This window comes from Brassica rapa, chromosome A03 (genome assembly GCF_000309985.2).
Source record: "Brassica rapa cultivar Chiifu-401-42 chromosome A03, CAAS_Brap_v3.01, whole genome shotgun sequence".
Classification (NCBI taxonomy): domain Eukaryota; kingdom Viridiplantae; phylum Streptophyta; class Magnoliopsida; order Brassicales; family Brassicaceae; genus Brassica; species Brassica rapa.
In genome coordinates, this window is record NC_024797.2 from 34,502,738 (window position 1) to 34,574,826 (window position 72,089).

At 36.1% G+C, this 72,089-nt stretch overlaps 3 protein-coding genes, 1 long non-coding RNA gene and 2 pseudogenes across 5 annotated transcripts in view; 2 read left to right on the forward strand and 4 right to left on the reverse strand.

Annotated features, from left to right (window-relative positions):
* Window positions 1–1,030: 1,030 nt before the first annotated feature.
* On the reverse strand, window positions 1,031–1,750 carry LOC117132692. Its single transcript, XM_033287508.1, has one exon. The coding sequence runs from the start codon at window positions 1,748–1,750 to the stop codon at window positions 1,031–1,033; it is 720 nt and encodes a 239-aa protein (XP_033143399.1).
* A 4,474-nt stretch (window positions 1,751–6,224) lies between these two features.
* Window positions 6,225–6,641, reverse strand: LOC103849307. The gene has a single exon (XM_009126095.1). It carries the CDS (start codon window positions 6,639–6,641, stop codon window positions 6,225–6,227), a length of 417 nt encoding a protein of 138 aa, XP_009124343.1.
* Window positions 6,642–9,544: 2,903 nt separating this feature from the next.
* Window positions 9,545–45,381, reverse strand: LOC117132852. 2 transcript variants are annotated; one of them, XM_033288230.1, is made up of 3 exons: window positions 34,341–45,381; window positions 15,164–29,014; window positions 9,545–15,110 (listed from the first exon to the last, which is right to left on the reverse strand). In XM_033288230.1, the coding sequence occupies exon 1, from the start codon at window positions 43,931–43,933 to the stop codon at window positions 42,842–42,844; it is 1,092 nt and encodes a 363-aa protein (XP_033144121.1). In that variant the 5' UTR covers window positions 43,934–45,381; the 3' UTR covers window positions 9,545–15,110; window positions 15,164–29,014; window positions 34,341–42,841. The 2 variants fall into 2 exon arrangements, with proteins under 2 accessions (XP_033144121.1, XP_033144120.1); XM_033288229.1 differs by having other exon boundaries at window positions 9,545–29,014.
* LOC117125762 lies at window positions 29,782–40,170 on the forward strand (annotated as a pseudogene).
* A 9,318-nt stretch (window positions 45,382–54,699) lies between the features above and the next one.
* Window positions 54,700–56,231, forward strand: LOC117132857 (annotated as a pseudogene).
* An 8,404-nt stretch (window positions 56,232–64,635) lies between these two features.
* LOC117132863 overlaps window positions 64,636–72,089 on the reverse strand; it is a 17,929-nt gene continuing 10,475 nt past the window's right edge. Inside the window, exon 2 of the long non-coding RNA XR_004456546.1 lies at window positions 64,636–69,734. This is a non-coding gene — a long non-coding RNA (uncharacterized LOC117132863). The remainder of the gene's footprint in view (window positions 69,735–72,089) is intronic.

The following is a 72,089-nucleotide window of genomic DNA, read 5'->3' on the forward strand; positions in this document are numbered from 1 at the left end:
CTTCCCCTTCAGCTAAACAGACTTGCTTCCTAAGAAGCTCGTGCACCACATCTAACTTAACTCTTACTTCGTCCATCTGTTTCTTTCCGATAGAGGCTACAGACTTCTTCCGTTCAGAGTCAGTGTTTTTGGTGCTGCTGCTGTTAGCAAGGTTTTCGATAAGTCTCACAGCTTCTAACGGATTCCGAGTAGTGAAGTTTCCTTCACTCGCCGTATCAAGAGTCATTTGATACTGTAAGGCGAGACCTTGGAAGAAAGTGCTTAGCAGCTGCATTTCGTTAAATCCGTGGGCGAGTGGTTAAAAAATAAATAATTTATAATTTATTTTATATGTAGTTATATTAACAGTTTCTCTAAGCATTAATTACTTAAAAAGCATTTTATTCAGAATTGAAGAAAATAGTTAAAACATTGTTTTTTTGAAATTATATTATAATTGTTAATAAGTACTCCCTCCTTTTCTAAATGTAGGATGTTTTAAAGAATTTTGATGTTCCAATATATAAGATATTTTCATTTTTCTAGGTAACATTTTACTTTATTAAAAACCATGTAACCAATCATATTTGATAATCTATTTTGTAATTGATTGAATAACATTAATTTATAGTTCAAATGATGTTTTCTAGACAAAAAGATGATTTTTTAATATGTGTGTGCTTACCTAAACATCTTATATTTAGGAACGGAAGAAGCATATAAAATGTTCAGTTTGATCTTAGTTAAAAAATAATAACAGTGTTTACTCCTGTCTACTAATTTTTTTTGAAGATTACAAAAACATTCAAATATCAAAACTTAAAAAAGAACATAATTGTTTACACATTTTCTTATTTTCATTTTAAGTCCGAGGAATGAAAAACAAATATAAACAGAAAATTATGTATGAATAATGTAGATTTATGAACAAAATGAAGTGGCGGTTCACTTTGACATAATTACAATAAATTGATATAATGTAAAATTAATTATTATTCTATTTATTTTGCGAAATTTCTTTTTTTTTTTTTTTTTTTTTTTTTTGACAACATCAAACAAAGAAATAACTAGAAACTCCTGCCGGTCTGACAAGCCAAACCGGTGGGGTTGAATCGACATAAAGCAAAGCAGAAGGAGAACTCCTCGCACCGCGTGCAAGCTTGTCCGCCAAGGTATTTTGCGCTCTAAGATTATGTCTGATCCGGAAGTGTGGGAAGAAAATCTTACTGCAGTTGAATTCTTCCATGTGTGTAGAGAAAGCAGGCCATTCATCGGGTGTCGACACCATCTTCACCAACTGAGAACAATCCGTCGCAAACACTACGTCAGAAAATTGGAGGGTCTTCATGCATTCCATTGCCCAAATTAGTGCTTCAAATTCAGCATGCAAGGGTGACAAACTTCTACGAAGATTCATTGCCCCCATCATGACATCGGTCGAGTCACTTTTTTTACAAAACCATCCTTGTCCCGTAAACATGTCTTCCTCTTTCCAAGCACCATCAATATAACAAACTCTAGCGCCTTCCAGGGCGAGAGTCGCAGATTGTTGTAAGCTTCCACTATAAGAATTCTCAATAGGACTATTCACGGTTAACTGTGCCTCCATCCATATCTTACATCCCACATCAGCCCTCCGCAATATCTCCTGTGGATTGCCATCCTTATTTGAATAAACCTTGTCATTTCTAGCCTTCCAGATATACCATAAAATCCATGGATAATAATTGAAATCCTCCTCCTTTGACATTCTCCAAAATAGATAATCCATATTGGTGAAAATAGACGACGAAGGAAAGATTTCTGGAGAGGAGGGAATCCTAGAAAGTGCCCATGTTTGTAAAGCTGGGGGACACTCGAAAAGTACATGATTAGTTGATTCCTCTTCTGCCCCACACATACTACACCGTGTATCACAAACAATTCCTCGAGCTGTAAGATTCTTTAAAACTGGTAGAGTACCAGAAAGAAATTGCCACACAAAATGTCTCAATTTTGGAGGACACTTCAATTTCCAAGAAAAAGCTAATAATGGTTTAACATTTGGTCCATAGAAAATACACCTCTGAACTCTATCTGGATATAAGGATTCAGTTCTGAAGCCTGACTTAACCGAATACTTACCCGACTCCGTAAAATTCCATCCCACAGTGTCTGGCTTATGGGATCTACTTACTGCTAAACCTCTAATGATTTTTACATCATCAGCATGTATATAGGCATTAAGCAAACATCCCCAAGGTGTTTAACCTCGTATGTCAAGAGGAGAGGCAATGGTCGATGAAGAGTACAAGTGTTGTTGCTTTCAATGTCTCTCAGACTACTCCTCATGAGGCTCTTGTGGCGGCTTATACTGCTGGATATAAAAAGAAAATGCCTCGTCCTATATGTTCTCAATGTGACTTGGCAGGACACACTAGCAACAAGTGTTATAAGATTCATGGTTATCCACATGGAAATAAGTCTAGACAGCATAATCAATTTCAGGCTCCAGTCACTGAAAAATCTAATCAGCAGTGGCCACCTCGAAAAGAGAATGTCGCTAATATGGTTCTTCAGGATAAGGGTGGTATATCAATGCACAATCAACATGGATTTCACTTGGGGACAGTCACAAAGGAACACGTTTACCAGCTTCTAAATGTCTTGAGTACTCAACATACTCCTCTATCTGATGGCACAGATTCAACTTCTAAACCGCAACCTCATATTATTGCACACACAATTTCTGATCACCCACCTTCAAGTAACTCAACTAACTCTCATTTTGTCTGCAGGAGAAGAACAATCTTACGGTTTTAGCTCATGCCTGGATTATAGGTACTGGTGCAAGTTATCATGTGTGCTCTGATTTGACCATGTTCTTGAATACTAACTCAATTAGTAACACTTATGTGACACTTCCTGATGGCACTCGCATTTCTGTAATAACTTCAGGTACTATTTAAATTAGTCCACGATTAACTCTGTCTGATGTGCTATACATTCCTGATTTCAAATTTAATCTGCTTAGTTTCAGTGCTCTTACTCGTAATAGTACCATCTCGGTTTCTCTTTTCTTCCACTGATCGCTTTATATTTCCTGATAATCCTTGTCTTTTGCTTCACAAGCGTATTCCGGGTTACATGATTGGGAAGGGTAACCTCCAAAACAATCTACATGTACTGGATGCTCCTGCTTTGTCTTCGCTTGTTTTGTCTGCATCACATTCTGCTTTTTTGGACTTATTTCAAATTATTTCACAACATCATACTCAAGATCATGTCATTTCACAAGTTTCTTCAGAAGTTTGGCATTAAAGACTTGGTCATCCATCTCATGCCAAGATTCATGTTCTTTCAAAACTCTTAAAACTTTCTGGTATTAAGACTGATCATTCGGATTTGTATAAATTTTGCCCTTTGGCTAAACAAAAACGCATTTCATTTCCATCTAATCCACAACTTTCTAAAGACCCATTTGATTTGATCCATATTCATGTGTGGGGTCCTTTTCAGACTCCAACTCATGATGGATACAAATATTTCTTTACTTTAGTTGATGACTATACTAGGGTTACTTGGATATATCTTTTAAAAGATAAATTTTTTGTTGCTTATGTGTTTCCTGAGTTCATTCAATTTGTTAAAACTTAATATCATTCAAATATTAAGGCAATTAGATCTGATAAACAGTTGTAGAAAGAAAACACCAAAATATTCTGAATGTGATCTGATCAACAGTTTTAAAAGACGTAAATATAATAGCATTCGTAAGTTTAAAACGCTATGTTTACTCTTAGAAGAAAAATTTTTATTTTTCCCGGCTAAGCACTTAAGCAAAAAAAGAAGCGATTAGATTTTGTTTTCTATTTTTTTTTTAATTTTCTAATGGCTGAGAAAGAACCACATGAATAACCCTTATGATGTTGACAAAAGAAAAAACCCCTTATGATTTACTCTTCGCTCTTTACGAAAAAAGATCAAGAAACAGATCATCTCCGTCTCTTCGTCTCTGTCGTCGCAGAGTAAACAGCTCAAATACTCTTAATTAGCCAAAAACAAATCTCGCATACTCTTACTTATTCTGACGTACTCTTACTTTTAATGAAATAAGACGATTCCGTTTTACCCTTTCCTTTTCCCTCTCAAATTGAATTTCAATTTCAAAAATATATATTCAATAATTGATGTCAAGTTTTACCAAGTTCTGCAGTTTTACCAAATTAATGTTTTACCAAGTTTTACATCTTTACAGTTTTACAGTTTACAAGTTCTGCAGTTTTACCAAGTTTTACTTAAACGATTGCACGAGCTGGTAAAACTAGTACAAAGTTTTACTAAGTTGTACCATTGTCTAAGTGAAACTTTGTAATAATTTGAACCTAGTTTAACCAAGTTCTACAGTCTTACAAAGTTGTACGTGAACGATTGTATAACTTGGTAAAACTTTGTTTCTGGGTTGAAGTTTACTTTCACATTTCTCATATATTCTTGCAGCAAGCCAGAGAGAGAGAGAGAGAGAGAGAGAGAGAGAGAGAGAGAGAGAGAGAGAGAGAGAGAGAGAGAGAGAGAGAGAGAGAGAGAGAGAGAGAGAGAGAGAGAGAGAGAGAGAGAGAGAGAGAGAGAGAGAGAGAGAGAGAGAGAGAGAGAGGAGGAAAGAGGAAAGAGGAAAGAGGAAAACATATGAGATTCGAAGAAGAACCCTAAAATTGCGAACAAAGACAAACATATCAGAAAAGAGGAGAAACATATAAGATTCGAAGAAGAATGGATTCCAAGAATAAGAGATTCGAAGAAGAACAAAAAGAAAAGCAGAACAACCAAAGAAGAAGAAATTCAAAGACAAAAAAAGATTTGGATCAAAGAATGAAAGAGAAGAGAGAAAAAGAGAAGAGAGAAAGAAAGAAGACGAAAAATGAAAATGAAATCTAAATCTGTAGAGATAAGAGAGAAAATTAGGTTTAGTGGCATGTTGCGTAAATAAGTGGATTCATAACGGGTATATTGGTTTTTTTTAATGAGATTTCGAATTAAAAATAAATGAAATGAAATGAATTATAGATGAGGAGTATCTGAGAATTTTTTTTTATTTAAGAGTATTGGAGAAATTGATTTGTCGTCGCATCTCCTTGTCACCGTTGTCACATCTCCTCTTCTCCTTCACATGTCGACCTATCTCTCTCGTCTCAAGTGGCAAGTGGCAACGCGTAGCAGCGTCGAAGACGACGACATTAAATCCTGAGCTTTTATCCCATTTGCGGAAAAGAAGAAGATGGAGAAAGAGGACGACGGCTCAGATCCCGAGCTTTTCTCCCATATGGCGTCCATTGCTTCTAAGCTATATACATGTCTTCACTTCATAACCCTAGCTTATATGAATCGCTTTAGCTGCATTCCTGATTGTTCGTGATTGTTTGGGTGGCAGATGATGTCAGTCTTCTAGTGGCAGGTTGCAGCTCTTGATTTTTGAGAATCGAATCGTTAGGTCAGGTTGTGTTATGGTTAATTATTTTGCAGGTGTGTCATTGTACGCCATTGTGTTCCCTACGCGTTATTCGGATATTTTCACAAGCTTCGTGTCATCGAATCGTTAGGTCAGGTTGTGTTATGGTTAATTATTTTGCAGGTGTGTCATTGTACGCCATTGTGTTCCCTACGCGTTATTCGGATATTTTCACAAGCTTCGTGTCAACGCCTGGCTACACTAATTTGGACACATTCGCTGCAATCAACCTCCGAACAGAGCCTCTGCGTTTTCGAACAGGGGTCTGTCTTCAACACCTTCATGAAGTTGGTCATCTTAGGTATCACCCTTTTTCTTGTAGTGTTGGCTTGAAGAACTCAGAGCACATGCTGATAAGAATATTGTCTTCATCCTTATTGGTAGCAAGTCTGATCTTGAAGATCAAAGAGCTTTTCTTTTCTCCCCTTTTAAATTTGTGTTATTTTCTTACATGATTAGTGGAGCAACGTAGTTGTGGCGTCAAGCGGTTAGTCTGATTCATGGATTCTTCTTCCTCACCCAATTGTATCTAATCTTCTTTACCGTGTGTAAGAAATGTCTTTTGGTGAAATTTTCAGGTCTATGAGAAGTAAAGAGGATAAAGCTGCTTTGTTGTCGGTGGGTTCTAAAATGTCTAAGTATGTATTAACTTGTGCATTGAATCCTTAATATATGTCATATGATCATAAGATTGTTAGTTGCTGTGTTAGAAAGTCCAGTTATGTATCTTGCTGGAAGCAACTGGGAGGAAAGCTGGGCACTAGCTTGCAAACCAAACTTGAAGACTTTCTTCTTTGCCTTTCACCTTCTTTGATCTTAACAAACTTAGCTTATTCCTAATCCCTTTATCAATGAACTTCTTCAAAATTGGCATACGAATAGGATTTTCTCCATGACTTATCTTGTTTCTCTCACTCCACACTGCATGAACACTTGCCTGAAATGCATATCTGAGACAGAAAAGAGCTTTCTTCTCTCTGTTTCCGTCAGTCAACAAACTCACTATCCCTGGCCAGACTTTCGTGTACTGATCGCGCAAGATCCCCTTAGTGAGATGCTCCCAATCTTGAGCAGAGTATGAGCATTCACAGAAGAGATGATCCCCCGTTTCAGCTGCTTGCTTGCATAACACACATGTTGTCTCTACACTCTGGTTCCATCGATGAACTCTATCCATAGTATATAGTCTTTCAAGCACTGCAAGCCAAGTAACAAAACCAAATTTCGGTGTGGCCTGTGAGAACCAAACTCCTTTTGCCCTGGGACACAGCGGTTTTGATTCTCTCAACATCAACCACGTTTCCTGTGTCTAGAATATACTTCCACATAGACAAGTCTTCCCCACTACTTCAAATTTTTTCTTTAATTGCCAATAGCGCAGCCTCAATAGATTTATGAACCTCATTGCGATGTCTTCTTCTTCGCCGCATACTTAGAACCGCTTCCACAACATTAGCATCTCTGCTTATACCCATCTCGATAATACCTCTTTCACCCAGAAACTCAATTAGCACACCCTGTTCTGACCAATTATCATACCAAAAAAGAGGTATGTCTTCCATTCCCAACCTCTTTCCTATAAAATATATTTGCCACCTCTCTCAGCTTCAACAATTTCCTCCACATCCAAGATCCAATCGTAGTTGTAACCTTCACCAGCCAGAAGCTTCTTCCTCGTAACAAATAAGTTTCAATCCATCTCCCCCACAGCGACTTGCTAGTTAGCATCCTCCAGATAAGTTTCAGACCACGTACCAGATTTATTTCTTTAAGAGCTCTTAGTCACAATCCCCCTTCATTCTTTGTTTTGCATATGTCTTTCCATGCTACTTTAGCTCCAGATGTTTTGAGCTCTGGAACCGACCATAAAAACGCTGCACAGAGTTGCTCTATCTCCTTCATACACTTACTTCGGAGTCTTAAAACTGCAACCCAAAAATTCACAATGCTCATCAATACTGACTTGATCAGTTGAAGTCTACCTGCATAGAAGAGAAACCTACAAGTCCAAGTACTGATCTTGCTTCTAATTCTTTCAACCAGTGGAGTATAATCATGTCTTCTCATTACCCGAGTCATCAATGGGAGACCCATATATCGTACTGGGAGAGTACCTTGTGCAAATGGAAAATTCGACAGAATTCTTTCCGTTTTTTCTACTGATACTCCTGCATATAAACCGTGGATTTCTCCAAACTAATACTCAATCCAGACCAAACTGCAAACTCCTCAAATACAGATAAAGCCTCTTCTACTGATTCTTTCCTTCCTTCTACAAATACCATCAAATCATCCGCAAAACAAAGATGAGTTAGAGACAGAGACTTGCACCTCCGATGAAAGTTGAATTTCTTTTCCTTCACTCCCTTGTTTATCTTGTGTGAGAGGACATTCATACACAATACAAACAAGTAAGGAGACAATGAACAGTCTTGCCTCAACCCTCTAGCACTCTGGAAATATCCCGCTAGCTCTCTGTTCACTTGCACTGAGAAAGATGGTGTTGTTATACAAAGCTCTATCCAATGAAACTTGTCAGGAACTCTTAGTGCAGCCAGAATTTTCAACACAAAACTCCACTGAACAGAATCAAAAGCTTTCGATATATCTATTTTCATTACACACCTCGGGAGATATCATTTTTATGATAATCTTTCACCAGCTCCGATGCTAATAGCACGTTCTCCATAAGTAGTCTCCCCTTAATGAAGGCTGACCGGTTCCCAAACACTATTCTTGTTAGTATCAGCTACAAACGATTTGCCAATATTTTTGAAACCACCTCATCTCCAGTGAGTCTGTTTTCTTGGGGATTAGAACTAATATTGTAGAGTTAACGCCCTTAGGTAAAAACTCAAATTGAAACACAGACTAAACAGCAACCGTAAAATTGTGAGCCAGCACTAACCATGTTGATTTAAAAAACTCACAGGGATAACCATCAGGACCTAGTGACTTGTTTGAAGGCATTGCAAACAATGCCTTTATGATCTCCTCCTCTGTAACACAAGCCTCCAACATACTACTATCTTCTGCCCTACAGCAAAACTCAAGAAGATCACATAATTCTTCCTCCGTGACACCTTGATAATTATCAGGAATTTTATTCAAGAACTCTGAGAAGAATCTTTATGCTTCCCTCTTAATATCCATCTGATTTGTAGCCATAGAACCATTCTCACACCTAATTTCTCGAATGGCATTTTGTGCTTGACGAGATTTGATGGCATAATAGAAGGATTTATTATTCTGATCACCCACCTCTAGCCAATGTAACTTCGCACTCTGTTTAAGAAACTCTTCTTCTAACCCCGTGATATGAAGCCATTTTCCATATGCATCCGCTTCTTCCTGAATAGCTAGTGCACTTGGATCTGAAAGAGTTTGCTGCTGCTTTTGACATAAAAGATCATACGCCTCGGAAGCTCATTTCGTTAGATTTCCAAGTTGAGTTCTTCCTACCTCCCATATGATTTGTTTCAGAGTCTTTAGCTTCTTTGAAAATCTAAACATCGCAGATGTGGAGTGAAACAGAAAAGGAGTAAAGTCCCAATACTCCTTTATCTTCGGAAGAAAGGTTGGCAGCCTTCCTATTGCATTTACATATTTAAAAGGCTTCTTTGTCTTCTCAGTAGGCGGAAGAACTTGAATCTTACATCTCAAATGGTCAGAACATCCTCCTGCCTCAAACACAGAGAAAGCATTGGAGAATCTTTGCAACCCCACATCATTTATAAGAACTCTATCTAATTTCTCACAGATAACTCCTTCTTCTCTTTTGTTGCACCAAGTGAACTTAGGACCTTGATACTCTCTGAAAATCTCGCATTCCTCCAATTCCAGAATCTCATTAACGTCTCTCATTACCATCCATGCCTTATTGTGAAAAGACATACTATTTTTATGATGACATAGATCCTCCCATAATACCTTCTTATCTTCAACTTCATTATTTGCATAAATAAAAGTGCCAAAGAACTCATCTTCATCCTTCAAACCCACATAACATGTAATTAACTGATCTGTTTTATATACCAGAGTCATACAGACTTACTCCCTCCAAACCAACCATATTCTTCCACCCTGACTATATTCATGATTTGTTATCGATGACCAATATTTGAACACCAAGCTCAAAATAGTAGCTGACTTCCTTTCTTTGACCCTTGTTTCAATAAGACACCCAAACTTCATTTCATTATTATTAACCGACTCTTTTACTATGGAATGCTTCAACTGCTTGTTAAATCCGCACACGTAACAAAAGAAACTAGCCATGTTAATGATTGGGTCCAGAAACCCATGTGCTCTTCAGATTTGCATCCTGAGCCTTTGGTTTCCTACCTCTCTTCATACCTTTCTTCATCGCCGTTCTCTCCTTATCCTTTTCTTGCTGATCGAGAATGGTGTCCTCTAACAGGTCACTCTCACTTCTCTCATCTTCTTCCCTCATTTCTTCCTCCATTAATCTCTTTTCTTCATCTCTCAATTCACCCTCCTTAACTTCTTCCTCATCCAAGACAGAGAACTTAGATGCTGAAATCAGTATCTCCTCTGTCTTTTTTGGAGTAGGAGTTTGTAGTCTTCCCATCTTTGTTGGCGAAACCATAGACCAGCTGTTTCCCTCTGTTCTCATATCTCTTTCTTTTCCAGCATCACTTACTTCTCCTTTATTCCTGAATGAACTCCATACTCACCTTTCTTCTCTATACTCTTATGTTGATTAGTAGCTCCACTGATAACTTCCTTTTCCTTTGTTTCTTTCTCTTTGCTCGGCACCTTTACTTCCCCCTTTTTCTTTCATTCTGCATACGGACTCATTATGACCCCACTTCTCACACAACTTGCATAGTGATGGAAGCCATGGGTAATAATAATTTACTGTAAATTCACTGCCTCCCTTTGAGAAGGTGATTTCCCCTGGTAGAACCTTAGAGACATAACCCTTGACGAACACTTTTGCAACCTCCAGATTGGTACATGAGCTTGTTTCTGGATGAAGCTTCACCGGGAATCCCACTGTGCTAGTTATGAAACTAAAAGCCTCCCACGAAAACTTGTTTAGTGGAACTTTCTCCAAATGAACCTACATTGGAATATATTCTTCTTCCTGCTTCTCATCCTCACTCTTTGGTGTCCATTTCGAGAATATCATCGGCACACCCACCACATTCCACATTCCTCTTCGAATATCCTCTCTCTCGTTTTTGGATTTGGAACTCTAAACATCATTGTAGTGGGATTGACTTCATAAACCTCCACCTTTGCAGCTTCATCTCCATATTTCCAGATCTGATTAAGAACCATGTGTACATTCGCAACATGAGGAGCTTGATCCAGAAATTTACCCACCACAAAATCTTCCCACAGATGTGTAGGACTTTCTAGGATTTCATCTGGAATCTCCACCAAATGCTTTTCAGCCTTCATCGAAACCTCGACATCATGCTTCTTCAATTTTTTCTTATCCTCTGCAACCGAGACCCAACTCTGCTCATCCCGATCCAAACCGACAACCTTATTACCAACATCCATGCTCTCTGTGGACTCCTTAACACCCTCCGATGAATCAGATAAACCCGGTGGTATTGTCAAATCCATCACGAAAACCCTCGTCTATCGCTCTTGAGATCCAGAAAACCACATTTTCCTAAACGACGACGATTTTTATTATTCAGTTTTTATTATCCATTATTATTACGTCTCATAATAGTTTAAATATTATGAATATTTAATAAACCCCGCAAAAGTTACACTCGTATAACATAAATTATAATTTTAAAAATTTAAATATTTTGCATACTTTCATTAAACATAAATTATGATTTAAATCTGTGTACATTGGTAGTTTAAACAAACATGTGTTTGCAACATGTCTAGTTTCTCCTGAGAAACTAGACAACATGACAGACTTTTAGCACTTATCAATAGCCAATATATGCACGTGTTTGTTCGTGTTTTAGATTTAAATATTGAGGAGATGATGGTTGCTATTTTTAATAGGTTTAGACCCGTAAAGGTTCTTCAGTGTGCTCAAACTCTCACCATAGAAACTGCTTAATGATCGACTTCTACAATGAGTCTGAAAGTCAAATCATAGATGTGCTTGCACAAAATATGAAGGAGAAAGGCATAGCTTTTCTATGTAGCTTGCGGAAAACTACAAAGAAAAATTTTGTGACACAACCCTCCAGCAAATAATTACCATGTTCGAGCAAAGAAGCTCAGTGGTTGAAGGAGGTCTAAACTTTTCCAAAGGCTTCCTCAGAATACCTATGAATCAGTTAAATGAGAAAAGAGAGCAGAAAACCTTACCCAATCTGAGTACGTAGAAGCAGCAACAATATGAAATGGTCAAATCTTGTTTGCTTAAATTTTGTTCGTTTTTGCCTTGGGAGACTTCTCAGGAGCACTTTTAAATTCGATGTTCAAAACCATGCACAATGCAAAATCTTGGTCTTATCTAATTCAATGATACAACGAATCGCATGTTGTAAGCATTGAGTAATCAACAATAAACCCAAAACTACTTCAAGAAAATGTGAAAGTACAAGGGAGAATTTCATGTTTACCATTTTCATAGTATCCTTATTCATCTTTACCACCACTAAAATGATATTTCAAAAATACATCTATCCTATTAAAAGTGAAATACAAAAGGAAATTACCCTTAGTTCTTCTCATTATTTACAATACTCTGCCACTGGTTTTAATTTAAAAGATTTTCTTATTTGTCCAACTCATTTCGCAGGCCTCACGTTTACAAAGCCCATTCCGTTTTTAAAACATTTTAATAATGGGTTTCAATTTGCTTTTAATTATTAATGGACCTATCACAAATTTATATCTAACCATCTCTAACCATCTCCAATCTCTAACCAAAACTTAATATACACATTAAATGCTTTAAAACAAATTCATTACCAAAACCACAAATGAATAACATAAAAACCAAAACTAATATATGTCGATAATTTTACACTTTTAAGAATATTACTAAACATGACATTTTATGTATTACATTAAAATATCCTGAGAACAAACCAGTCCGTTTGTTGCCAAATTCACTTCCAATTAAAACTATTCGGTTTGCGAATTTCTGTAATTTTTGATATTAAAGCATAATTTAACTCCATATTTATATAAAATTATTTTTTAAATCATAAAATCGAGATTAAAACAATACATACAATAATATCAAGAATTAAAATGGTTAAGCTATCAACTAACTATTCCTTAAATCTTTAAATATCTTAATTATTTAACATACTATTCTCCTACTTTTAAGTTCGCAAATTTAATTTAATCAAATTTACTAATATACCAAAATCCTTGCTAATCACGCATTTATAGACTTAATTTTCAAATCCAAATCGAAAATTATACAGATTTTACGCAATAATTATCCCCTACATTAACACTCTCACATTTAAAACTGAATAAATATCCCAATACTTGCTAATCACGATTTTATATATTTCATTGATTACAAAGCAATTAACTAAATCGATCAAACCATTTCTTACTTACCTACATAATCAAAAAATTAAACACAAAAATCTTTTCAAAATATTAGATACATTAAGCATATTCCTTATCTACTCACGACTTGCTAAAAAAGTTTTCTAATTACTAATTAAGATTTACTTATCATCCATATCTCACCTACTTATTTATATATACACTTCGTTCTAGTTAAAACAATAACAAACAATTCGCGATCAAACCCAAAGCAAAAAAGATGATGACCAATGCGAATCTCAACCCTGTCAAAGAGTTGAAGCCATACAAAACAAAATGGTGATCTCAACTGAAACTGCTACATTCCTGGCAACAAAACACTTCATTCGGTGGAGAGACTCTTCAGATGGTTCTAACCGATGAACATGTAAATTTCAAGTCGGATGCATCATCATTTCTTCTATGTTTCTGTCTATCACTAAATCGCATTATGTTGTGTTTATTTTGTTGGGTGAGATTCATGCGACGTGCATTAGGAATCATATGAAAAGTGTTCAACGTAAACTTTCTCTAGGGAAATGGCGTTTTCTAACTATGTTTCTCTCTCGCAAGCATCAGGCCAATATCACCCAACGAGTCATCCTTACAAGATGGCGATCAGTGATGAAACTGAGATTGCAAATTCCGATATAATTCAAGATAGCGTCTTCTTATCTCTTGCCAGATTCGTAGACATCATCGATGGGACCTTAAAGACCCACTTCCTTATTGGTAATACCTATATGCCCATGTTTCTGAATACTATGTTCCTTTTTGAATGTCAATCTGTATACTAACGTGTTTTTCTCTCTTAAAGATGTGATGGGGAAAATCGTAAGCCTTGAACCATTTAAAACCGTGCAAGTGAAAGGACAGGACCGGAAGGTGGTTCAATTTCGTTTGGTTGACTCAAGGTAATTTTTGGTTTTAATTGTTTTAGTCTTTGAACACACAATATTTTGATTTACTTGCACTAATAGCTTTTATCTTTCTCAGTGGTAAGGAACTTGCATGTTGTTTGTGGGGGAAATATGCTGAGCAATTGGAGGAATATGTTTTACGTGAACAACCACTGATCTGTTTGATCAGGTTCGCCAAAATTAGTTTCTACAGAGGTATTATTATAAACGTTATTCAAACTATATCCAAAATTATATTGAAATTGTTTTGTGTGCTGAATTATATCTAAATATATATAGGTGAGGTGCAAATAGCAAATGCATTTGATGCATCCATTGTTTATCTTGATCCAACGATGGAAGAGGCATTGCAGTTCAAGGAAAAGTTAGTGTTTCGATCATCTAAATAAGTGTTTTGGTTATTTTAATAGTTACTTTTACATTTATATTGTCTACATTAACATTTATATATATATGAGATTTATGTATAGGCTGCTGGAAGACGAATTCCCTTTTGCTGTTGTTATTGAGAAACAAATTGGTAAAAGAGAGATCGTTTTACAAGAAGATGATTGGAAAGACTTGGAGATCAAGATGATTTCTGAACTCTTTGTTGCAAATCAGGTAATATCATAAAGTAGATATTGTATTAAGTTAAGTTTTTAATTATTATTTTCGTTTCTAAATATAACCTGATCAGAAATACTTATATCTAAATTTGTGAATATAATTGTAGGTTGAAAACTGCAAAATCATTTGTTCAATTGAATTTGTTAACACTGATTGGGCATGGTTCTATTTTGGGCATGAACATTGCAAACATCGTGCTATTAAAATTGGTAAGATTGTTCCTTCAAAGTCAAACCCGCATGAAAAACAACTTTGGCGTTATGGAAAATGCCAAATTAATATCACTGAAGTGGTACCTGTGTAAGAACTTACTTTATGCTTTCAATTTCTTATTTATTCTTTCTTTAGAATTTTATGACCACTCTAATTTAATTCCCATATACTCTAATAGATTCAAGCTTCATTTGATTTAGAGGGATGACACAGAAACGTGTAAGTTGATATTGCTTAACATTGTTGGTAAGACCATTCTTGGACATGATGTTGTTGATATGTGGGATGGCTCCAATGATGAGGTAATGTTCGGTTTTGAAACGAAAATATGTGTGTTTTATATGCGGAAACTTGATTTATTTAAAACTCAACACATATTGAAGATCCATAGCTCCTACCAGAACCTATCAAAGAGATAGTTGGAAAATCTTTGAAGATCCATAGCTCCTACCAGAACCTATCAAAGAGATAGTTGGAAAATCTTTTTGTTTTGGCATTTCTGTATCGGATGACAATGTGACAAATCGCGCAGCCACATTTAGAGTTCTCGAGGTCTGGTCTGGAGATAAAATTCTAGAAATAGAATCCCAGTCGGAGCCAGCCTCAATGATTGGCGCATCATCTTCTTCCATGTCTTCTGGAAGTGTAAGTTTGTTACCACTATTATACATACATTGTAATATTCTGATTTTATCTTTGATTATAACTTATATGATGATGTAATTATGTATATTTGGTGCTCATGTTGGAATTAAACAGTCAGAATGAATCAGAAGAATGCATAACACCTTTCCCAAAACGCAAAGAGGAAGATGCTGACCTCCCAGACATAAGTTCGACATCAAAAAAGTTGTGCACCGCCATCAAAGTGGAAAAGGAGAAGGAAGAGCAACTCTGCAGTGCTTTGATTTGCTTTTATTTTTAAGTTGGTTTTCTATTTTTGTCTCTTGGTTTATGCTTTATTTTCTTTGAAGAAACAATATTGCGTTTTCATTTTTTTTGTTCTACTTATTTGGATGATTTGAATAAGATGATTATTGAGAATATTTATAATTTGTCAAAGAATAATTTGTTTTTCTATTCTTTTTTTTTACTTATTTGGATGATTTGAGATAAATGGATTATTGAGAATATTTATATTTTCTCAAATAATTAATGAGTTATAAATTGTAGTTTCGTATTTATTGATTAAGTTAAACACAATATATTGATTATAAATACATGGACTCTGTTATTTTCTTGACACTTACACCAAGCTTCGACTATCACTAAAACAAAACAGTTCCTCTTTCAGTCCTAGCAGTGTCTACTATCTATATATAGTATGATAAAAAGACATATCGTATAGTCCAATGCAATCTTACGATACAAGATTAACTGTTTTATCGAAATTCCTTTGTCCTTTTGTGATATTCGACCTGGTTATAAAAACATATAGTATGATCTACCACAACAAATGTTTGAATCTAAAAATTAAAAAGCAATTAACTCTTAGCTCTACAACAACACTAGACATCTTTATATAATTATTTATATGAAATATCAATTATATAAAATCTGGATTCGAGAATATTAGCTGATATATTTACTTCCTATATTTAAATTAGGCTCATTTGTTGATATACCCTACTTTCGAAAACATATGTGAGAATAGTACCCTTCCAAAGGAAAATTGTTAAAAGGGTCCACACTCTTTTAGAAATTACCATTTAACCATTTTCCAACAAAAATAATACAAAAATTAAAACAGAAAGAAAAGATAACACTTTAGATACGTTTCATACCTTCAAGCCGCAGCACTACTTTCTCTTCTCTACTGTCAGATCTGCATTTATTTATGATAAATTTCGATAGTTTATTGGTGGAAGGCGAAAAAATATTATATGCGATTTGATTGACAGAAACTTCGAAACCAGATCTGAGACACCAAGTATGATAAACAGTCCATTGTTATAAGATGTATGAACAAAGGCGAAGTCTTTATGGTTGCCTTAAAAATGTTGTTATCGTGCCGCTTCGATTCACTATACCTTGTTGTCTTTCTAAAAGAAAAGTTTTTCAATGTGTCTTCTGATCTTTTGACGTAAGTTTTATTATGCAGATAATGTTGCACTTAATTACTGTTTTTGGACAATGGAAGATGGATAATGTTGGTTGGGAGTTCGTTCTTGATCCAAGTAAGAAGGGGAATTCTTTTTTTTGTTGCAGACGATGTGAACTACGAAGATTTTCTGCGCATGGTTTGTGAAGATTACAAGATTAGTGAGATGGAAGCGGTCAAGTTATCTTATATGCTGCCTAAACGTATATTGGAGCAAATACCTAGAAACACTCCTCCGATTTTCTTGAATAACGACAGACACCTTGCAAGCTTTATCACATTGTTGAAGACAGACATAATGTGTATTAATGTCTCATTGACTGCAAACAAAGGTCATCATGATGTGAATAGAAATCAAGAGCGTGTTGTCAGAGAGAATGCTGCTGCACATTTTGGTAATTTTGGAAATGTTCAGTACGAGACTATGAAGCCACCACATGAGATTATGAAGCCACCACATGAGACTATGAAACCATCACAGCTGCGGAAGAGTGAAACCATTAAGTCTGGTGACATATTTAGTGGCAAGAAGGAAGTAATAGTAAAATTACGCAAGGTTTCAGGGATCGAAAGGTTTGATTTCATTGTCAAAAAGTCTTGGAGGCAAATATCTTACGCAAAATGCTTCGTTGTTGGATGTACCTAGAGGATACGTGCTACAAGAATGTCGACATCATCTCCAGAATTCCTCGTTGGTAAATATACTGATCTTCATACATGCTCTGCGGTCATTAGGTACTCTCGCCAACGACAGGCAAATGCAAAATGTATTGGCCAGATGTATGTTGAGGGATTTACTGGTGGCAGTGATCTTAAAGGAATCCGGCCCAAACATATAATGGACTGTATAAGGGCTGTTTATAAACTTGACATTATTTATACAAAGGCTCATAGTGCATTAGCATATGCACGAGAGTTAGTTAGAGGCACTCATGCTAGTGGCTATCGGGACTTGCCTTCATATCTATACAAAATAAAGCAGGCCAATCCAGGTACAATAACAGAGCTTGAACTTGATGCCAAGAAAAGGTTTAAGTATTTGGTCATTGCTTTTGGCGCATGTATCAAAGGCTTTCCGTTCATGAGAAGGATTATTGTTATAGATGGAGCACATCTAAGTGGTAAGTACAGAGGTGTTATGTTAGTGGATGCATGTGAGGATGGAAATAGGGGTAATATCCTATAGCTCTTGGGATTGTAAATGCAGAGGATGCAGCTGCATGGGAATGGTTTTTTACTCAGCTGCGTGGTGTGGTAGGTGATGGTAAAAATATGGCTTTCATCTCTGACCGATGCCCAGCAATAGCCAAGGCTCTTACGAATGTTTTTCCTGAAGCTGATAAGGGCATATGCTTATATCACCTTGGACAAAACATGACCGGTTTCAAAAATGCCCCAATGGTAGGTTTGGCGAAAAGGGCTGCCCGAGTATATCGACAGGTGGAATTTCAGAATATGTTTGAAGTCATTGAACTTCAAGACAGCAAACTTCACCGCTACTTGACAAATGTAGATATTAGAATGTGGGCTCGTTCACATTTTCCAGGAGACAGATATGATATCATGACAAGCAATTTCTGCGAATGCATTAATGGTGTGCTTAAGGAGGAAAGAGCGTTTCCAATTGCATATTTTGTGGATTCTTTTAGAAAGATGCTTTCAAGATGGTTTGCGGAAATGCGAGAGAAAGCTGCCTCAATGAAAACAGACCTCACAGAAGTAGCTGAACTCACACTGCATATGAGACACGACAACATTGGTACATTAACTGTTGATCATATTAATTCAAATCGTAGCTATGTTAGTGGTGGAGATCTGCTATGTATGGTTGATCTAGAAAAGGTATGAAAACATAGACTTTCACTTCTACATGTCCTCATTTTTCTCTGTTTTTATTCATAAACTTCCTTTTTTTTGCAGAGGAGTTGTACTTGTAAGCAATATGATCTCGATAAGATACCCTGTGAGCACGCAATTAAAGTGGCTAAATCTCGGAAAATTGTTGAAGCTACCCTAGTGGACCCTGCTTACACAAAGGCCTACTTGGTGGCAGCGTACACAGAACCTATTAACCATACAGATGAAGATTTGATCCCACCAGCCGATGTACTTACTCAAGTGTGTCTGCCACCAGAAATTTGCAAACAACGTGGTAGACTGAAGATGAAGAGATACTTATCTGCTATTGAAAAAGCCAAGCGGTTCAAGCGTAAACTACTAAGAAAGAAGAACCAAACAATGAGTACGAGCAATCCACCTCCAGTGACACCGAAAGGTAATCAGTCTTCACGTAACACATCAACAAAGAAACGTGGTCGTAATTCAGCCCCCAGAACTCCAATACGACAGAACCAAACTAATCTATCGAGGAAGACGCCATCAACTAATCCGTCATCAAAAAAGAAACCAAAATACTCGACAAAGATTACAGCACCAACCACTCCATCCCCCAGTTTGAGAAAAGGACTTTTCCAGAGTAGCCCAACATCAAAGAAGGCAACTCAGGGTGCCAAATCAACAATGAAGGAAAAAGGGAGGTACGTGTGTACTAAATGCAACAAAGGTGGACATAATCGATCGACGTGCAAATTAGCCACATTGTTGTTTGGGTGATATATATGGGTGTTCAGCTAATTAGTCAATCATTCAGGGGGAGTGTTTGTCAGTTTAGCGTTTATTTATCGGGGTATTGTTGTTTTCCGGTGATCAAACTACAGTTATTTTGTTTGGGTTTTTCGGCTTGGTCTGTAATCTCTACTAATTTGATATTTAGCTGCCAGTTGCTTGCCAATACAGTACGCTTAAAAAAAACGGCAAGGCGATAATATTTTAGCAATATTCCGCAGAATGTAGGCAAGGGTTCAGCAATGACTTGCCAGTACCCGCACTGTGTTGGCAAGTAAACAGCAATGGCTTGGCAGTATAAAACTGGTGATTTCCCTTAAATTACCCTTTAAAAAATTTAAAATTAATTTTTTACTTCTAAATAGGTCGTCTAGCACCATAGGATCACTGGAAGGCCTAAAAGAAAAATAAAAGAGACAACGGCAAGCAGATAATGTGTTCACAATGTACCCGCACTGTGTTGGCAAGTAAACAGCAATGACTTGCCAGTCTAAAACTAATGATTCCCATAAAATTACCCTTCAAAAATTTTATAATTATTTTTTTACAACTTAATATTTCCTCTTGCACCATAGGATCACTAGCAGGCCTGAAAGAAACATAGAAGAGACAACGGAAATTAGATAATGTGTTCGCAATGTACCCCGCACGGTGTTTGCAAGTAAACATCAATGGCTTGGGAGTATAAAACTGATGATTCACCTAAAATTACCCTTCAAAAAATTTAAAATTATTTTTTTTTTCATCTTAATATGTCCTCTTGCACCTTAGGTTTACTGGAAGGCCTGAAATAAAAACAAAAGAGACAACGGCAAACATATAATGTGATCGCAATGTACCCGCACAGTGTTCGCAAGTAAACATCAATGACTTGCCATTATAAAGCTGCTGATTCCCCTACCGATAACGTAATGTTACATTGCTATGTACAACTAGGTAAACTTGAGAAGCTCTACCTAACTCTTTGGTCCAATAAATTTTCCTAAATTTTATACAATCCAAAATCTATATATATTCAAACTTTCAAATTTTAAGAGTTTATTCACAATAGAACTGTTTTAACGTTGTATATATTTATATGACTTTTGTAATTTTTTTAAATATAAACAGCAATGACTTGCCAACATAAAATTGATGATTCCCAAAAAATTTCCCTTCAAAATCTAAGCCGCCCAACTGTCCATAGTTATGCGGATAACGCTGACAGTTTAAACCAGATATCGGAGTGTGTTCTCTGAGTGAATATCGGATGGGGGTCCCATTGACTACGAACCAGGCTTTCTTTTTCTTCTCTGTACACACAGTTCAAAGTAAAAGCATTCACATTCTCATAACCTTGTGGTGTTTCTCCTAGGGCATGTGGAAGAGGTGTTTGAATTGATCATGTGTCTCAAACCATCTCTTCTCGCCTGCTGTAAGCGGAGCATTTAAAGAATTTAATGTCTTCACTTCCTTTTGGATGTAACACCTTGTAGAGAGCTTGATTTGCTTATTATACTCCGTCGGATTGAAGCACATCCGCTTTGGTTGCACTGGTTCCTTTCCATCCACCTGAAATACGTTTATTAAAGTTAGTAAAGCCACAAGTAATATAATCGTTCAAAGCGAACACTGTGGTGTTTCCTAGTTCTACGATAGATACCGTCACATGAGCTATCGCCAGGTTACTGTGGTTTCGCCTGTTCTGCACTTCTACACTATCAGGCTGCATTAGCTCCCTCCCTGACATTTCCAATACTTCTGTAACAAACGAACCAAAGGGTTTAAATGGCTTAACCGTCTGAGCGACCATTGGATCCCGCTGGTTGACAGCAAAATTGATCGGTATCGTCTTTTTATGGACCATGGATCCCAAAACCCTAAATCTCAAAATTTCTAAAATTCGCATTTCAGAATGGTAAAGGTCTCATTTATTAAAAGTTTTTGTTTTAACAAAATAATGTTAAAAAGAGGTTTATTACAAATAGGACCTTAACCGATGTATCATAATGTGTCCATAATACGACTTAGAATTAAATAATGTGGCATGTATTAACAACACGAAGTTTATGTTAAGACATGCCACAAATACATCGGTTGAATAAAAGATTCAACAGTTGAATAAAAGATTCAACAGTTGAATCCCTACAATGAGGGTGTTGAAAAATGAAATTTGATGATGTGGATTAATTGGTGTTGAAAAGATTCAACATGTTGAATAACAAGAAAGTGGGGACCACCGACGACACATGTTATTTTCTAAAGATTTTTGATATTTTGATATTCTCTTAGTTATTTAAAACTAATTAGTTTCATTATAAATTAAATAATAAATTTTTATTTCTTATACTAAAATTTAATATTTTAAATTATCTATAAAAAGAGACTAGGTTTATATAATTTAGATATAGAAAAAAATAATTATTAATTAATAAAATAGAGTGTAGATTTTTATTCAACAAGACCATTGTAGTGGATAAAAATTGAATGTGTGTTGAATGATGATGTGTAAGAAAGAGAATATCACATGGAGTGTTAAAAGATGAAGTGGAGGGTGTTGAATCTTAAAACCATTGTACATAATTGAAAATGTCTTGCAATTATCATAATCAGGTCTAATTGATTTTAACATTAGTTGTTGGGGTCAATCCGTAATATTATAAAACTAAACCCCGATCAACAATATCCGACCCGATCCATCCCGTAAACCCAAGCCGACATAATCCGTCTCCCCAAAGACATTTCCTTTCTTCTTTAGTTGTTCCTTGTAGCTCCTTCTATCACTTGGGAACTCAACTAACTTATGCAATCACCACCACTCCATATCTCCGAATCTTGAAAACTTCAAACAAAACATAGATAATGGAACAATTCCTTCTTACCGCCCTACCTGAAGAAATCCAAGCCACAGTGGCCGAGTGTGTGGCCGCTAACTCCGTTGCAGATCTCGATCGATTGAGAGCAACATGCAAGTCTATTAAGGAACTAACAGACCGGGCCGAAGTGTGTGCAGCTTTAGGTGTCTTTACCTTACCTTCGCACGTAAGTGTGTCTAACTTGGTGATGCAAGCTTGCTACGCCAATGGAAACCCGAGTACACTTTTCTTAAAGGGAGAATCTTGCAGAAAGAAACAGAAGCGATGAGACTCCCAAGTCAAGCCCTAATAATAATCGATAAAGAAAACTAGAGGCATGGTCACTCAACCGTCCCATCATACTTACACCACTCTCACATGACGTGCCAACACACAATCATCTTGGGTACGGTGGGCCTAAGCCCAATCCACAATCTTCATTTTAATGATAAGCTCGAGTTGGCCGAAGACACACTAAGTAACCACAGAAAAACCAAACATAGGCATTTTGAAGAAAACTAGAAGAAGCAACACTACTTGCGAAATATATACATGATTCATCACCAATACGAAATAGAAAACTACAGTCACACATGGGAATCAATAAAATTAATTTTTACATTTTAATAGGTTCTCTTGCAGCTTAGGATCACTAGCAAGCATGAAAAATAAACAAAAGAGACAACGGCAAGCAGATAATGTGCTCGCAATGTACCCACATTGTGTTGGCAAGTAAACAGCAATGACTTGCAAATATAAAGAGTTTATCTACTAATAATAGCAATCCCAATTAATTCCAAAGGTTCTGTGCTTTTATAAAAAACTCAATTTTTGTTAAAAGTTGTGTTTGTTCACTTAGGTGACTTTTGATTAAAGCTTGTATCTCTTCAATATGAAACTACTGCAAAACTTTATGAATAAATGTGAGAGTTATTACTGCACAAAAGGAGACAAACACCACACCTATGTTGGTCGAATAAATGAGTTCCCAAGTACGTTAGGATACGCTTTATGTATTAAGAGTCGTAATATGTTATTAAGTTAATTATTCATTTAGAGTCATGAGAAAGAAGAGACACAATACTTACGGAAGAGACACAACTCTTAAGGAAGAGACACAACTCTTTGTCTAGTTCTTTTGTACTGTTTCGAGTCTATTTAAGGTGTTGTCATTGTCCTGAAAACAAAAACAATTATTTCTCACACAGTAAAAAGTAAAGTTTGTGTTATTGAAGAGAGCACCGTGATATTGATAATCACAAGTTTGTGATATTGATAATCACAAGATTGTGATATTGCAAACTGTTTTTACTCTGTTATCACAGAACAAAACAGAGTCTAGAATCTTTAACTACCAAAAACGATGTGGGACAACTACGATAATCATAGGAAGAAGAACCATGTTAATATCACTGCCATAGATATCGATAACTGGTCAAAACCACCATGGATCCAAAAATATGCAAAAAGGTGACATCGATTGAAGACTGTAGATGTGTTACGACTAAAAACGAAAGAAAGCAAGAAAAGCGGTAGTTACATAGGTCGCGTCTTTATTGCTCAGAGAGAAAACGGTTATATGTTTTGATATCCCCTACCTTCCATTTAGAATAGTTTTAGTTTTAAAAAATTGTTAAAATATCCAAATTAGTGTCTTTCTCTAATTATGTGTATTTTCATTATGCAATCTATTAATACATTTTCAAAATATATTATAAAAATACCATTAAAATATAACTGCCACAAATGTTAATATCGTCATTATTCAAAAAAGTCTTGAAAAATTTCTAAAATATTTAGTTTTAAATCTTTCACAAATTTATTAAAATGATAAATAAAAATCTATGCTGTTACTTACATACAGATTATTTGCATTGTATACAAATAAAACGATGTCACAAAAGAGGATTGCTACGTATGTGTAGCAAAAAAAGTCATAAACAAAACAAGTTATTGGTTTCAATTTTCTTCCACACTACATATCATATGACATAATAATTTACCATAGTTTCATACAATTTACCATAGTTTAACATGTGTACTTTTGGAAAGAATTTGTTACAAAAATATTTTATAAAATATATGATATATCTATTTTTATAAAAATAAGTGCCGTGCGATATCGCACGGGTTCTTTACCTAGTTCACAATAGAACTGTTTTAACGTTATATATATTTATATGACTTTTGTAATTTTTTTGAATATAAACAGCAATGACTTGCCAATATAAAATTGATGATTCCCCGAAAATTACCCTTCAAAATTTTAAAATTAAAATTTTTACATCTTAATATGTCCTCTTGCACCTTAGGATCACTGGAAGGCCTGAAAGAAAAACAAAAGAGACCACGGAAAGCAGAGAATGTGTACAACTGATGATTCCCCTACCGGTTATGTGCTGTCACCTTTCTATGTACAACTAGGTAAACTAGAGAAGCTCTAACTAACTCTTTGGTCCAATAAATTTCTCTAGATCTTATACAATCCAAAATCTCTATTTATTCAAACTTTTATTCACAATAGAACTGTTTTAACGTTTTATATATTTATATGACTTTTGTAATTTTTTTTGAATATAGAATATACCAAGGTTCTCTTGCACCTTAGGAACACTAGAAAGCCTGAAAGAAAAACAAAAGAGACAACGGCAAGCAGATAATGTGTTCGCAATGTACCCGCACGGTGTTGGCAAGTAAACAGCAATGGCTTGGCAGTATAAAACTGATGATTCCCCTAAAATTACCCTTCAAAATTTTTAAAATTAATTTTTTTCATCTTAATATGTCCTCTTGCACCTTAGGTTTACTGGAAGGCCTGAAAGAAAAACAAAAGAGACAACGGCAAGCATAGAATGTGTTCGCAATATACCCGCACAGTGTTCGCAAGTAAACAACAAAACCTTGCCAGTATAAAGCTGCTGATTCCCCTACCGATAACGTAATGTTACATTGCTATGTACAACTAGGTAAACTTGAGAAACTCTACCTAACTCTTTGGTCCAATAAATTTTCCTAAATTTTATACAATCCAAAATCTATATATATTCAAACTTTCAAAATTTAAGAGTTTATTCACAATAGAACTGTTTTAACGTTTTATATATTTATATGACTTTTGTAATTTTTTTGAATATAAACAGCAATGACTTGCCAACATAAAACTGATGATTCCCCGAAAATTGCCCTTCAAAATCTAAGCCGTCCAACTGTCCATAGTTATGCGGATAACGCTGACAGTTTAAACCAGATATCGGAGTGTGTTCTCTGAGTGAATATCGGATGGGGGTCCCATTGACTACGAACCAGGCTTTCTTTTTCTTCTCTGTACACACAGTTCGAAGTAAAAGCATTCACATTCCCATAACCTTGTGGTGTTTCTCCTAGGGCATGTGGAAGAGGTGTTTGAATTGATCATGTGTCTCAAACCATCTCTTCTCGCCTGCTGTAAGCGGAACATTTAAAGAATTTAATGTCTTCACTGCCTTTTGGATGTAACACCTTGTAGAGAGCTTGATTTGCTTATTATACTCCGTCGGATTGAAGCACATCCGCTTTGGTTGCACTGGTTCCTTTCCATCCACCTGAAATACGTTTATTAAAGTTAGTGAAGCCACAAGTAATATAATCGTTCAAAGCGAACACTGTGGTGTTTCCTAGTTCTAGGATACATACCGTCACATGAGCTATCGCCAGGTTACTGTAGTTTGGCCTGTTCGGCACTTCTACACTATCAGGCTGCATTAGCTCCCTCCCCGACATTTCCAATACTCCTGTAACAAACGAACCAAAGGGTTTAAATGGCTTAACCGTCCGAGCGACCATTGGATCCCGCTGGTTGACAGCAAAATTGATCGGTGTCGTCTTTTTACGGACCATGGATCCCAAAACCCTAAATCTCAAAATTTCTAAAATTCGCATTTCAGAATGGTAAAGGTCCCATTTATTAAAAGTTTTTGTTTTAACAAAATAATGTTAAAAAGAGGTTTATTACAAATAGGACCTTAACTGATGTATCATAATGTGTCCTTAATACGACTTAGAATTAAATAATGTGGCATGTATTAACGACACGAAGTTTATGTTAAGACATGCCACAAATACATCGGTTGAATAAAAGATTCAACAGTTGAATCCCTACAATGAGGGTGTTGAAAAATAAAATTTGATGATGTGGATTAATTGGTGTTGAAAAGATTCAACATGTTGAATAACAAGAAAGTGGGGACCACCGACGACACTTGTCATTTTCTAAAGATTTTTGATATTTTGATATTCTCTTAGTTATTTAAAACTAATTAGTTTCATTATAAATTAAATAATTTATTTTTATTTCTTATACTAAAATTTAATATTTTAAATTATCTATAAAAAGAGGCTAGGTTTATATAATTTAGATATAGAAAAAAATAAATATTAATTAATAAAATAGAGTGTAGAATTTTATTCAACAAGACCATTGTAGTGGATAAAAATTGAATGTGTGTTGAATGATGATGTGTAAGAAAGATAATATGACATGGAGTGTTAAAAGATGAAGTGGAGGGTGTTGAATCTTAAAACCATTGTACATAATTAAAAATGTCTTGCAATATCATAATCAGGTCTAATTGATTTTAACATTAGTTGTTGGGGTCAATCCGTAATATTATAAAACTAGACCTCGATCAACAATATCTGACCCGATCCATCCCTTAAACCCAAGCCGACATAATCCGTCTCCCCAAAGACATTTCTTTTCTTCTTTAGTTGTTCCTTGTAGCTCCTTCTATCACTTGGGAACTCAACTACCTTATGCAATCACCACCACTCCATCTCTCCGAATCTTGAAAAATTCAAACAAAACATAGATAATGGAACAATTCCTTCTTACCGCCCTACCTGAAGAAATCCAAGCCATAGTGGCCGAGTGTGTGGCCGCTAACTCCGTTGCAGATCTCGATCGATTGAGAGCAACATGCAAGTCTATGAAGGAACTAACAGACCGGGACGGAGTGTACGCAGCTTTAGATGTCTTTACCTTACCTTCGCACGTAAGTGTGTCTAACTTGGTGATGCAAGCTTGCTACGCCAATGGAAACCCGAGTACACTTTAATAATCATAATTCCAAATCGATTTCCAGAGGTTACAAACGGAATAATCAACATTGTAGATCTCTTAATTTAAGCCAACTATTTTGTTTTAACATTAATACAACATAAATAAACACAACATGAAGAAACAAACACAGAACGCAGTAATGACGACATTCGAGTTTCCAACACATCCATCACTCTATCCTGAAGAGTCGTCCGATTCAAGTGCTCAAGAGCCTTTCACGCAACGCATTAGCTTCAAGTACATCAGGGTTCCACAGTACTTGGTTGTATTCGTGCTCACCTGTAAGGAAAACTAAACATGGGAGGTAAACTAATACATATTAAACGGAGTATGCAATTTATCCAAATGAAGAAAAACAAAATAATACCATCTGGGAATTGATTAATATGCCAAAATCGTAATAAGCAAATTTCAGGAACTCCAGATTGTTGACAACGAACACGACTTTTCTCAAACTGAACGGCAATGTCACCTACTGCTTGGCATTCGATTCTACGTTCCCTATGTATAACAAACATATTATGACAATACATCTCTAGAATATTTATGTAGTATTAATACAGAGATAATGAACATACCTATCATCTTCTATTGTGAAACTCAGAAATGGAAGGTCGTTGAACTTAGTTTTATCATTCAAAAGAAATTGGATTGGTGCACAATAAACTACCACGCCGATAACATCTGAAATTAAAAGTGTCTTTGAACATACACAAGATTATAATTTCAATAATTATAACTGAAACGTAACTTATAAGTACGAACTATTACCAACAACAATTTTGAAGTCAAGCCTCCTATGTACAAATCCATGCATTCTCGTCTACTCTTTAATGCTATCTCCCGAAAACCGTGGCCAAACCATTTCATGTTTTTCATCATTCGAAGTCATCAATCAAACTTTACGATAAAAACAGCGGAGAGTTCGTTTTTATCGATGAAACCGTAATGAACGTTTCAAGTCAAAGACAGCCCAAAGAGACCTAAGACGTAACTCGAAGCCCACTTGCAATTTCGTAAACCAAAAGCCCATAACCGTATGACGGTTTATGCTTGGTTCGTAAGGAAAGATAAATGTCAAGTTTCCGCGGATAAATGTGAAGTTATCAAAGATAATCACGAAAATCTCCATTTTTAAGCTATGACGGCTTAAGGGCAGAAGGGAAAAAGCATAAACCGACGAGCGAGTATATAAGGAGTCCTAGGCGAGAGGCACAAAAGTGAACTTTTTCACTACAAACTTAGCGCTTAGAGCAATTAGGCCCTTTTCGTTTTTGTTATTTCGAGCTGCGACTCAACTAGGTTTTGCAGTGTTAGGTTGTTAGAACTAGGGATCTCGCCGGCAGCTCTCATTGCCGAGGCTTCTACCTTGTTGTAACGCTCATACGCAAATTCGAAATAAGACACCTTTTGCTCTTTTTACGATTTCTTATTTTATTACTGTTCTCGTTTCGTGTTCTGATTGCTTGGCGTGTGGTATTAGCAGATATCTAGGACCTCTAAAAACTAGGGTTCTCCTACTTTCCTAATTTAAAGGGAAATTGATAGTGCAAATTTCGGTTCCCACAGCAATAACCCTGACTTCCATGTTCTTCATATCTTTTGCATCAATCCAGAAAAAGAGAAAGGAGAACTCATTTCTGAAGTTGCCTGATAAGAGACAGAGAAAGAGGACATCAGATATTTTGAAAGACATTACAAATATTAAATTTTTGTTTGGGTACTGCAAATCAAGAACCACCAACATCAACAGTTTTTTCCAGATATTGAATTTGGAGGCCTGTTGTCTGATTTTCTCTCTTCTTATTTGTAATTATTTTTTTCTAGGCTAATATTTTTATCTAAGCTTTGCTTCGTTTGTTTGTTAGCAAATATAGATGAGACTTGTGAACTAGAATTTTACTGTAGCTCTCTAGATACTACTGATTCAGAGAACAAATCTGATATTGATCTTCCATCTTCTGAACATGGTTTACATAATACAGAAAAGTCTACAGCAGCTACAAAAGGACAAAACAAAAATGGTATTGTCTTTTTTAAATTAATTATTATTAAAGTGTTTGTTTTTTTATCAGTATGTGCCTATTGTTCTTGCTGATGTTTTAAATTCAGAATATATTGATGAAGGTGATCCAATATACACATGTACACATTGTGGTGCAATAACGTGGAATGGAGAACGTTTGAACAAACGCCAAAATGCTAAGATTCCTACATTTTAACTATGATGTATGCAAGACCAAGTGAAATTGCCTTTGTTGAAAGAACCATCAAGTGTTCTAAAAAAGTTGATGGAAGGTGATGATTCAGAAAACAAGCATTTCCAGAAGAATATAAGACCTTATAACATGATTTTTTCATTTACTTCACTTGGTGGGAAAGTAGAGAGATCTTTTCGAAAGGGAAAAGTACCACCTATGCTGGTTCTACAAGGTGAAAATCATCATCTATTGGACAGTTTAACTCCCAATAATGACAGCCAAGCAAAGTTCGGAGAGCTTTACATAGCTGACACAGAAAATGAAGTTGAGAATAGAGTAAATTGTCTGAGGTACGTTATTCAAATATTTAGAAACCGTACATCTCAAATGTTTTATCTGTCAGTCTACTATCATTCTAATATTTTATAAATTCTTTTGAAGCTCTGGTAAACAGGGGTTCCAGTCTAATAAGAATGATAATCTGAGGAAAGACATTATTGAGAAATTGATGAAGATTTTGGATGAAGTGAATCCATATGTCAAAAAGTTCAGAACTGCTACAGATCGGTTTCATATTGCACCAGAAGATTATTTTCATATGAGGATTGTAAGTGACTGATCTAAGGATGGGAGGACATATGATACTCCCACAGCCTCAGAAGTTGTTGTGCTCATTCCAGGAGATTTCAATCTAGATATGGATAAAAGGGATATTGTTCTCCAGCAAAAATCAGGAAACCTACTGAGAATCAACGAGATACATGCTGCTTATGTTGCCCTTCAATATCCTCTGGTATTTACTTTTGGAGAAGATGGATTCAGACTTGGTATTAAGAAAGGTGTAACAAAAGCTACAGAGAAACAGAAGAAGCCTACTATCAGTATGCGACAATTCTTTGCTTTCCGCCTTCATGAACATAAGAATGAGTCTCATTGTATGTTGCATTCGAGAAGACTATTTCAGCAGTTCTTGGTGGATGCCTACACCACTATAGAGTCTAATCGCCTACGCTATCTGAGATTTAATCAACCTACTTTGTGATCCAATAGTTATGACTCTATCAAAGAGTCTGAGAATGCAGGAAAGGTTGATATGACTGATCAAGGATCAGAGTTCGTGTTACCAGCTTCGTTCACAGGAAGTCCTAGATATATGAAGAATCTTTACTTGGATGCTATGACCGTATGTAAGCATTTTGGATTTCCAGATTTTTTCATCACTTTCACTGGTAATCTGAAACGGCCGGAGATCACAAGATATGTTAAGTCTAGAAAGCTAAAGGCAGAAGATAGATCAGACATTGTTTGTAGGATCTTCAAGATGAAACTTGATTCACTGATGGATGATTGAACCAAGAAAAATATTCTTGGAAAGACTGTTGCATGGAAGTTTTAACCTGAGTTATATTTTAGCTTCCCACGTTTTTGATTTCGTTTGGTGTAACCTAATAATTTTTTTTTCCTATCAGCCATGTACACAGTCGAGTTCCAGAAATATGGTCTACCACACGCACACATTCTTTTATTCATGGATCCTGATCACAAGTTTCCTACAACCGATCACATTAACTATATAATTTATGCCATGTGATCGGTTGTAGGAAACGTGTGACTATAGCAGTGGAACCGCCAGATCACATTGTTGCTAACGAGTTGGGAAATGAAGACACTACTGTGGAAAAAAATGGAAAAGCAAAGAAACAAACTGAATGACTTTTTCGATTGCAGGTATGTAATTGATACAATTACATTCGTAATTTTAAGATGTGATCAATATTTATCCTTTCTAATTGGACGGTATTTGTTATGCAGATATGTGTCTTCTTGTGAATCAGCTTGGCGAGTCTTCAAATTTCCTATTCACTATCGATCAACTGCTGTTGAGAAGCTTAGTTTTCATCTACCAAAACAAGTGGTTACATGTAATGGAAACAACAAGCTGAAAAAGTTATCAGTCGTAAGCTCATAGAAAAGACAATGTTCTTGGCATGGTTCGAGTTGAATAAAATCGACGAGTTTGCAAGAACAATAACTTATGCACAGATTCCTATCTACTATATCTTTGATAAGAAGTCAAATAAGTTCAAGAAGCGGAAAACAGGATTCTGTTTAGGAAGAATAAATTGTTCTCCTGGGAAACATGAAGCCGCTTATTTCTTGCGCATATTGTTCAACATTGTTAGAGGGCCTACAAGTTTTTTGATGACACTAAGACCTTTGAGGGAGTTCTCTATCCTGAATACAAAGATGCATGCCTTGCTCATGGATTATTAGATGATGATCAGGAGTACATTGATGATATTATAGGGAGAAGCTACGAGTGCTCTGCAAGTGATCTACGACAAATTTTTGTTATTATGCTTATGAGTAAAACTCTGTCTCTGCCCGAGGTTGTATGCGAAAACACTTGGCAGTATTTGTCCGAAGATATAGAGCATAACAGAAGGAAATATTTGAATAGACCAGGTTTCAATTTTTACTATGGACATGAGTGTGTAGCTTTATTACTTATGCAGAGGCTGGAAATATAAATTTGTATCATGTATCTTATCCGTACAATTTTTTTTGTAGGATTGGTGTTGAGCGACGATGACAAAAAGAACTATGATTTACTAGAGATTGAGAAGCTGTTGAGACGTAACGGCACATCTCTACCAAGATTAACTTCAAAGCCAAAGCTGCCAAAGGCAAGCACTCAGGATTTTAATGTCTTGGTAGTAGATGAGCGCAGCTATGATCGAGGTACATTGTTAGAGGTTCTTGATAGAGATATTCCAAAAATGACTGATGAGCAAAAGGAAATTTATGATCAGATCCTTGCTGCTGTGGATCAAGGAAATGGTAGAATGTTTTTTGTTTATAGATTTGTTGGAACTGGAAAAACTTTTCTCTGGAAGTTACTTTCTGCAGCTATTAGATGTTGAGGAGATATTGTTCTAAACGTCACATCAACTGGCATTGCTTCTTTATTATTACCATGAGGCAGGACTGCTCGTCGAAGATTTGGTATCCCATTAAATCCAGATGAGTTTTTATCATGTACTATGCAGCCTGGAACTGATCAAGCTAATTTAGTAAAAGAATCATCACTCATTATATGGGACGAACGGCCAATGATGGGCAAACATTGTTTTGAAGCTTTGGATAAGAGCTTATGATATAGTTGGGAAGCATGTGAACCAGCCCTTTGGTGGAAAGGTTATTGTCTTCGGTGGTGACTTTAGGCAGGTTCTTCCTGTTATAGATGGAGCTGGTAGGGCTGAGATCGTTTTGGGTTTTCTGAATTCGTCATATCTTTGGGAGCACTGCAAACTTCTGAAGCTCACCAAGAACATGTGTTTGTTGTCGGATGGTTTGTCACCAGAAGAGGCCGCGGATCTTAGCGATTGTTCCGAATGGATATTAAAAATCGGGGTTGGTAAACTTGCAGAGCCTAATGATGGTGAAGCAATGATCGATATTCCATCAGAATTTCTTATAACAGACTCCGAAAATCCAATAGTAGCAATCAGCACAGCCATTTATAGCGATACTGCTTCTCTACATGAAAAGAAAGAGGCCATGTTTTTTCAAGAGATAGCTATCCTATATCCGACTAATGAAGATGTCAATATGATTAATGACTACATGCTGGATAGGCTGGATGGTAGATTTATATATTCTACATTTTTATTTTTTTTCTTATTTCGATGTATATAATATATGTACTAATGATTGAGTTTCGATTTCAGGTGATGAGAAGATTTACTTAAGTGCCGACAGTATATACCCAAGAGATAAGGGTTCGGTCAACAATGAAGCACTAGGACCTGATTTTCTTAACACTATTAAGGTGTCTGGTTTACCTAACCATGTCTTAGACTGAAGATTGGTTGTTCTGTCATGGTTCTGCGAAACTATGAGCCTTCTGCTAGGTTAATGAACAGCATGAGACTACAGATCACTCAACTCATGGACTTTATGGTTCAAGCTAGGATAATAACTGGAAAAAATGTTGGAAAATTGGTAGATATTCCTAGATTGTTGATAACACCATCAGATACTCGACTGCCTTTTAAGATGCGCTGAAGGCAATTGCCATTGGCAGTGGTGTTTGCTATTACAATAAACAAAAGCCAAGGTCAATCCCTATCCGAAGTTGGTATCTTTCTACCAAGACCTTTGTTTTCACACGGACAACTCTACGTGGCTGTGTCTAGGGTCACTTCTAAAAAAGGATTGAAAATTCTGGCTGTGGACAAAAATGGTAAACCTCAAAAGAAAACTACAAATGTTGTCTTCAAAGAGGTTTTTGCTAACCTGGAAGAGATGTTTGATAAGGTAAATATTTTAAGAATTATATGATCTTTCTATTTTGTGATCTAAATTAACACAAATCAGTAATTTTATTTTACTTATTTCGCCAATGCAGGTTTCAGATCTCTACAAACAAGACATGCATTGTTTCTGTATTTTCTATTTGCTGACAAAACTAAGCACTTTTTCTTCGTATTGTCTGCTTTTTTTAACAAAAAAATAAACAAACAGTTTCACTTCTTTTGTTATTTTAAATGTTGTTTCTTTTATTATTTTAGTTCGGACTTAACACAATCATCCAAACAGCAAACTGCAAACAAAATTATAAATCATGAGATCAAGCTAAAGAAAACAAATGACTATAACTAATGACGATTCACAAGAACAATACTATATGTCCTATTAATCAATGTGTCTAAATATGATCATTCTATTTCTCAATCTATCAACGAACTTCACATCAGCAACAATTTACCAACTTTGTGGTGTTTTAAACGATCGGGTGTCAGCTTCAATGTGCATTTTGAGTAGATGAGCTTACATCTGTCTAAGAGTTTCGAAAAACTGAATTCTATGACCTGCAGACCATATATTCGGTTTTAGTAAAACATGTTTATATAATACATTCAAGCAATCTAAACAATCTCTAAGTTTAATCATACTACTCACTGGGAATTTATAAATATCAATAATAGAGTACTTATCTTTTGTTTTTATGTCGGAAACCTCTTCCTTCTTTGATGTTTACAAATCTGCTCTTATCACTCTATCCATCACAATATGAACCATGCATTCTATACAGGAAACATCGCCGTAGACTCATGCGACCAGGTTTCTTCAATTGATGTATTGGATGTCTACTGTTTCTTCTTCTATGTCTCGATTTCGTACACAATCAAGATACCTATCAACTGTAGACACGAAATCTCAAGAGGTTTCCATTGAATTCGGATGTTTTGTTAGTCTCAAACGAGTATAGAACTCGGTGTTTAAACAGAGTATACATACTAATTGGTACCTTGATATAGTCGATTAATCAATTCTTACATCTTCTGATTCCAGATCACATAAAAATCGTCTGCAATTCTCCCTGGAACACGCTGAATATCTCCCTCTTCTTCCTTTGCAACCCTAGAGTTTTCTATTTTGATTATCGAACATAGTTTTTTTTCAACGTGTAACTGATTTTTCCTGCGTAAAGTTGTTAACATATAACTGGGCTTTGTTATTGTTATTTTAGCATAACATAGATAATTGGAAAGCCCATTTAGTAATTAGTTATATTTAGTCTTCCATCAGCATTTTTTTATGACATCGAAAAGCTATTTTATTACTCAAACTTGAGTTTGTCTGGGTAACCAGACCGGAATAGAACAACCAACAAAATAAAGGTCTCAATGGAAAGATCTTGCCGTCCTAGCTAGGAAGTCAGAGATCCGATTTTGTGCTCGTAGAACATGGCTAATCCTGAATTCCGGGAAGCATATCTGCAAAGTCTTTATCCTCTCCAATTCTGTTGCAAAACTAGGCCAAGGTTGTGGTTCCTTCATCATAACGATCAGATCCTTGCAGTCTGTTCTGAAGCTCTGACATGTCGAATATTATAGCATGCTCTCCATCGCCCATCTTAATGCTTCTACTTCAGTGTGCAGAGGAGACTCTCGTCGTATATAATTCTGTGTCCCCATAACTTGAGTATTCCCCAAACAGTCTTTCCAAGACCATCCACTCCCGCTGAACTGTGATGTAGATGTCCATGACCCATCTAGTAGAAAAATATTACTCAAGCTTATGACTTGAGATGGTTCATTACTATGCTCCTGTACAGTCGGTGGAATCATTTCATTCGCATTGAACCATGCTTGACACTCACTCTCTGCATAGCGAACTAGCTCCATAGGGTCTCAGTCTATGCCCCTAAAAGGTTTATCGTTCCTAGCCTTCCAAATATACCAGATTATCCAGGGGTATGAATCCTTATCTAAGTTTGGCCCGGCAATGATGTTCTTCCTCCAGAAGAGGTAATCCATATTAGCATAGATACTCGAGACATGGAAAATATCTGAACTCGTTGGCGTTGAAAATAAGGCCCAAACTTGTAGAGCAGGCGTACACTCAAATATTGCATGAGTAACAGATTCTCCTGGTTCCCCACATCTTGGACAGTAGTGATCGCATCTCATGTTACGTCTTATCAAGTTTTTTGTTACTGCCACATGACTTGTTATCAATTGCCATATAAGATGGCAAATTTTCTGTGGAGCTTTTATCTTCCAAGCAAAGTCCTGGAGCTTGGTTATGCTGGGTTCTAACATCTCCTTCTCCTCCTCACATCGCAATAAATTACGAGCTACCCAGTATCCTGATTTAACAGTGTACACACAATTCTTTGTGTAATTCCATCAGAAAGTGTCACGTCTATGAGTAGAGCTTATGGATAAACTTCTTATGAGAGGTATGTCTTCAGAGACCACGTAATTCTCCAGCAATCCAACATCCGATTCTTTCGTTTCCTGATTGATAAAGTCGCTAACTCTCATGTTCGGATGCATGACTGGAGCTAAGGGGCTAGCCGGTCTAGCTGGTGTTGTAGGGATCCAAGGGTCCTCCCAGACCTTGACCTCATATCCTGAGTGTATCTTCTGTCTGATACCCAATAATAAGAGCTTTCTCGTTGCTGAGATACTAGTCCACACATACGAATGACTATTTACTGCTATTGCTCTTAAAGGCGAACTCATTCTATAGTATCTCCCCCTCAGTACCCTAGCCACCAACGAATCAGGGAATTGAACCAACATCCATAGTTGTTTTGCTAATAAAGCTAGGTTGAACTCATGGATCATACGGAAACCAATCCCACCCTCCGCTCGTGGTAAACAAACCTTTTACCACTTTGTCCAATGAATTCCTCTCTTCGGGGGGTTCGAACTCCACCAGAATTGTGCAATGACACTTGCCAGATTTTCACATATCTCCAAAGGGAGAAAGAATGTGGACATAACATACGTCGGGAGTGCTAGCAGAATAGATTTGATCAAGACTTCCTTTCCTCCTTTCGATAGGCATCTCCCCGTCCATCCATTTACCCTGGGCATTAGCTTGTCTTTCAGGAAAGCAAAAAGTTTACATTTTGAGCCACTAATGTCTTCCGGAATTTCCAAATAGGTTCCCATCCCTCTTTCATTCTGAATGCCAAGAGTATCTTTTATCTGATGTCTATCATTTGCGTTGATATTTTTACCAAAGAGTAAAGAGGATTTGTCAAAATTAATGCATTTACCCGATGCTTTTCCATATCTTCTGACTACATTCATCAATTCTTCACATTAACGGGGCTCCGCCTTACAGAAGAAAAGGCTATCATCAGCAAAGAGAAGGTGGGACACCGAAGCACACGCGCGTGTAACACGAATCCTTGTTATCTTCTCTTGGTTGTCTGCATGATTAAGAAGGCTAATGAGCGCTTCTGTGCATAAAATAAAGATGAATGGAGACAAAGGATCTCCTTGACGTAGACCTCCCTCCGGGACAATATTTCCCCCTTGGTTGCCCATTTATGAGCACCTTGTATTTGACCGAGGTAATGCATCTCATTATCCAGGTAATCCAGATTTCAGAAAACCCATTTTCCGCATAACTGCTTTAATGAATGACCATTCCATTCTGTCATATGCTTTACTCATATCCGTCTTAATGGCCATCCTCTTATTTCTTCCACTTGGTTTAGTCCTCAGGGCGTGGAACATTTCTTGAGCAATCATAATATTATCGGAAATCTGCCTTCCAGCAACAAAGGCTGACTGGGTTTTGGAAATCCTATCAGGTAACTTTCCTTAGTCTCTGGCATAAGACCTTAGAGATTATCTTATAGCTTACGTTACACAAACTGATGGGTCGGAACTGAGACATCTCATTAGTCTAATCGTCTTTGGGATAAGACAGATATTTGTGTCATTCAAACCATTCGCCATCTCGCCATATAAAAGGAATTGATTAACCATATGAGTTAAATCATCTTTCACAATATCCCATAATTTCTGATAAAATAGAGCTGTCATCCTACCTGGGCCAGGAACCTTCTCTGGGTGCATAGCGAAGAGAGCTAATTTGACCTCCCATTCCGTGACCGGAGCTGTAAGCTCGTCATTATTGGACTCCGTAATCGTCGTGGATACCTCGAAAAGGGCTTCATCTATGTCTTCTGGGTTTGAGGACTCAAAAATTTGTCTAAAATAGCTAGTAGCAATGGCTACAAGTCGTTCCTCATCATCCACAATATATCCATTTGCATCTAAAAGTTGTGTGATCTTATTTCGTGCTCTCCTTTGCTTTGTTAATGCATGGAAAAATTTTGTGTTTATGTCCCCTTCTCTTAGCCAGAATACTCTGCTTTTTTGTTTCCAGAACAGCTCTTATGCCTTAAGAGCATCAGATAGTTCCTTCAATGCTTCTGCTATTTACTCAGTTGTAGCATTATCATTCGAGTATAGGCCTTCCACCTTCTGTATGAGCTCCTCCACTTGTTTTCGTGAATTCAAATTGTGCAGGCTTCTCCACTCGCCCAACGCCTTTCGGCAGCTCGAAATATGCTTCATAATACTTGCACCTGGAGGAAGATCTGGTAATTTCTATCCATCAAGGATTACTTGACGTAGTTCCTCATTATCCAGCCACCTTTTGTCAAATTTGAACTTTTTCACCTTCCTTATTGGTTTTGTGAGAATATCTGCAAGGATCGGACGATGATCCGAGCCCCAAAGCCGCATATATTTAACATTAGAATGATGAAACTTATCATGCCAATCCTCATTTCCAACAGCTCAATCAAGGCGGCATCTAACAGTAGCTCCTCGAGCTCTCTTACCCACCCAAGATAATATATCCCCAGTAAAAGTAAATTCCAGCTTGCCCCAATCGCTTAACATCTGTCTAAAGTGGAGAAACGAGCTATCAAGGTGTTGTCTTCCTCCTGATTTCTCATTATGTCCAGTTATTTCATTAAAAACACCAATCACGAACCAAGGTCCATTTCTTGTTGTTGAGAAACGCGTAAGATGTTCCCAAACCTGTTCTCTTTGTTCCATTACACGGTCTCCATAAACAAACGTCATAAAAACTTTTATTCCATCAATGACTGCCTCAATGTCCATCATTCTCTTATTTGAAAATAAAACATTAACTTGACATTCATCCATAAAAATGATCAAATCCAAGGTCAGCCTAAATGTTTTGCAACAGCAGCTTCCTATTCTTCGTTTCAGTAAGGAATACAAGTCCTGGGCGATGCTTCTGACACATCTACGGTATTTGGAACCCACCAAACCAACACTCTTTGACGCACCATCTCCCTTAGTAGAACTACTTCCTGATTTCCTTGATGAACCATGATGACCCGCACAGCCATGTCTGTCACTACGAAAAGACGGAGAACCTCGACGGAGGAACTGTATTTTCTTACTTTGAATGCCCAACGGAGCACTCCTTTTATTCCCACTATTTTCACTTATGTGCTTGCCGTGAGATGAAACACCTGCTTGTGTTTGATTCTTTACCGCCTCTATTTCCATAAGATCAAGACCCAGCAAATCATCATCTTGAACCGCATGCTCCAAAATTCCATCCTCCTGGCCACCCGTAATATCCATGTTTGATAAAGCCTCAATAACCATCGCGTCCTCATTTACTACTGAGGTATTGGGCGAGAAAGATAGCGTACGAGCTAGCTCTTGGGAGCGGTATGTGACGTTTTCAGCATTTAAAAAGCCATTTAGTAATTGTATATAAGTCAATAACTATATATATATATTATCTAATGAAATCTATTACATGAACGTATTTAAAACAAAAATTCGCCATTTACAAATATACATAACTTATCTAATACTATTTTTGATCTATAACTCAATAATGTTATTAAAGTAATATGGACTTATGCATTTCTAATATATAAACAAAATATTTAAAAATATGGAAGTCAATGAGCATAAAAATATATCAAAATTTTATTTTATTGACAATAAAATTTAAACAAATACCACATTAAAACTATATGATTAACAAAGATCTTTTTGATCCATGGAGAATTCAATAAATAATGTAACTCATCATATAATTTTGATATATAACCATATCATATAAGATATTAAATATAACAATTAAAAAACCTATAATAAATATTAAACAATCTCAAACCGAAAATGAATACATGCGGGTCAAGCTCTAATTCTTCATTAAGTGGCAAAAATCTTCTACTTTTGTTCTCTATATATATAATAAATAATTATTAAATAAAAAAATAAAAAATATTTTTTTATGTTTTTAAATTATACTTTTCAAAATCGAACTTTTTTATAATATTTTTTTGAATTTTGATTTTTCAAAATTTCTTTTTGAAAATAAAAAATTATGTTTGAAACTATTTTTTATATTCTTAAGTATTTATTAATATATTTATTAGAATCTTAAATTTCACATTCCAAAAACCCTACCCAACCCTTTAACTCTAAACCCTAAATCTAGATTAGTTAACCTTAGGAGAATAAATATATTTTACCCTTCATTAAAAATAAGGGTAAAAATGGTTATTGTAAACATGAAAAAAGTACTATGAATGTGGTATGTGGCAATTTCCCAAAATACAAAATGGAAACAACTTGTTTTACCTTGATAGCAGCAAACATTCCAAGTGGCTGTTAAGCAAGGCCTAGAGACTGCAACAACAAAAAAAAGAAGTTTATATAGAACAACAAACAATTTGAATGTAACTCAATCTGCAAACTGTCCAGAAGCCTTGGGAAACTTCTCCGAAGCCTCTTGGCAAACAGTAACCTCCAAGACCTATTTCCCTTGTAAGTCCAACAAATCGCACAAACTTCTCCAGAATCAGAATCATTAGGGTTTATTATTATTACACTTATTTGGTAACACCTAGCAGTTCCAATGTGATTGACACATAAGTAGTAATACCCTAAATACTTGCACGCAATTGCATTCTATGGATTTAAATTCGCTGATAACACAATCCACACCGCTTTCTCTGAATCTCCACCATTATCACAAATCGCTTTCATAATCACTTTGTGCAAAACACCTAACTTTGATCTTCGGCTTCCTCGAAACCTCAGCATATGGTTTAAGATTGATATCGTGTAAGTCAAAAAGAAAAAAATTAATATCGCTAATACAAATAATATAGAGAGTTTTCATTTAGGCTCTTATGATTTAGTTGAAAGGCATTGAGAAATAAGCAATATATTGTTTGTTGGAATAAAAGAATTTGGTAGCATATTTTATTTAATTAAAAGCATAGGTTTTAAATAAGGCAATGGCAGAAATATGTAAATATTAGCAAAAAAGAAAGACACCTCAAGAAAGGGGATTTTGTTTTAATAGTATAGATTTCAGAATTAATAAATTGCTATCAAAAGAACTAATTAACATAGCATATATAAACCATTATATAAAGTGTCGAAGAAAAGATAACGGGGGCAGACACAGGGCTGACCAAAACGCTATGTGATAGAACCAAAATAAGGATCACTCTTTCGGTAAGGTTGATATGAACTCAGATCCGAAAGGATTGAGAACTGATGGATCGAGGGGTGACACTAAGGGTTGCGGAATAGCCCAAAGATACTACCAGACTTCGATCGTTGCCGGATGTGACGCACCGGTCCAACAAAAGAAGGATCAAAACTTGGAGATAACCTCACCAAGAAACTAAGAAGTGTTCTAAACAAAGAACAATGAGAGAAACTCATAAAAAGGGAAAAACAATCTGTATTATTTCGTGGCTCTTAGACCTTATTTATAGGATTACAAGTTGTAGAGATCCAAAGAAGAATGTGCTAAAAACAAGACATTGGAAATAGAAACAAAGACTTGACTAAATAAGGTCTTTGACTGAAACTTGGACTATCTCTTAATATAGCCACGACCAAGACTTTGAAAAGTGAAGAATATGCTCCTGATATGGGCCATGACATGTCTCTTTGAGGCATGGTCGAAATCCATATTTTCCCTTGGCCAATATTTTATCGGTTTTCCATTTGGCCCAAACAAGCTCGTTTTTGAATCTTTTTGAAAACCATCAAGCCCAATGCTTTCTTGCACATTTAGAACATGAATAATCACTTTTTTCATGATTGAATTGACCGTTGGTTCATCAGAAAGAAGGTTAGCCATTTCGAGCTTCTCGGGTGGTCTGAATTCGCGAGAACTGAAGATCATCTGATTTGTAAATAGCATAACTATCACATATGAACTCCGTTTGATCTGATTCTTCTTCGAGGAGCTCCGTAATTGAGTTGAGAACATTCTACAAGTGATTTCATGCGTAGAAGCCTTGTGGTTTGGAAGATATGAGTCAAACAATGAACATATATCTTTACTGCTTTCCATGATCAAGCCATGCATGTCTGTTTTGCCCGGTGTGCTACCCCATGGCACATCATTCCCTCCCTCTTGAAAAGGATTTGACCCCAAATCCATTTCACCTGCATCAAAAGAAAATGAATAAGACAAAACGAATTTTAAAATCATATAAAATTCAATGAAGGAAAAGTATGGATAGAAACTTCCTTGGAGTTTTGAACTTGTTTCCCTCAAGTATTTCCAGTTCCATGTTCCAAGATCACAAGTGTTGTGTCGACCTTTTCTACTTGCTTCCATCTGAAACTGATCCTTTATATCCTGCACTTTCAAAACAACTAGAGAAACCACATCAAATCTGCGAAAGAAATAATCAAAGGGTTTCTCTTTCCTTAAGACATCAAAAACAAAATCCAAGCTCTTAGGATAATCATCAAGCATGTGGGCAAGCATCAAACAAGTAAACTGATCGCCAAAAATTGGTTTATCAATTTGAAAATTAGGCCAAGGTGTGAAACTGTTAGGAAAAGAATGCGACAGCGCCAAATCTGAAAGCTTTTCATCTTGAACGAAATCAAATTGATCTATTGGCCTAAGCAATTTTGGTTCATGTTTTTTTCCTACACCAAATTTCTTTCAAAACACAGCTCATTAAAAACAACTCATGAAATGATTTAAACAAAACGTTTTTCAACCAAGTAAAGATGTGTTTTCTTTTGGAAATTCTCTGATTCAAAACGTTTTCATGATAAGCAGAGACAATAAACCCATGATCCTTACAGTGCTTTTGGTTTGGACAGGAGGTTGACTGAGGAAACACCTTTGGTTCATGGAGGATTGGTTTTGGCTCAGGTCGCTTCTTTCTTGGGCCTAAATCTCCTTTAGAAGTCTGGTACTCGTGGATAGACGGGCTGGATAACCTCTTATTTGGAAAATTCATAACTCCTTCCTCCGTGAAGCTTTTCAGGTGATTCCAAGCCTCCGTGAATCCTTGGTGAATTGGCTTTCCACGGAAATTGGATTTATGACAAAAGACCTTCTGAATCTTTAAATATCCGTTTTGGACTGAACCCCTGTCGCTGGCATCTCCAAGGTAGCCGGTTTGGACAACAAAGTTTCTCCAAATCTCAGGCTGTTGGGCACGATCAATGCTTTCATTTCTCAGAGGCTGAACCTGTCTTTCATGGACACTCAAAACAGAATCTAGAAGACCAGGATCAAATGTGCAAGACAAATACTTGTTCAAATCAAAAAACAAAATTTCTTTTCCAAGAACAAGTAACACACATTTCAGCCTTTCAAGATGCACATCAAAGTAGGCATTACAGACCAGAATTTTATCAAGATATGCAACAATAGTATTCACTTTCAAGGCGTGCATATCCTGCTCAACATATGAACACACAAGCTTAAGTTCAGAATGAGAATCAACTATCAAAGACTCAAGATGTTTTTCAAAGAAAGTGTTGTAAACCACAATATCATCAAGGCTCAAAACAACACAATTATCAAGAATTGATCTCAGAGAATGCCTTATTTTATCAGTTTCAGAACTCAAGAGATCAAGCTGCAAAACATAATCACAAAAATCAAGATCACAAAAATCAATTTCAGTTTCAAGTGATTTCTGTTCCAGCATCTTTTTAATCAAGAAATCGTCCAATGCACAAGAGGATGCAATCAAATTATCAGTGATCATTGCATGGAAAATGGAGAAGACTAGTCAAGATGTCTAGGTTCATCCGAACCAGATGGATGCACGGGGTAATGATAAGGACGCCTGCGGGACTGTCCGGAGGGTCCGCCGAATGAGAATGTATGTCTGTCTTCGGTTTCTTCACTACCCAAGCTAAGTCTGGCTCGACCATGGGTCTTAGAATATCGAGTTGGTCGGGGAATATCGATTTTTTTAATCAAGAAATCGACCATGGCTCCAATGGACTGATCCACGAACCGGGGCACATCATTCCCTTCCTCTTCAAAAAGATTTGTCCTCAAGTCTGAAACATTAAAGGAAAAGAATTATAAGCAAAAGAACCATAATCAGAACGTTGCTCACCTTGAGTTCGGTCCGGTTTGTGAATGGAAGATGGTTCTTCTTGATGGCCACAGTTTTGCTCTCCACCTGACCCTTGCTTTGGTTCATGTGCATAGTCATCGAAAATTGGCAAAGGGTCTTCCTTTTCTGGCTCGGTTTCAACTTTCTCCAAAGTCACCAACGGTTTCTGTTTTTGGCACTTGTTGGCATAATGACCGATCCTATGACATTTGAAGCACCTGGTAGAAAGAGCCTTGCTTGTGGTTTTCACAGCCTTGCTTTTATCAGAAGACAACACATTAGTTTTCAAATCAGAATTTGAAAGAAAAGAAGAATTACTTTTTTGTTTTGGTGCAGAAGAAGTATTGGTGTTTCCCTTCTTTTTGAGTTGTCGGACAACATGAATTGCCTTATGCAACATCTTTTCCAAGCTGGCATAAGTCTGAAGCTCGTTCGGATCAGGCACATCACGGTTGCTTCTCTTGGCTTTGGTGAAGGGATGATCACCACTTTTGACCCACTTCTCATCATCGCACCTGTTTTGTCTCTTCCTTTGTTTCTGCACAAAGTCAAACCCATTAGAAGCAAACTGTTTCTTATCAAAAATCAATTGCTCATTTTCAAAAACAGTTTTAAAAGGAAAGTAGACGTCTTGTTGTGGTTTTGATTTCTTGAGAGTCCAAACATTCTGAAAACACTTAACAAAGTTAGACAATAAAAATCCTCACACTCTCAAGTGTTTAGCTCTCGATTTTTAAATGGTCACTCAGAGTTCTTTCACTGGTTCAAAGGATGATAGGAAGTCAAAATTCAGCAATCAAAACAAACTTTGTGGGAAAAGAAAAGAGAAAGAAATATGAAGAGAATTTTGATATGGATCCGCCTTAACTGTCCTAAGGCTGGGTTTCTCTTCAGCCAGCAGGGTTTCTCTTCCACCACTCCCCCTGGATTTCTCTTCAGAAGTGATTCAAGCCAAAACTTTTACTCTTTTTTTTTTAATCTTTTTTTAATCTTTTTTTTTAAATAACTGGTGATCACAAGGGAGTAAAGGAACAGCCCGGATCCAAGAAATAAGAAAAAAAAACGTGGAGAGATGAGAAGATGAAAAGATGAAATATGAAAGAAAACAAACCAGCCAAAGTGGCTCTGATACCACTTGATAGACCCAAAATAAGGATCACTCTTTCGGTTAGGTTGATATGAACCCAGATCCGAGAGGATTGAGAACTGATGGATCGAGGGGTGACACTAAGGGTTGCGGAATAGCCCAAAGATACTACCTGACTTCGATCGTTGCCGGATGTGACGCACCGGTCCAACAAAAGAAGGATCAAAACTTGGAGATAACCTCACCAAGAAACTAAGAAGTGTTCTAAACAAAGAACAATGAGAGAAACTCATAAAAAGGAAAAAACAATCTGTATTATTTCGTGGCTCTTAGACCTTATTTATAGGATTACAAGTTGTAGAGATCCAAAGAAGAATGTGCTAAAAACAAGACATTGGAAATAGAAACAAAGACTTGACTAAATAAGGTCTTTGACTGAAACTTGGACTATCTCTTAATATAGCCACGACCAAGACTTTGAAAAGTGAAGAATATGCTCCTGATATGGGCCATGACATGTCTCTTTGAGGCATGGTCGAAATCCATATTTTCCCTTGGCCAATATTTTATCGGTTTTCCATTTGGCCCAAACAAGCTCGTTTTTGAATCTTTTTGAAAACCATCAAGCCCAATGCTTTCTTGGACATTTAGAACATGAATAATCACTTTTTTCATGATTGAATTGACCGTTGGTTCATCAGAAAGAAGGTTAGCCATTTCGAGCTTCTCGGGTGGTCTGAATTCGCGAGAACTGAAGATCATCTGATTTGTAAATAGCATAACTATCACATATGAACTCAGTTTGATCTAATTCTTCTTCGAGGAGCTCCGTAATTGAGTTTAGAATATTCTACAAGTGATTTCATGCGTAGAAGCCTCGTGGTTTGGAAGATATGAGTCAAACAATGAACATATATCTTTACTGCTTTCCATGATCAAGCCATGCATGTCTGTTTTGCCCGGTGCGCTACCCCATGGCACATCACTATGTATCATTGTAATAGTGTTTTAAATACGCTATCTATGACCCTTTTTCTTGTAGTGATCATCTTCTAGTCAAACTAGTACTTCCACTAATCCGTTACCAGGAACACACTCTAAAGGAAAAACGAAAGCTCCAGCTTATCTAGATCAATATCATTGTTTTCTTCTCAATCAATTACCAGATCTTCATGATCATCCCACTAACACGACTTCATATCCTATTTCTTCTTATCTCTGTTATGATAAGTTTGATGATGAACACAAAAAATTTCTTCTTTCTATCACCACTACTAAACTTCCTCGATCTTTTAAAGAAGTTATGCTGTCAGATGAATCCAAAAGTGCCATGAAATCTGAAATGTTTTCTTTGGAAGAGAGTGGTACTTGGTATGTGTGTGAACTGCCTCCGAGGAAGCAACCTGTTGGTTGCAAATGGATTCAGACTATCAAGTATAATCCGGATGGAACCGTTGAACGGCATAAGTCTCGCTTGGTGCCTAAAGGCTGCACTCAATTAGAGGGACTGGATTATCTGGACATGTTTTCTCATGTTGCCAAGATTGGAACATTCAGACTCCTTTTGGCGCTTGCAGCTGCTAAAGAATGGTCAATAACTCAGCTGGATGTGAGTAATGCGTTCTTGAATGGAGACCTTGATGAGGAAATTTATATGCACCTGCCCCAGGGGTATGAAGAGTTGACTAGGAGGAAGGTGCCTCCGAATTCAGTTTGCACATTTTACAAGTCCTTATATTGATTTAATCAAGCATCTTGGCAATGGAATCACAAACTATCTCAGGTGATTCTTGGTGATGGATTTACTCAAACCCATTCAGATCATTCTCTATTCCTCAAGTATGTCGACAAGAAGTTCCTTGTTGTTCTTGTATATGTTGATGACATCTTGATCGTGGGAAATTGATGAGGAAATCAAGTCATCATAAACCATGGAGGAAGGAATCAGGATACATGGAGTGGAAAACATGAAGTTGGGTAGAGCTAAAGAAGCCAATCCGGACATATGTGCAATCAAAAGGCCATATCTTACCAACCAGGAGTAATTTCTCCATAAACTAATTTTCATGGATTCTAAACTCAACAAGATTTCATTTACAATTGGAATCATCTTCAAATCTTCTCGGACCAGAAAGTTATGGATTTTACAAACCGGAGGTTTCTCAGCCCGCCTATTCGCGAGTACAAGCCTTTAGAAGACGATTTCAGCGCAACCATGAAGCGGAATCCTCCCGAATCATTCATGGGCTTCAAGATGTATATCCTATCTTTACAGAAAGCCATAAATCAGAAGAAATGGCCACATGAATTAGAACTTATGATCAATTTGTCAAAACTGGTCAAACCAGTTCTTCACTTGCCTTATTTGGAAGATGGCCGGTTCAATCAATGATGCACCAAGATCTGGCAACCAGGAGACATTAGACATGATCAAAGGCTTCCAGAAAACATATAAAATGACCCAGAAGAGTTCTACAAATTCATACCATGCACCCGCAAACATAGGATCATGAGGATCCTCATTTACAACAACTTACCATATTGGTATGTTTTCCCAAAAGGAAGCTCTGAAGACCAACGGCTATATTGTCTCAACCTAAGCTTTGTGAAGACATTCAAACTGAATATAGATGTGCCAACGCATCAGAATTTTCCCACAAAACTCTCAAGACTCAAGAGAATTATCACCTTCCTTATTTGGCCCAAGCAACCCATTTATTGCCTAACGGCTACTTTCGTTTTGTTCTTTGATTCTCTTTCTGATTTCTAGATTAGTTTTATTTTTTCTGAGCATTATATAAACTCATGTTCGTGCATTTTAAAGACCACCTTTCAATCTAAAGTTAATACAGAAATTGTTTTGTTTTCAAAGAAAGTTTCTTTGAGTTGTTCTTGTCTTAGTTGCTTAAGTGAGAGAGTTGCTTCTGCCTCTAAAGACACACGGTTCAGGGTTGTTTGTGGATTCAAACAAGTCAGGATCACCATCGATTGAGAGAGTCAGTCACACCCAAAGATTGAGAGAGTCAATATTCCGCATAGATTATTTGGATCACTCTTGATCACCTTTTGAGAATAGGATTGTGGAGTGATTTCCAATCTTATATCAGAACTGATGATTTAGTCGTGGCTACTTTCAAGACAGTACTACAGATAGCTTTTAAGCTACCAGATCTTGGTCCAGCAAAGTATTTCTTGGCTTTTGAAATTGCCAGAAACAAAACAGGCATTTCAATCAATGAAAGAAAGTATGCATTATAACTCCTTGAAGAAGCAGGCTTACTTGGATGCAAGCCGCTGTCTGTACCTATGGAACCAAATGTCAAGCTTTCTACTATTACTGGCACTGCTTACCTGATGCTGCACTTTATAGAAGACTTGTGGGACGGTTGTTATATCTGACACATACACGGCCTGATATAACATATGTGGTTCACAAGCTTAGTCAGTACATGTCCGTTCCTACAGATACTCATTTGCAGGTGGCTTATCGAGTTCTACGATATCTGAAAAATGACCATGGCCAAGGTCTCTTCTACTCAGCCTCGTCTCAGATGAAATTAATGGCGTATTCAGATGCTGATTGGGCAGCTTGTCCAGATTCTCAACTGTCTGTTACTGGTTATTTTGTCTTCTTGGGAGATTCTTTGGTATCTTGACCATCAAAGAAGCAACAGACTGTGTCTAGGAGTATCTCGGAAGATGAGTATAGAGCAATGGTAGATACTACTTGTTAGCTCATTTTATTGATGACTCTGTTAGGTGAAATACATTGCTCACCATTGTTCCTGGCTACTCTGTTTTGTGACAATCAATCTTCATTGTATATTGCTTCAAATCCGGTATATCATGAGTGTACAAAGCATGTTGAGATTGACTGTCATGTGGTTCGAGAGCGCTTGGAGAGTGGAGTTTTGAAGACACTTCATGTGAAATCATAGTTTCCGCTTGCCGACGTGCTTACTAAGGCAGTACAACCCAGGCTTTTCAAGAGTTTGTTTGACAGGATGAGTACAGAGAGCTTGTGCCTTCCATCTTGAGAGGTGGGTATTAGATTATGTAAACCAAGATTGGTTATGTTGGTTAAGGTTTCCTTTTTCCTAACCATCACTAAACCATATGTATATGTACTTCAGTTTGTACAGCTGTAAAGATTAACTAGAGCAGTTACATGTGAATATCAAACTATTTTACTTTGAGCTCAAGTACTCTAATATAACCTCATGTTGAATATTTTTCTCTCTTTTTGCATTCAATTTGATTGAGAGACATTGCTTACTATATCGAGAATTTGAGTAAAAGAAAGTGAATGCATTATCTCAAGAATTTTATTGATTTGCATATGAAATTAACTTTCAGGAGATATATGGGAAGAGAAGGAAATTAATAAACATAGAATTTAAGTCGTGAACCTATAACAACTTATTAACTATGTTAAAAGCTAAACCTTTGGGTACTCTTGAATAGCTCTTCAACACATCTTTTCCAAAATCCTGCGAAAAAATATCAATTAAGTAACTCTGGATAATTTTTAGTACTTTTTACAATCAAACTCAAACACTACAAGAAAACGTAGCCATAACGACTACGTGTTACGATGAAAAAGTGTAGTTGTAATTTTACGATGACTTTACATCGACATTACGTCGATATTAAAAATCGTCGTAAATATAGAACGACACTAATTCGTCGTAAATTTCCGTAACCTTACGAAATATTTACGATGATTTGTGACGATCTCTACATGTTGTCGTAAAAGTGTTGTTACACTACGACTAAATTACATAAAAAAATTAGCATCTACTTAACGACTAAGTTATGAGTAAACACAAGCTTGTTGAACGTGATAAATGTTTGTATGTATGGTTGATAAAAATGGTTGCAACCAAGATGAATTTGAAGAAAATGGCGATCCTAGTGATGAGGCGAGTGATGGTTCTAATGACGAGTGAATTTCATTATGTCATATTTCTTAATTATGTAACAACTCTATGTTTCACTATATTGTTAGACTCATTGTTTTCATTATCTTGCTTATGTATGAAATTAATGTTTAAAAAAACAAATTTCATGTTAAAACAAGTTATGAGACTTTGTAGTTCGGGGGTTTAGAAGTGTAAAATGAGACAAAGTAGTTTAAGGTGTGGGTTTTTGGTTTTAGGGTATAAACACGTGTCGATCCTAATTCATCGTAATTGATAAACGCGGGTCATCTCTAATTCGACGTAATGGAAAATCGACCCCATGTCGTTGTAACGTTACTTCTACATTACAATGATTCCTAAAACACGGGTCGAACCAAGACCGTCGTAATCTTTAAGAACGTTGGTCGTCCCTACCTACCGCAAAGTTGTTGTTATATTACGACTAAATTACATCCAACGATTCCTAAGATTTCCAAAAGTAAAATTACATCAAATTACATCCAACGATGTGCTACTCTAATTCTAAAGATGCACAAGAAACTGAAGGGAGTGCACTGTCCAGTTCTTACCAACTCCGCGTAGCTTGTCCATGATTCTTAAAATTTCCTATAAATATGCACTACTCTCATTCTAAAGATGCACAATAAACTGAAGGGAGTGCACAGTCACCAGAATAGTTCTTATCAACTCCGCGTAGCTTTTCCTTGGAAAAACTAGAGGAAAAGCTACTCGGAGTTGGTAAGAACTGTTTTGGTGACCGTGCACTCACTTCAGTTTCTTGGAATCAACAAGCAAATATAGTAGAATAACAAAAGAATGGAGTGATTATATCTCCTTCATTATTTAAACTAAGAATCTTCAAAAAAAAATAAACTAAGAGGAGTGCTAGGCTTATATTTCAAGGGTTAGCTAAAATGGAAAAAAAATTTATCTATTAAAATAGAAGTCATGGCTTCGTTCATGTGTGATTTTCTAATTTCCATTGTTATTTAGAAATTTTATTAAATATATTTTACTAAGCTAATAATATATAGAATCTTTGAACTACTTTAATCATAATATGTTTGATATCTTTTCATTTTAAATATAAATATGTTTATTTAAAATTTCTAACAAAATCTGTTTAAAAAGATTTTAACAAAATCTGAATTTTCAAAAATCATATTTACATATTTTAAATAATTTCAGAGTTAATGTTGAAATATTCTTATGAATTAATATATTCAGTTTCGTTTATAAAATGAAAAATAAAAATTATTTCCTATTTTTTTATCTATTATATAATCATAAGTAATCATATTAAAAGAAAATTATTATATTGATCTAAATATGATAAATTGTATTTGTAAGATGTTTGTAAGATGGGTTAACAATACCAAACCATATTATACATGTAAGAAATCTTTGTAACTACTTTAATCCTTATATTTTTTCATTTTAAATATAAATATCTATTTAATATTATATTCAAAATTATAATAAATCTGTTGAAACTTTTTAAAATTATTTTAATTTTCAAAAAGTTTATGTAAATATTTTCACTAATTTTGTAATTAGCGATGAACTATTATTATGCATTAATATATAATAAGTTATTGTTTATAAAATTAAAAATTAAAATTCTATCCTATTTTTATCTACTTTGTAATAATAATCATCATGTTAAAATACAATTATTATATTGAAATAAATATGATAAAAGTATATTAAATTTATAAGTTTATAAATTTTATTTTCCTAAATATAAACTATTTACGTTAAAAATATAATATGATAACAGAACGACTTAAAATTAGCAAACTATATAATACATGTCAAGAAATTAACATATCTTAAAATTTTTTACATACAATAATATATTATCTAAAATCAATAAGCATAAAATATATTGGTACAAAGAAATCCAGCCTGAAGAGTGGGTCAAAATTTAACATAAATTTAATACAAATAATTTTAAATATGTCTTTCATTAATATATTAATTTGTTTAATAACTAACTTTAAATACAATAAAATAAATATATAATAAGAAGTGACAAATACATCTGATGGTTTAAACAATAATTAATTATAACATGTAAATTATAAAATTAATATATTTGAAATTGTTATATAAACATTTAAGTATATGATTAACGTTAAAATATATATCAGTAATGATCGGAAATATATATATAACATAAAACAAACACCTGCGCGGTTGCGCGGATCAAAATTTAGTTACCTTCGAGGGGCAGTATGTACATCACCTCCTTTCTTCACAATGACCGACTTTCAACAGTGTTATTTATGGTATAGGAAGAGATGAGTTAAAGCAAAGATGACCTTATTATTTAAAGGTGTAGCCTTCATCGGTTACCATGGATGAGTCTGATCGGTATTTATTGCAACAAAGTGGAAGGAGTGGCATTAACTGAGAGAATAACAAGTGTCCTAAAATGTTTCAAGAAGAGAAAAAAACTCTACTTTAAAAATAAAGATGATAGGACAATCTAGGGTTATGAGTAGTTTGATGACAATATATATAAGAATCGATGCATTTATCTTACAATTGATTGAAATATAAGTGTGACAATATTTTATGTTTTCGACGCTTATTTGTTTGATTCACATTTTCTGTGGTTGTTAATTAAATTAAATATTTTTGGGAATCGTATTGAACAAGTTGTTTATAGGCAAGAGGTGTGTAATGATACATTCAATTTTGAAAATTGTGCAGCCAAATTTATGTGATATGATTGAAGAATATATTAATTTCTATTCTAACCTTGACTCAAGTCACTATATAGCAAGCCTGGGACATTTATCCGAGATCTAGATTCGATCCAAGATTCGATCCGGATCCGATCCGAAAATCCGGATAGTAAAATGTTGGATCCGTCAAAACCGGATCTGGATATGGATATCTTAATTTTTTAGTATAGATATCCCGATCCGTAATTTTTAATAATAACTATTTCAAAAATAGTAATATCTATATATAAAATTAATTTTATTTAATATATTTTCATTTTTATAATAGTATATATAAAGTTTATATAAATTTTTAATATTATACATAGAAATAATTGAAAACATTATATATTTTTTAAAAATTATTTTTAATATTTTATATATATTATTATTATTTTTTTATTTTTTTTATTTTAAGGATCCAAATCCGGATTCGTATATCCGCCGAATATTACAACTTTTAGAAGGATATCCGACACCCGAATATCCGAAAACCCCGGATCCGGATAAGGATAGTAAAATTACGGATCCGCTGGATAAGGATCCGGATGTGGATACCTTAAAATTTTCCGGATACCCGATCTGTCTCAGTCCTACTATATAGTTGTGATTTTGTGGAATACAATTATACAATTAATATCTTACCATTTTATAATATTTTAGTATCAAATTAATATCACGAGATAACAACAATAAATTTGGAACATCCTTTTTGATATAGAAGTCTATCATTAATTGTCATCTTATATATTTTAGTATATAAGTCAAATACAAAAACGACATAATTGTTAAAATATATGATTATCTCATACAAAAATATTTGTAGCTTTTTAACTAACAAATGAAATAAATTTAAAAAGAACATCAAAATCTTTGTGAAAAAATTGACAACTCTCAAAGAAGTTGAACTCCATATTGTTTACCATGTTTTGAAAGTTAAGTCAATAATAAAATAGTGTATATAAAATGAAAATATCACAAGTATATTACACATTTATTTGTAACAAAAAAATGAAAAAATATCCGCGTTTCTAAAACACGGATCAAAATCTAGTAACTTTTACAACTCAAATCTTAAAAACATATAAATCCAATCTTTCAAATTAATTATGAAATTAGCACCTAAACCGTAGAGGAGACCAAAATATTAGTTAACACAGAACGAGAACAAGTATAGGGAAAAAGAACCTAATGAACAGTTTATATGTGGACAATTAGTCAATCTTTTATATATTAAAGGAGAAGCATTTTTTAAGGCTTTCCTTAATTATCTCTTAGTTTTTTTTTCAAGGATGCATGAGAAGGCTCCATTCTCTTTTTTGCTTACGTGTCGCGCTCACATCGATTCTCACAAAATCATTTAATGTGAAACCATTAAATGTTTCCTTTTTTGATGATTTTTTTTTGCAAACTCTTTTTCCATGTCCTTGAGCAGTCTACGTTTTTTAATTTTTGTTAGACCGGACTACAGAGTCCTTGAGCAGTCGACGTTCCATGTCCTTGATACAAGGCGCATCGATGGGTATCGGAAGCAGAGAAGAAGACGATATGAGGGTGATCGACATTCTTTACTAAGGTTATAAAGAAAGAGATTTTGTAAAGCAGGCGCATCGACGATCTTCTATTTCAGAAAGAGAAAACATCAAAGAATCCCCATCAAAAAGAAAAAAAGAGAAGAAATGGAAGGCTTGATTCCATTTTTGTACAAAGCCATGGTCATGTATAAAAGAGAAGGAAGCTTTTCGTCAGTTTTGCTCAGCGATCATCATTCTCATCAACTTCCGGTTACTACAGGAGGCTTCCTGGCGACTCCTCCGGTATATTTCGAACGTCAGTCCTCAGGCGATTTGGGACCGACCGTCTTGGATTGCTTAAAACGACGCCTTCTTCACCATCTCGCTTGCCCACTAGGAACATCACGAAATGTACGTAAGGAGTGTTCTTGAAAATACTATTTAAGTAAAGAGATACGAATCTTTCTTGACGTGTCCTCTTATCCTAAGGTATATTTCTTATGAGTAACTACCCAAGGACTTAATAAAGTGATTTTATATTATGATTTTGATTTTTAATTTGATATTATTAGGGACGTACAAATACGTTCTACCCCGATTTTCCAATTGTTCTGAAGACTCAGAGGTAATATATTTTTTGACTATTAGAAATTTTGTTTTAAGTTGTAGACCTTTTATTATCTACATAACAATTCGTGTGTTTCAGGGTTCTGTTCTGACAGCTGGTAGTTCTGTGCATGGCTCTAAGTCTAATCTGAAGACAACTGCTAAATGTGAAGGATCCCATATCGAAAGTTTAGAGGCAGCTATCTACAGGGGCACTGTTAACGAACATCGACATTCGGATTCGATTAAGAAAGTGAAGACTGAAAATAGTGGCTGAAGAATTATTGGAAACCTGTCTACAATGAAGATAGACTTTTCTCTTTTATTGTTATAAGTATTTTAATTGTTTTAATCTTCGTATTATGCTTGGTTTTTGGGTTCTGTTTAACAATTTTGGAAGTCTGAAGTGTTTTATTTTTTAACCTTTTTATGTACCCTAAGCATATGTTGGTCGTTTTTAATATAAACCATATTATCATATTTTGATGGGGATTCTTATTATCATGCAAGAAAAATAAACTGACCATTACATATAAATCCCACTGACAAAGACAATATACTAAAATGACTTCTTATAGATCGCAGTGTAGAAATCGTAGGATATTTCATTTGTGTACTCAAACTATGGTGGTCAATTGAGAGGGGTGATGGTAAAATTTTTTTAATGAATATTAGTTATCTCTATTAGTAACTATGGCAACAAAAAAAATTTATGTTTAGGATCAGAATTGAATTTCTTATAGATCGCTTCAAAAATTTAATACCTTTTGAAGACTTTTCGAATATTTTATTTGATCCTCAGATTCCTCAAATAAAAAATTATTTTTTAATCAATGTGAGTATAAAATTATTTTAAATTTGATATAGTTACTATATGTTAACAGATATGATTTTTTTTTTTACTTTCAGGATTCAATTCCGTGCATTTTGATTAAACTTCAAAAAAAATTTAGACTATAATTTCTTATCGTATCAATTAATTATGTTATTTTGGTTTTTATATTAAAACAAATTATGTGTGTTTAAAGGGTGGAATCACATTCAATTTCTTTTCTCTTAAATTTTTTTATATAATAAAAATAACTATATTTTATTTATTTAAGGCAGTTATGGTATTATTTTTCAAATGTTATTGTTCCACTAAAAAACCCGAAATTTCGGTATTTTTCACTTTCTCTTCAAATATATGCTTATGTCTTACAAAATCATAGTATATAACTTCAAACAATGATATATATGCCTCATCCCGCGCAAGACGCGGGTTACTACCTAGTAATATACTGTTTGAGACACCATATATCTTTGTTTCGACGTGATTATAATATTATTACAAACATACTTATTAGTTGTTCGAATAATTTAAAAACCTGACATGGGTTGTGTAGAGTTGTAATATCAAAGATCAAATTCCATAAAACTAGCTTTTAATTCTTATGTACTGGGCTGTCATTTTCAGGAATCTAATTTGCAAAGCTTAATGTCACGGACTGATTTCTTCACAGCAATCAGGACGTGCGGCCTTAGCACCTTTCACCCTTGTGATTTGCTATGTCAGCCTTTCGAAAACCGATCAGTACTTAGAGAGAGAAGTATGGACGTTTTAGAGAGAGGACAGAGCTTTATGAACTGATTTCTTATTGATAACTTGATGATGTTACAAGTGAGGTCTCACCCCTATTTATACAAAACCACCTCCTCAACGGACGGTTGAGATCGAACCGATCTAACGGCTCAGATTCTTTCCCTCTTATGAAGTAACTTCAAAGTGAAGTAGCTTCATTCCTAAGTACCTTGCCCTTAAGTATTATACACACTTCCACACACTTCTTATAATATAAAATACTTAGATATTTTACATAAGACTTTATACTTAAGAAAATACTAAGTAAAGTGGGCTCGAATCTTCTTTGGCCCGGCCCGATGCTTGGCTGCAAGTCAAGGACGTTTTGGATTTTTAAACGGGCCGTGATATCCTCCCCCACCTAAGTCGGAGACACCCTCGTCGCCGAGTATTCCTTTAGTGCCTCCCGGAATTACCATAAGTCATCTTCCGGCTCCCAAATCGCTTCAGCCTCCGGTAGACCCTTCCACTTTATGAGGAAATGGGTCTGTCATGGAATACCTCGTTTCCGCACTTCTTTGGACGCCAGCACCTCTTAGATCTCTTTGTCATAAGGCTTAGTCACCACTGGTGGTGCTCGAGTTGAAACTCCTCGGGTTTGGTCGTCCGCATCAGCATGGTATGGCTTCAGCATGCTCACATGAAAGACCGGATGGATCTTAAGTGTATCCGGTAGATCAAGTCGGTAGGAAACCTTTCCCACCTTCCCAACTATCTCGAACGGCTCTTCGTACCTCCGGATCAAGCCTTTGTGTAGGCTCCAGAACGCCTTGAACTGTTGTGGAAGTAATTTCACAAGTACAAGGTCGCCCACTGAGTACTCTGAAGGCTGTCTCTTCTCATCTGCCCATTTCTTCATCCGCCTTCGGGACTTCTCAAAACATGCTCGGGAAAGATCAGCATGTTCTTCCCACTGCTTAGCCATTATGAATGCCTCGGGACTCTTCCCTTCAGTCCTTGGTGTAGCCAAGGTATGCAGAGTCAATGGCTGTTGTCTCGTTGCAAGCTCGAACGGACTCCGTCCCGTTTCCTCGCTGCGTTGAAGATTGTATTAGAACTGGGCTATGTCCAGCAATTTTGCCCAGTCCCGTTGATTGGCACCTACAAAGTGACGGAGATTACTCTCAAGCAAGGCATTCACCCTTTCGGTCTGTCCATCAGATTGCGGGTGAAAGCTTGTTGAGAAACTCAGTTCTATCCCAAGCATCTTGAACAGCTCCGTCCATAAGCGCCCAGTGAATCGGGGATCCCGATCACTCACGATGTTCCGCAGAAGTCCCCACAATTTTACCGCGATTTTCAAAAACGCCCTTGCTGCCTCTTCTGCAGTACAGTCCCGGTCAGAAGCCACAAACGTTCCATACTTAGAGAAACGATCCACAATTACCAAGATGGAACCGAACCCTTCAGACTTAGGCAACGCGCTGATGAAGTCTGGGGAAACCGAGTCCCATGGTCTCTCCAGAATCGGAAGTGGCTGTAGCAAACCCGCGGACTGCTTGTTCTCCGTCTTGTCTTGCTGGCAAACAAGACATGTCTTCACATAAAGTTCCACGGTATCCCTCATCCGTGGCCAATAGTATCCAGTTTCGACAAGTGCCATCGTTCTCTTCTGTTCCGGATGGCCTACCCATCGCGTATCGTGGAACTCTCGAACTATGTCTCGTCGAAGACTTTCCCACTTAGGCACATAAAGTCTTCGGCCTTTGGTGTAGAGTAACCCGTTCTCTACCCAAAATCGATGCACCTTCCCTTCGTTGGATAGCTTCACTAGCTCCTTAGCGACTGGATCGCGTTCCAGCCCCTCTCGGATTCAAGCCATAATGGTCCCCTCGACTTGGCTCATGGCTGCCAGCTCCGCTTTCCGACTTAGTGCATCGGCCACCATATTCACCTTTCCTGGCTTGTACTCCAAGGTGTAATCAAACTCGGCCAGGAAGTCTTGCCATCTTGCCTGCTTCGGGGACAGCTTCTTCTGGGTCTGAAAGTAACTCGTCGCCACGTTGTCCGTCTTGACTGAGAAATGCGACCCAAGAAGATAGTGTCTCCAAACTCGCAAGCAATGGACTATCGCGGTCATCTCCTTCTCTTGGACTGTGTACCGCCGTTCAGTCTCATTGAGCTTGCGGATCTCAAAGGCAATCGGATGTCCATTTTGCATCAGCACTCCCCCGATGGCAAAGTCAGAGGCATCCGTGTGTAACTCGAAAGGGAGACTGAAGTCGGGTAAGGCAAGGACGTGTTCCTGGCTTACCGCAGTCTTCATCTCCTCGAAGGCTTGTTGGCAACGTCCGGACCAGTCCCATGTCTTCCCCTTCTTGAGAAGGTCCGTCACTGGTGCTGACTTCCTCAAATATCCCTCGATGAACCGACGATAATAGTTGACCAGACCAAGGAAAGATCTCAACTCCGTCACCTTGTTCGGGGCCTCCCACTCCATAATCGCCTTAACCTTCGGTTCATCCATCTTAAGCTTTCCATGGCCGATAACATGGCCAAGGAACTGGACTTCCTCGGTGGCAAACGTGCACTTTTCCCTCTTCATGAACAGTTTGTTCTCTCGGAGAACCCGGAAAACTGTCCGTAGGTGCTCTACATGCTCCTCCATCGAGTTGCTGTAGATGACAATATCGTCTAAGTATGCCACCATGAACCGATCCAAGTAGGTCTGAAGGATCTGGTTTATAAGAGTGCAAAACGTGGCTGGGGCGTTCGTAAGCCCGAATGGCATCACCAACCACTCGAACGACCCATACCGCGTTATGCACGCAGTCTTCGGCTCATCCCCTTCCGCTATTCGGACTTGGTAATAACTCTTCTGCAAGTCCATCTTTGTATAGACTTTCGCTCCACCAAGTCTATCTAATAGATCGACAATCAATGGAATGGGATAGCGGTTCTTGATTGTCACCTTGTTAAGGGCGGTAGTCCACGCACATTCTCAACGATCCATCGTGCTTCTTCTGGAACAGAACCGGTGCCCCGTAAGGTACCTTCGACGGTCTCAGCTTCCCCGTCGATAACAACTCATCGAGTTGTTTCCTCAACTCCTCCAGCTTGGATGGAGCCATCCTATAAGGCGCCATGGATGGGGGCTTAGCTCCTGGCTCCAACTCGATCTGGTGGTCCACCGTCCTCCTTGGTGGTAGCTTCCCGGGCAACTTTGCCGGCATAACGTCCTTGTTCTCCTCAAGGACCGTTTCAATGACTTGAGGGATGTTCTCCACGTTCTTGGGCTGATCCTCCACCTTCATCATAGCCAAAGTCGTGGGTTCACCCTTCTTCACTCCCTTGGTGAGCTGCATCGCTGATAGTTGCCTCGTCCCATCGATTTTCTCATCTAAGGCTGGAATCATGCACGGTGATCCCTTCTCGAGAATACAAAACGAGCTCAACGCAGGCATGGGCATGGCTGAGACTTGTCTCATGAAGTCCATACCTAAGACTACCCTTAAGTCGTCCATCGGAATGACCGAGAAGTCTACTGGACCGCTCCAACTTTCTTACAATCACATCGAAGGGAATCATAATTTTGATATATGAACAAGGCCTTGATCATTAGAAGGGCCTAAATAGAAGAAATCAGTGTTAAGATAGAAAAAAATACATGAAATGTGGAACTTTGTGCTGAATATGGAGATTGAGATTCTAACGGACCCTACTGCAATTAAGCCTGACCTCATTACCATTCCGGCTGATACTACTCATCTTGATCATGAATTTCACAAAAGCCCTCTCATACTCTTCCATGGAACTTGCGTACTTGGCCACAAGTTTCTTTGTAGAAGGTGTTGTGAGAAGTGCTTGGTCGGATGAAAAGAGCGATTGGCCTTGCATAAGCATCTTGGTAACGACCCGATCACCCGGTGTCCGTCCGGGGTTATCGAAAGGGTGTTATGGACACGTGTCTACCCATTTAGACAACCCTACGTGTCCCGTTACTGGTCCCAAGAATGGACGGACGCATAACCTTCTTTAAAATACCATCACACCCACATCCATATACTTCTACTTACACTCCTGCGCACATAAAAAAAGAAAGGGAGGGATGAGCAACAAGTTACTCAGTAAAGTGACTCTAGACCAGCCTGCCCGCATGACACTCTATACTACTCTATGCGAAAACTAGGACTGACCAGCCACTACAATCAGTTGATGCAACTAACATTTCCCATCATAATCATTTCCAAGCATTCACAATTCTCGACGTTTCTAACAACCTAGCGATCAATCAATACAATGACCTCACTCATTGCCACACACATCAAACGATAGACTTAACCGACTCGACATACAAGACTGACTCCATTTTTAACACCCAGATACCCGACCATGAACTAATGACTCCTACAATGCACATTTTTATATCCCGCCTCTCGCGGCTGGCTCGTCTTCTCGTTCTCCGTGGGTAGCTCTCGCTAGACCACTACCCTATATTCCTGTGGGTTCCCACAGCTCCTATGGGTGCCTAGCGTAGAACAACTACCCCACATACTCCCTCTAAACTCACTTATCCCATGCTTATCCTTAAAGTCATTTACTTATCCAATATCATTCTCATTCACTTTCACTTTCTCATTCTCATTCTCATTCCTTTACACTTAGACTCGTACTCATACTCGTTCACTAGACGCCACCCATTATCGGTGTCACGCACAATACACATCGCACTCAAGTTCTACTTACAGTAACATTAACAATCAATACTCATCTATCATCTTAGCATTAGCTTCTTTCTAGCATCCTAGCTTTAATCACAAACAACACATGGGACTACACATCCAAACATACAAGCATCACCCATCAACCAATCAACATCACAACAACATAAATCAGTTCATTAAGTCCCGTTAACAGTATGAAGGTTCTTATGCATCGTGATCCATTCATCTATCATCCTATCAATAAACATGTTCTATCAACCTAGCTCTCAAACAGGATCTAATCAAACCTAACTCCAACATAAAGGAGTATACAGTACATGAGAACATGATGGGTTCGGGACACTCCACCTTAGCCTAGATCTGGTAACAAGAGACAAGGGAGATGAGATCTGACAGATTTGGATCAAGGAGCCAAGAGAGCTGCGAGATCTGACCACCACCACCAATAGGCTGCAACCACCACCACCACCACACGGCACCGGCGAGGAGGAGGGAGAGAGAGCAACGGCGAGGGGAGAGAGAGAGAGAGAGAGAGGTGTGAGAGAAGAAGAGAGAAAAGGAAAATAGAAGCTTGACGGCTAGGGTTTCTTAGTCTCTCTAAATCTCTGCAGGGCTTCGCTCAAGTTTCCGAATAAGAGAAAAGAGAGAGGGGACAGCTTTATTTATAGGAAAATGAGGGACCCTAGGTCATTTACCCTAATGGGCTGAAATCCTAATGGGCTCTTCTTAAGAAATATTTGGACCAGGAATCGTCGAATGCTGTTGTGCTTGAATCCATAGTCGCTCCAGCGTTCTTAGCCTTATTATTGGCTGGGCAAATTCCTTTCAAGCTGGCTGAAAATGATGGGTTTAGTGTTGGGTCAACCTGTTTTTGTGTGTTAAAGTTGTGAATCCTATTCTGGAATGATGAGCAGTGGGCGAATCCTAGTGTGTGTCCTCCTGTAATATCATAAAAATTCCACATTAATACCCTTGTATCATAAATAATTAGGATATTGAGAAAACTATCATTGTATTGGTACATTGCAATGTTAAAAAATCAATAGACACGCTGATCACTATACCAACAATGCCTATCTTATTGTTATGATAGCATAAATGCCAGATATTTTTTAAATTCACTCGGCATGTTCTAGCTTTTGCATTTTTAACATAATTATTTTAATAAACTTTTAAAGTCTACTATTGGAATGTCTAGGACATCAAAATGAAGGCACTCTGTGTTGGGATTTATTAAATCCATGTCTAACTCTATATTGTTTGATTAGTACGATATTGTCCACTTTGGGTCTTAGGGAAACTCATATGAATTTATTTTTGGTTTTCTTCCCAAAAGACCTCGTAATTAGAATTGAACATCTCTTTATATATTAGACTTTCCTTTATCTAATTTTCAATGTGGGACTTAGATTGACATCTCACATTCTCCTCCTCAAGCTAAAGACCACACTCATCTCGTGTATTCTTCCTTCAACGGATTATCTTGGCACCACCTTGTACCAGTAATCACAGGGCTTTCCTTTGAGAATGTGTCTTTCATAACATCGCGTTCCTTTGAGAATGTTCTCCCACAACTTGACAGGTTCCATGATCTTTTGACGTTTCTACCATTGACCTTCTTTTCCACCTTGAAAAGTCCCATTCTTACTTTAAGGTTATTTTGGTCTTCTTGCAGAATCTCGTCAACCCGCTCTGATACCAATTGTTGGGATTTATTAAATACATGTCCGACTTTATATTGTTTGACTAGGAAAAGAACTGCGCCTTGCGCGGGGAGAAATATTTATTAAAAAAGTTATGTTTTCATATTGTAAAATTTGATGATTTCTGAATACATGTGTTCTTGTGGTCAAGATATATTTGGTATTTTTGTTTTTTTCTCAATATAGAATAATTAACTAACTGTAAATATTTGGTACACACTGAAAAAATATAGAAGCCCAAATCAAACAATTAAAATGTGATATCATTGATACTTCGATAATCATAAATTAAGAGTTGTGAAAAGAGTTGATGGTATTTCTAAGGGAAAACCCAACCATATATATATAGAAGGCATATGTAGGTTTTCGTTTTATTTTGAAAATTAAAATAATTAGGATTAATTATCTAGAAACCGTATTTGAGTGTGATACATTAAACCATTATTTATTTAAATTTGTAATAACTACCACAAACATATTTGACAAGTTCTTTTCAATGGTCAAAATTATAGACTTGGTGACAAAGTATATTACTATCTTTAATTAAACGTACCATATAGAACTTCTACAAATTTTGTACCAAGTTAAAAAATATCGGTGAAAGCACTAACTTGGTGGTAAATTTTCTTATTTATTTAAATATCCTGGTATAGAAACAATTAATTTAAACTTACCAAAAGAGCTTGATTCTAAAATTTTATATCACAAAAATTGGTTCAAATTTTAGTAATTTTGTTGTCTTCTAACGATAATAATACCGGCAGTTTACGACTGATCTTTCTTCGACTCGATTGAAATTAAAAAAAAAACATTTAAGCGACATCAATTATAGATAATCCGAAATAAGTAGTTGTTTTCTAATCTATATATATAAATGATTATTTCTTCCCTTCTCCTTGATACACGTAGGCATGCCACATAGATAAGTTGTGAGCTCTCGCGACGACATGTGTCCATGTCTACAAACTCACTGTTTCATTCTTTTTCATTTACGTGATTATGCAATCAAATGTCAATTAAAGCGTTTCTATTAATGTGTTTCATCTGGGCTTGGCAAATTGGTTAATTCTTGCTGGGTTTTGTATTGTTCTTGGTCCATTCAAGGAAACTCCGCCGTCTCCAGAAAATACTTCACTGAAACCCTAATCGATGATTCTCTTCATCTTCCTGATTGCGAGGAACTGGAAACGTTCTGTGCTTAGGCTCAAGCGAAGGGTCATCAACCATTGCCGATCTATCCTTCAATGCTTCCTCATTTACTGCATTCACCAGAAACTTCAACTATAAAAGGCTATGCTTGCATCAGTTCTTTCTTCTTCTTCTGGACGTAAAGGTAATTCCGGCTTCACTATGTAGTTTTTATTTTTATATTTTATCCTGTGCGTTGATCAAGTTTTCATTATCAAAATTTCAACCAATAATAGTTCGTTCAACGGAGATCAATTTGTTCATGTCTTCATTATCAAAATTATTCCCCAGAATTTTTTGTTATCTTAAATCATGCCAGCTTGCAAGGATAAAAACAAGCTTGAAGATCCTTACTGTGTTTATGGCTGTGGAGGTTCGCCTCGCTATCCTACACCGCAAGGTCCAGCATATATAAGCAGAAGTTTGTAATCAAGAAGCATTTGAACAAGCTGACAAACCTGCTGTCAAGAGCATTCAGGTAAGATAAATCTCTTATCTTCTTCTTTTTGAGTATTTCTACTTGGGCTGATTTCAGTAAGTATCATAATCCGATTTCTTTTTCTTTTACCTTTTGGTTTTGTTTCTTTTGTTCAAATGAACAATAAGTTCAAATTGTGTCGATATTTATAAGAAAAGGTTTATCTAACGAAAGTTTATAACTTTTAGATGTGATAAACAAACCCAAGAAAAAGATGTAATTGCATGTGTTCTTCTCAAAGCAACCAGCTTTTGATCATCCTTTACTCAAAGATCACGTTTACTTAGAATTTGTTTGGGCTTTGTATTTTATGTTTTAAGTGCTGATGTTTAGTTTACTTTACTTGCGGTTCCTTTTTTAGATGAAGCATAATTACAATCCTGAGAGACTCTTTGAGCACAACAAAGTATCTTTACGAAGTCAGAAATAGAAGGAGATACATATCCCTCAGTTATGGCATTGATATGGTAAATTTGCCAAAGGAATTATTCCCTTAAGGAGGACAAAGGAAGATGATGACTTGAGGAGAAAGTTCATTCAAAAGATATGGCAAGAAGAAGCATATAACTTTCCCGTTTCCTAAATCTGAGGAACCTGACCTCATGAACCAGAGTGGTCATCAGAAGTTTTTCTTTTTTTTTTTGTTTGTTTCTTGATCTGAGATGTGTAATTTGTTTTGGTTTGTTGAACTGTTACATGCCATAGCTTATGTGGAAGGGGATAATTACTATGGAGCTAAAGCAAATATAATGGGAGCCAAAGATATAACAGCAGCAGCACAAGTTCACCTTCTCGCAGATATGGCTTCTCAGTGACTTATTCAAACAACATCTTAGCAGCAAAGACGCTGGTTGGCAGGTACAATCCCTTAACTTCTAGGGAATTTGAATATGATTTTGATTCTCATGTTCTGTATAATGATTTGTGTGTATATTACAGGTGATTTATATGGTGACAATAATACAAGACTCTTCACCTACTGGACTGTAGGTTCCTGCGACTATTGTATAATCCAATTCTTATGGTCATCTGCTTTTGTTCTCTATAAGCTCATTTGAGTGTACCTGCCAACCACCGTTTAATCTCTATTACTTACTGTACGGTTCATAGGGGTTCTTTCAAGTCTTATTTCTCTACTCAAACAAATAATTTTGTTATTAATCAGAATTCAACAAAAGCTATAATAACAAAACACTAAAATTTAATTAATATTTCATTCCAGATATCATTATGATCTGAAACAAATATATTCTAAAACATCATTTCCCTATTAAATCAGAAAATATTAATTATTATTTATGATATTATTAAACTATATATAGTATTTTAAAATTGAAATTTAATTATTTTATCAAATTATATTATATTTTAAATTAGGAAAAATTACATGTTTACCACTTTCATGGTACCACTTTCCATTTTTACCATGAGACATTTGTGTACATGTCTTTTGAAACTTGAATCTTCTGAAATTAATTTAGTATTATTTATTTAAAATTTCTATTTTTATTATGTAAAATTAAAATACAAATTATAAGAAATATACATTATTACATTTTATTTTATTTTCTTGGTAATTTTTTATTCTCTAAAATTAGATAATAATTAAGGTTATTGTCATCTTAATTCAAACCAAAATATTTTAAAAAAATAATAATATGATCTAGAATTCTATTAATTATTTGTTTGTTTATAATATCGTTTTCAATCTAAAATAAATTTAAATACTTCATAAAATTAATATAAGTTCATATAAAATAGTTTTTATTATAACTTCCCGCCCATAGGGTGGGCCAACCCTAGTAAAACATATTGTATTGAGAAATTTAAGATTTACATATGATCGAATTGTTTTTATATGTATAAAATTTTTGATTGTTTATATAATCAATCTCTATGTTAGACAGATGCATTTGAATATTTTCTTTTACTAACTTATCAGTAAATAAAAATATATATTTTTGATTTTAAAGTTACACTAATTTTCAGAATATCAAAATTTTACTCTCTTTTTGATAACATAAGTTGGAAAATTGATATATTAAAAAGACAATTACAAATTGGATTAAGCTTATAATTTGAAGTATAGTTTGGTTATAGACCACATTAACATAACATAAAATTTTTCAGCCCGACTATTATTATACTTAAGGTCCAAATATAAAAAGATTATAATATTATTTGCAACTGATACTTTGTATAGGATGAAAATTAGGTTAACGTGATATATATATATATCATTAACTACTACGAAAGGTCATTATTAATGTTGTCCTAGACTATGAAAAAACAATTAGGCAGGTGTCAAAGTTTTTACTTAATCTTTGATATAAACTTCATAATTTAAATTCTAAAGAATTGTGTTGCAAGGAAAAATAATTGATATATAAGGTTTGGTAATAACAAAACAATCTAATTTCTGTATTACTCTTTATATAAATTTTTGTAGGTGAGAAGGCTTGAGAACCGAACAATATTCTTCTTTTTTTCTCTTTTATTGAATTTTTTTATTGCTGCGTCTCTTTGCTATTTTTTTTTCTCAAAGTGCCTCTTTGTTACTAATAAAAAAAATTAAAAAAATTATTATTTTCCAATTTATAGCAAAAACATGCAATACTTAGGCTATAGCAAACTTTGATTAATTTTGTTGTCTAAGTAATACGGAATAAGAGTATACCTTACACTTTAAAAAATAATTATTAGGTTGGATCACAATTTAAATCAATTTTGAATCATTTAAAGAAAGTTTCATTTAATGAGATCGTCGAGTATTAATTTAATGAGATCACCGAGTATTAAGTTTATCATATCATATACATTTATGTTTGGATTAATATAGTTTTCTAGCCATTGGATTTTGGACTTACTAAGTTTTCAATTGATTTTTTATGCTGTCACATAAGCCAAATTGACATCATAATTAATCAACACCTAAGCAAGATTTTTTTTAATTAATACAAACTTACGGTTACAAATTTTTAAATATTTCTCTATTAATATATAAGGGTTAATTTTTGCCTCGGTGATAAATATTTTCCGTAATTACATATTGTCTAAGTGTCTATCAAATCGTGTAGAACGTGTATATTTGATATTTATTCTTAAGTGCATTAATTTAATAGTCATTTATTGTTTCTTCTAATAAGGCAATCTTCATATTTAGTCAAATTTCTTTTTTTTTCTCACGCCAGATAACTCAAGAAGATGATGTAATGCGCTTAGCCTAAGTTTAATTTTAATGTGGAAGGACCCTAGCCTAATGGTTAAGGTTTAAAGGCTTCTATACCCAGGTTTGGGATTCGAATCCCAGACTATGCAATTTATTGTAGAATACAGGAAATCTAGGTTTCAAATCCCGGAAAGAGCGATTTATTACTGCAGGCTACGGAAGAAAAACTTACAAGGGATCTTCAACATGGTGCAAATAAATCTAGTCAAGCGTGGATCTTCATAGGACGACTCAGGTGATGCAGTTAGGTGTAGATCCTCATAAGGCAGGTAGTATTGTGGATTGTTAAATCGTCTATATAATATTTCTCATATTTGTAATGTCAAAATGAATCAGCGTAAAAAAAGTTTAATTTTATAAATCTTACAAGGGATCTTCAACATGGTGCAAATAAATCTTCAACATGGTGCAAATAAATCTAGTCAAGCGTGGATCTTCATAGGACGACTCAGGTGATGCAGTTAGGTGTAGATCCTCATAAGGCAGGTAGTATTGTGGATTGTTAAATCGTCTATATAATATTTCTCATATTTGTAATGTCAAAATGAATCAGCGTAAAAAAAAGTTTAATTTTATAAATCCCTAGCGAAATCACAATCTAGATCTTGGACCAACATTATTTTCTAATTAAATATGAAGCTAGTCAGATTAATTGCTATGCTAATTAATTGACAATTAAGCTAAACACTTTTTTAATTAATATAAAATACATGTTATAACTTTTCAAATGTTTCTCTATTAATATGTAGGTGATTAGTACGATATTGTCCACTTTGGGCTTTAGGCAAGCCCACATGAATTTATTTTTGGTTTTCTTCTCAAATGGCTTCATACTAATTAGAGTTGGACATCTCTTTATATATTAGACTCTCCTTTATCTAATTTCCAAAGTCGGACTTAAATTGACATCTCACACTCTGTTGGTTGACGTTACCAAGAATTTAGATGGCAAATCGACATCCTTGTACTGTATATTTTAAGTATATGGGAAAATGTGTAATACCAGAGAGAACAACAAGATCGTGCATAGAAAGGCATCTTTGGACAAAACTTTGTCGCAGCTGAGAGATGTTAAAAGTAGGAGCTGGTAGTTGTCTTGTTTCTATTGCTTTTGATACTCTTCCATCCTTTCTCCCTTTTGGCACTTCCCATGTTGGCCCTCCTGACTATCATTACGTTCACACAAATAAATGATGTCGATTATTAGAATTATCAAATAAAACTAGAATTTGATATATGAGATCGCGACAGCATCTCTTGCAGCCAGTGAAACGATATCGGCACACGAGACGACACCTGGACATTGCTCTTCTAATGCCTTCTTTGCATTGTCAATCACATAAAATGCATGGAGTGAGATGTTTGGAGGTCCATCTTTCTCTGCTTTGTTCTTTCCCTTTTGAGTCCAACAGCACTGACGCATCACATCCCTTAAGCAACAAAAACAATCGCCAACAGCTTATTTCTTTAATATATATAAAAAATTATTGAAAGATTACAAGAATGTGCTGTGCATGAAGTAGCTACCCTGACAAAGCAATCGTGGAAATGCATCCTCAAGAGAGCAGCAGGGACAGTTTTGTCATTTGCCATGGCTTTCTTGACTGCATTGGTGACGATTTGGTCGGCTTTTGGACATGTATGGTCGTAGTAGTGAGGACTAAGCGCTTCAGTGTCGAATGAAACCGCTAAGATGACTGTGAGAAGGAGATTTAGAAAATTTACATTCATTTCTGCCAACTTTTGATAATCTTATCTACTGACAAGATTTTTATATATTTCTTGATAAGAAGAAATGTATTTAGACCGAATAGTTTGGGTTGCTTAGGGGATGGAAGATTAACAAGATTTTATAGGCATAGCTAAAGTAAAGGTGTTTAAGTTTTGAGTGATGGAGTTGTTAGTGAGGCGACAAGGTTTTTAAGCAAATTAGGTTATGAATACAAGACTCGTTTGGTTGTAGTGTAGTAGAGTTGAAGCATTTGTAATATAGATTCTTGAAAACGACAGATAAAAAAATCAAAAATGTTCAATAGCAAGGCTACGTCTGGATAATGATATAAGTGTGGTATGAGATATTAATTGTCTACGTCTACATTATCCAATCAACAATTGTTAGAAAAACATATAGAGAAACATTTACTAAATACTAATGTCGAATCCCAGATCCTGAATAGGATCGTTGGGACGGCCATGGTTCGAGGAAACGTACTAGCCAGTCTTAAGACATAAAGACAAGCGTTCCATGGCCAAGAAAGAAGGTTAAGGACATAAGGAAACTTAGACTTAACCTTATAAGAGCAAAAAGACAGGTAGGATGAGTAAAACGGTAACTGGACGAAGTGATCGAGTAGCTCGACCAGCTCAACGAAGCTAGGTTAAGTTCACTCCATCTCGACCACTACTAAGTCAGCTCCACTAGCTGAACTACTAGCTCACTCAGCTGAGGCAGCTGGGAGTCAGCTCATCTCAGCTAGACAGACTGTTCGGGTTTTGGACCGATGGTCCGGGTCCGGGTCAGTGGCGGGCCGTGAGGTCCAGCCATGAGGCCATGGGCTGTTGTATATTTGGACAAGGCTGTGGGCTAAGTCCAGAGGACTTGGGGAGTGGGTTGGTGATATCTTGCATATTTCCATTGTGTTATCCATTCACCCATGTGCATTTTGATCATATAGACTAGGATTTAGCCATGTATAGGTTGCATTTCGCATACATGAGTCTTTATTAGGTATTGGAGTACCACATGGAGTTCTTGGAGACATTTGGGTGCATTTGGAGCTCAAAAGAGGTGATAAATGTGATCATTGGACGAGCAGTGCACCGGAGCGACCACCCGGAGCGACACCATGAAGTCGTTGTGTCCTACCTCTCAGAGCGACCTTACCAGAGTGACGCCATGAAGTCGCTCGCTCTTTTATCGTCTGGAGATACAAAAATGGACCCGGAGCGACCTGCCAGAGCGACCACCCCAGGTCGCTCCCGGTGACGTGTCAGAGCGACGTGCTGAGGTTGCTGCGCGTCGTCTATTTGGTCGAACTTATGATTTATCAAGGGCCTTTTGGTCATTTTATTATGCATGTTTTACACTTACTAAACCTATGTTTAAGTACCTTTTGTAAGCCATTGGAGGCAGATTATCTTTTATCTTAAGAAAACCACCAAAAACCTCTTGGAAAGTTCATATCTTTGAATCAATTGATCATTTTGTTATTGCAATCCTGTTGTTTTCATATCAATTCTCTGCATTCCTCTACATGATTAATCTGAAATCCAATATGGGTTTAAGAGGAATCATGGAGATTAGTGAGTAATCACCTTTTGAATTCATGGGTTAGGGAGATTAAAGATGATTAGGTTAGAGCTAGGATGTTTTAGTGTAGATCATTTTTAATACTTGCTAGTAGGGTATTCATAATGCATCTTCTGAGTTGACCTCTCAAAAGTTGATCTTTAGGCATTTCCCACCCAAAAGGTGTTTGATGAAATGCCTGAGACAACTCTTCTAAGCTTTTAGCATACTTTACCAAAGACATTTGTTGTTAGAGGTGCTAAGATAGCCATTAGACTTGTTAGTAATGATTGCTTTCATATTATTCAACCAAAGATATTTGATGTTTGAAATGTGTTAGTAAATGAACATTCATCTAGACATAGAGCTTGTTTAGAATTGTGTCTAAGCTTAAGGTTGATAGTTTGATTGATCGTTTGTCATCCTTAGTTCGAAACTTGATCACCCAAGGTCTAATCCCTATACCCAGAGTTCTCTTTTCCCTTAGTAAAGAAAGTTACTTCATTTATCGCTTTTATTATTCTGCAACTGCATTAGCATTAATCATTAGTTTAGAAATCTTTTAAATCATCGGTTGCACTTAGATTAAGTGAGTACTTGCATTCTCAGTGCTTTGAAATCCCTTAGAATTGGTTCGACAATCTTTTATACTACATCATTTGTCTTAGGAGCCTTGAAAACTCCTAACATCAAATTGGCGCCGTTGCTAAATTCTGAGTAGATTTGAACATTGAGCTTTAGTCACTTGCTTGAGACTAAGTCA

What these genes read in the sequence shown, in the direction of transcription:
- LOC117132852 (XM_033288230.1), bottom strand. Translation starts at nt 43,933, where the DNA reads ATGATCACTGATAATTTGATTGCATCCTCTTGTGCATTGGACGATTTC.
- LOC117132692 (XM_033287508.1), bottom strand. Translation starts at nt 1,750, where the DNA reads ATGGATTATCTATTTTGGAGAATGTCAAAGGAGGAGGATTTCAATTAT.
- LOC103849307 (XM_009126095.1), bottom strand. Translation starts at nt 6,641, where the DNA reads ATGGATAGAGTTCATCGATGGAACCAGAGTGTAGAGACAACATGTGTG.